The sequence below is a fragment of the Vicia villosa genome, linkage group LG3 (assembly GCF_029867415.1).
Source record: "Vicia villosa cultivar HV-30 ecotype Madison, WI linkage group LG3, Vvil1.0, whole genome shotgun sequence".
Classification (NCBI taxonomy): domain Eukaryota; kingdom Viridiplantae; phylum Streptophyta; class Magnoliopsida; order Fabales; family Fabaceae; genus Vicia; species Vicia villosa.
The window spans coordinates 81,849,560-81,921,648 of record NC_081182.1 but is presented as its reverse complement, the minus strand read 5'-3'; the positions used below and the strand labels follow the sequence as shown (position 1 = coordinate 81,921,648).

General features: G+C 32.1%; 4 protein-coding genes and 2 long non-coding RNA genes across 9 annotated transcripts; 4 read left to right on the top strand and 2 right to left on the bottom strand.

Annotated features, from left to right (window-relative positions):
* The first annotated feature begins 3,699 nt into the window (after positions 1–3,699).
* LOC131656207 (sugar transport protein 5-like) lies at positions 3,700–9,170 on the top strand. The gene is made up of 4 exons (XM_058925967.1): positions 3,700–3,842; positions 3,931–4,250; positions 7,969–8,598; positions 8,685–9,170. The coding sequence occupies exons 1-4, from the start codon at positions 3,701–3,703 to the stop codon at positions 9,123–9,125; spliced, it is 1,533 nt and encodes a 510-aa protein (XP_058781950.1). The 5' UTR covers position 3,700; the 3' UTR covers positions 9,126–9,170.
* A 7,294-nt stretch (positions 9,171–16,464) lies between these two features.
* On the top strand, positions 16,465–17,412 carry LOC131658411 (uncharacterized). Its single transcript, XM_058927706.1, has one exon. It carries the CDS (start codon positions 16,465–16,467, stop codon positions 17,410–17,412), a length of 948 nt encoding a protein of 315 aa, XP_058783689.1.
* A 265-nt stretch (positions 17,413–17,677) lies between these two features.
* LOC131662049 (sugar transport protein 5-like) lies at positions 17,678–30,141 on the bottom strand. The gene is made up of 4 exons (XM_058931728.1): positions 29,809–30,141; positions 29,397–29,716; positions 18,331–18,951; positions 17,678–18,196 (listed from the first exon to the last, which is right to left on the bottom strand). Exons 1-4 carry the CDS (start codon positions 29,945–29,947, stop codon positions 17,756–17,758), a joined length of 1,521 nt encoding a protein of 506 aa, XP_058787711.1. The 5' UTR covers positions 29,948–30,141; the 3' UTR covers positions 17,678–17,755.
* On the top strand, positions 20,766–23,056 carry LOC131662050 (uncharacterized). 4 transcript variants are annotated; one of them, XR_009301374.1, is made up of 5 exons: positions 20,766–21,055; positions 21,167–21,285; positions 21,602–21,892; positions 21,977–22,576; positions 22,663–23,056. It is a non-coding gene; the product is annotated as an uncharacterized LOC131662050 (long non-coding RNA). The 4 variants fall into 4 exon arrangements; XR_009301375.1 differs by having other exon boundaries at positions 20,766–21,285; positions 21,977–22,251; positions 22,340–22,576; XR_009301373.1 differs by having other exon boundaries at positions 20,768–21,285; positions 21,977–22,122; positions 22,333–22,576.
* Positions 30,142–60,734: 30,593 nt separating the features above from the next.
* LOC131656206 (uncharacterized) lies at positions 60,735–62,396 on the top strand. Its single transcript, XR_009300023.1, has 3 exons — positions 60,735–61,027; positions 61,127–61,238; positions 62,213–62,396. It is a non-coding gene; the product is annotated as an uncharacterized LOC131656206 (long non-coding RNA).
* A 7,595-nt stretch (positions 62,397–69,991) lies between these two features.
* On the bottom strand, positions 69,992–72,014 carry LOC131656205 (sugar transport protein 5-like). The gene is made up of 3 exons (XM_058925966.1): positions 71,451–72,014; positions 70,694–71,323; positions 69,992–70,598 (listed from the first exon to the last, which is right to left on the bottom strand). The coding sequence occupies exons 1-3, from the start codon at positions 71,901–71,903 to the stop codon at positions 70,158–70,160; spliced, it is 1,524 nt and encodes a 507-aa protein (XP_058781949.1). The 5' UTR covers positions 71,904–72,014; the 3' UTR covers positions 69,992–70,157.
* Between the last annotated feature and the right edge of the window lie 75 nt (positions 72,015–72,089).

The window sequence follows — 72,089 nt, the reverse complement described above, 5'->3', positions numbered from 1 at the left end:
TACATATCCAAATGCAAACAGCTTATTGAACTTAAGCATTTATCAAACAAATTATAAACAAATGTTAATAATTGATTTTTCTTAGACCGCAAAGTGGGCTACCTACTTCGAATGAACGTCTTTAACCTCAATATTTGAACATAAAGTATGAAATCTAAAAATGGTTGATGTTATTCTTCAAAATACAACATAAGTTCAATTATGCCATGCACACCTGTTTCTTCTTGACAAAGTTGAAGTTATTCCACGGACAAAAGGGTGCCTCGGAAGACAGGGATACCGTTTAAGAACTCCCAAAGCTGCTGCATCAGGCAACACAACATCTCCCATATTATGCCTGTAAAAAGTAATTACACAAATCATTCCTATACCATCTTACCATATTCTATCATCATAGTAAATATAGATGCTCGTTATATTGACGGTATTTAGCGGTGAATTTGGCGGAATAGCATTGGACCATGTTGATTTAAACAAAATCTATTTTTGGAGCTTCTACAAAATCACCAGTCCTTTAGTTGTAAAGGTTGCAACACCAAGTCTTGGGTTGGTCAGATAAACATATTGTAAATATGTACATAACAGCTTAGGAGCTATGAGATTCCCGTGGTCGCTATAATAACAAACAGCCATACATTCATACTCATGTGCTGATGAATCTAAAGGATCATTTCCAAACCTAAGTTACAGCTACATGTTTGGAGAAGCAAGCGACACCAAACAAAATTCAAAGAAAATATATCTAAATGATCATTTCCAAACCTAAGTTACAGCTACATGTTTGGGCAATTATCACTATTTATCAGTTGTTACAACAGATAACTTTGTTATGTAGTATTATTGTAGGTTAGTCAGTGATAGAAATGTATACCTTACCAGTAGTATATTTTAATAAAGTTATCTAAATCAAAGAATAAGAACTTCACATTACTAGTATAAATAATTTTCATATGATTTGAATAACTATATTGCACTGCATTACTAGATACTAAGATCAAATCCATAATCTAATAATTGTTTACTATATTATTATGTAATGCTATTATCAAATAGGACGCATGGGGAATATGAACAGAACGATATAGGAAAGAAAACAACAACTGAGTTCTCTCCTTCAACCTATTGCTTACTGTACGATTCAATTCAATCCAATCACTGGTGCGTTTCTTGCGGGAGCGGTAATCGCAGCCACAAATTGCGACCGAATCGCATGATGCACAACACGAAAAGAGAAGATAAAATCGGGAAAAAGTAAAAGAGGGAACCTGAACGGAGTTTCTCAGTGTTTCTAGCGGCCAACGAATGATGCCGACGGAGTTTTCCGGCGAGTTGAATTCGATGCGACTCACTCAAAAGCGAGTTGAATTCAATACGACTCACTCAAAAGATGTAAAAGACGCGGCTAACTCGTTTATGAACAGTTATGTACCTAGAGTTTGGTTGGGGGTATTTATCTATACCAAAAACCAAACAAGAAGCCCAACTATAGTAACAATAACAAATGCAGCACCAAAACTTGCACCGAAAGCAAGTGCTACATGATGACCTTTTTTACCATTGTCTGGATTGGCTGAAAATTGAAGTAATACTTCTAATCATGTCATGAAGAGTTTAAAATTATGAGGAAAAAAATTTAAGTCGATTACAAAGATATATGTCATTAACACCTTCTAAAGCTTCCGGTGCGAACGAAAGTGGCTCTGGCAAAACTGCAGTACAATTGTTTACTTTTGGACCACTTAATTAATACAACTTTTAATGTAGGACAGCCAGGTTTCTGGAGTTACAGTATTTAAGAATCTTAGAAACCTGCAATATAGAAGACCAATTAATTAATAAGAAAGCTGCTTTTCAAATACTTAGGCCCCGCTTGGTTAAACCACATAATCAAGCCTATCGCATAAGAGTTTATTATCATATAAATACTTATGTATAAGCTATTTCTATACTAACAGATAAAATAAAGTCAACTTCTTTTATATAAGCAATAAGCCGTTTTCATAAGTAATCCTAGAGAGTTAATGGAAATAAGCTGAAAACATATTACAGATATGTCACGACTCATGAGCATTTTTCGTAAGCTCTTTCAAACAACCTCACAAGTCCTTATGCGAGTAGATAATCTCATATAAATCAATCCAAACAGACCTTGTTTGAATAAATTCAACTTAATTCCATGACAGAATTCTAGTTTTCCTATTAATAGGAACCCTCCAATGATCAATCAGTTGATTAATAGGAACCCGCCGCATCAAACAAAAAAGAGAAAGAATTCAGTTCAGGCATTTCACCGAACATTTGGTGTGCATGTTACGAAATGACTAATTCGTTAATAAACCATAATTGAACAACAATCACATAACACAATTGAAGAAGAGAGATGAAGAAGATTGAAACTGAAATTCACTTGAAAAAAACGCATGTACCGAATTCCATCATGAATCTGTGTCGGCATCATCTTCATGTATCTTTCGTTTCTCTTAACTTCATTCTCATTTGCTTGTTCCAATAATCACCATGCTCTGCCACAGATTGGATTTGGTCGAGGGAGAGATTGAAAAACATGTTAGATAAGCACTTTTAAGAGGAACAAGAATTGCTTTTCCGTTTTCACGTACGTTGAAACTGCGTATTGGTAACTTATTATTCTCTGTTTCTTTTTCATATATTTCATAGTATATTTCATATATTTCATATATCATAATACATGTTATATAATAAGAAGGTTACGATGAAATAGATTAATATTTTGAGTTATAAAATTAAATAATGTTTTAGTCCATTTAAATTTATACCCGATTTAAATTTAAAAGGGAGTAATTGAGATCTGATTATAATAATATTTTTTGTTTACACCCGTTTTTAAAAAATAAGATGTAAATTGTCAACTGCTAATCCTTAAATTGTTATTTTATTTACAAAATTGCCACCGCATTTTTTAATTACACCCGTTTTTATTATATTGGGTGTAAATGTTAAAATTATATTGTTCATTTTGCACTGGTGATCTGAACTCTCCTAGTTGAGTGTCATTTTTTTAATACTATCCATAAATTTTAATCGGACTCCCCCTGAATCTATGTTCTTCTCACTTTCACTCAAATACTCTCTCAAGTGTTTGCAAGAAAATAATTATATGTGGCGTGATCCAAATCACAATTTCAGACCAAATATATTATTCTTCTAAAATATATATATGAAAGACTCTCATAACACTTGCTTAACATCTTACCTAAAATTAGTCAATGATTTTTTTTTTGAAAACTTGGTATCCGGCCTTGTGACCGACTAATTCAATGAACCAATTCCACCATCCACTTGCAGGAGGCCCGTTTAAAGCCAGAGTAAGACTCTGTATGAACTGACCCCACATTAATTATTTGCACTCAGCGCGATTCGAACTAATGATCTTATATTAATTTATTATCATTCATTCAAATTAACTGAATAAAACAAATCACCATAACAAGCAAATAAATACTATCATGTTGGTATTTATGATTAATCAGAAAATCGCCAAATAGTCTGGTAAAATTTTCATCCAAATAGGCCCAATTAAAGCAAAATAAACGTACACGAAACCCCTTAACCTATAAATTAGTTTCCCCACTTCTAATTATGAGTGTCATAAAGTCAACATAAAATTAAACTAACTGGATTCATACATATAAATCCATTGACAAAAATAGGTAAATCGAAAATGGCTGGGGGAAGATTCTCTGTGGATAGTACACCAGTTACTGCCATCAGCGTTGGTGGCAAGTTAACACTCACAATCATCATTTCATGCATAGTTGCTGCATCTAGTGGCCTTCTTTTCGGTTATGACATTGGAATTTCTGGTTTGTTTGTTTCTTATTCCGTTAACCAGTTCTGTAAATGATTAATGAATTCCGTTAACCATCAAAATTATTGTCGAAATTTATTTAGGAGGCGTGACGACGATGGTGCCGTTTCTTCAAAAATTCTTTCCTGATATTCTAAGAAAGGCAGCTGAAACCGAAGCGAACCTGTATTGTGTGTATGACAGTCAAGTGTTGACATTATTTACGTCTTCTTTGTATCTAGCTGGATTAGTTTCATCGCTCGCCGCTAGCAAGGTCACTACAGCGTATGGTCGGAGAAACACCATCTTATATGGTGGTATTCTCTTCCTTGCAGGTGGTGCCATTAATGGTGGTGCTGAAAATATTCCCATGCTCATTATAGGTCGAGTTCTTCTCGGCTTAGGAGTTGGTTTCGCTAATCAAGTAAGTCTGTAGATGTAAAACAATTTCAAGGAAAATGAATACCAACATGCTCCCTCTTTTTTTTTTTTTTTTCCTATTATAAAATGCTTCTTGTGTGCATGCTTTATATACAATTAGAGCAGTCGGTTCAGCTTGTTTCGGTTCGGTGGGCCAAAATGTTTAAATGAGATGGTTCGGCCCGACCCGGCCGTTTTTTAATGGACTATAAAAATAAATTTAGCCCGTTTTGCAAATGCATGTGAAGTTCGATGGACCTGCCCGACCCATATAATATCGTAGTTTTAATTTTATAAAAAATGATGTAATGAATAAGAGTTACATAACATAAGTAGTTAAGTGAAATTTAAAATATTCATCAAATCAATATATATATATATATATATATATATATATATATATATATATATATATATATATATATATATATATATATATATATATATATATATATATATATGAGAATGAATCTGAACCTAATAAATATACATATATTTAACCTAATAAATGTTAAAAGTAATATAGAGGGTATATCATATGAGAAATTTTAACAAGTATTGAGTTAGATCAAACAAATTATTATTATTATTACTATTATAATTATTATTATTATTATTATTATTATTAGGTTAAATTTTTTTTTTGTCTTTTAATGTATATTCATTGTTTAGTTTAGTTCCTTAACTTTAAAATAAAAATTATAATCCTTCAAATCTTTAAAACATACTAAATTAGTCTTTTCCATCCAAACAACAATAACAACGTTTATTTTTACTTACGTGAAAAATGACGTGTAATATTGACATTTAATGATCGATTTAGCGACGAAAAAAAAAGTCCCTAAAACTAATTTTCTAGGTTTTGAAATATTCTCCATCTTCTTCACAAACACAATAACACCCTTTTTACTTCTATTTCTCTAAATATTCCATTTCCCTATAACAAAACCATAACCGTGTATTTGTTTCTTCAACTTTTCTTTTCCCTTAAATCTTCACCTTCAATCTAAAACCAGGTCTGCCCCAAATTGATTCATTTTCCATCCAAATCTCGGATATCTTAAAGTTTAAAACGTTGTTGATTTCCACCATTTGTAGCACAGTCAAAGTAGGCGAGCGAGGTTCATTTTTTCAAGGTGTCGAATAAGCAAGGTCGATCAACAAAGTTTTGATCTTCGGACTTGGCCTGGGAAACATGCATAGTTGATGTTGCCAATTCAAACTAGATAGATAGAGAATAGTAAAGAACTTGTTGGACATATGACTTCACATACAAGAGGGAGGGTTGAATTGCGTGTTTCATAAAAATTTGGTTTTGAAAATTTTTAGGATTAAAATCAGAGTTTAAAAACAATTTAGAAAATTTTAGATTTTATATTGAGGAAAATAAAGAAACGTGGAAAGTAAAATGCGGGAATATATAAAGTTAAGGGAAGAGAGAAGACACCGAAAATTAAAGAGGTTTGGTCAAAAGAACAGAAAATAATTCTCGAAAAACACTCCAGCTAAACTTTTAGTGTGAAAAAGTAAACAAAAATATTTTTAAGGAAGGAGAGAGAGAGAGAGAGAGAGAGAGAGAGAGAGAGAGAGAGAGAGAGAGAGAGAGAGAGAGAGAGAGAGAGAGAGAGAGAGAGAGAGAGAGAGAGAGAGAGAAGTGAAAATCACGTTTATGGATGTGAAAAAGAATGGAAAGGAGTCTTTATTTATAGGCTAGAGGTTGACACAAAAAAGAAAATGATTTTAATGCTTTTCAAGATTTGCCAATCGATTAATACATGTTGTCAATCAATTGGGTACCCTAAGTTAATTGATTATAAAGCCAAAAATAGAAAGGAATGATATTTAACCGTTGAACATCATTAAGAAGTTGTCATAATCGCTTAGGGTACATTTTTGAATTGTTCCAATAGATTGGAAAAATGTCAATCGATTGATAATGACAAAAATTCCCCTAGAGCTTTTTTGACAACTCCTAACTAATTTGGCATGGCTTCAAGACATTTTGAAAAAGGTTTGCTTGAGCAAAATAAGTTTGAAAACAATCTTGTGTGTGTGTGATTTAGCCATGTAATTTTTTGAGAATTTCCTTATGCTTTACATGAATCGAGACAGACTTTTACATACTTCCATATACTTCAAGACTTGTCAAATCTTCATTTTTTGTAGACATTTTCTTAAGTTAACTTAAGATAAGACTTAAGTTGGATTTCATCTGGTTGCCATCATCAGAGAGTCAAGTCCATCAAACCTTAATACTTTAGTTTGCATCTTTAACCGCTTATGCTCGGCTTTTCGTTATTGGACATTTAGTTGTCATCATTAGTTATCATCTTTAGACACTAGTTGTCATCATCAAAAGTTGTTTTTTTTTATTAAATGCATGTCACCTAAAAGTAGATTGCAAAACATTGTTCCACAAAACTTTAGCCAAGATAAACATGACTAATGAAACTAATGTGTTTGTATTACGAAAAGTGTTATTTACCCTTGATTAACCAGTTGTCAATTAATTTCTTGAGCTTTCCCGTCAATATGATTCTAGTTGATTTAGTATCTACAAACCGTGATAACCGTTCTTTCTCCTTGCATTTAAAACAAATCCATATTTAAAATGAAACAAAAATTTAGCATCTCTTCGATCCATAATCAATAATATCATAAAAAATGTTGAAAGCAAACATTTACCTAAAGTTGTCAAGGATAATAAGATGTGTCCCCTCAGGTGAAATTATTTCCATTTGTGATAGGATGATGGATTTGAGTTTATAATCTTCATCATCTTCAAAATTTATGACCGTTGTAGTGACTGATTTCTGAATTTATGGAGAAGATAAACAACAATAATCAAAACCCTTGAATATATTTTAGTGACAGATAAATGACTCACAAAATTAGTATATGCCACCTGATATTCCATGTCTTTCCATGTCAGTACCACATAGCTTGAATGATTGACTTTGCTAATAAAGTGGACGAAAATCACTAACGTAGATTGGTTTGCAGAATTAGTGGACAAAATATATTTTTTTAAGTTAAAAGACTAAAATGGACTCCGAATAAAAAATAACATATAAAAAGAGTATTTAGCATTATTATTACTAGCGTCCGTATCAACATTCATGTGTCCGTCTGCTTTTTTATTGCGCATTTGTGAAAATATAAACGACCTTTTTATATTTAAATTTAATTTAAAAAACACAACACGTGAAAGTTAATAGTAGGAGAAAAGTTATGTGGAAGTTAATAATAATTATTTTAATGAAAGTTATTATGCCAATTACACAATAATATAAGAGTAAAATTGATAGAAAAATAGACTACACAAAAACAAAGTATTCTCTTTAAAGATTGTTATACATAAATTACACAATATTATAAGCATAAAAGTGGTAGAAAAATAAGCTACAACAAAAACAAAACAAAGTATTTTGTTTATGTATTATTATAGATTATTATTATTATTATTATTATTATTATTATTATTATTATTATTATTATTATTATTATTATTATTATTATTATTATTATTATTATTATTATTATTATTATTATTATTTTACAATTTGAAAAGGCTGCATCATTATAATTATTATTATTATTATTATTATTATTATTATTATTATTATTATTATTATTATTATTATTATTATTATTATTATTATTATTATTATTATTATTATTATTATTATTATTATTATTATTATATTTTATAATTTGAAAAGGCTGCACCATTATACCTGGCTGAAATTGCTCCCCCAAAATGGCGAGGCGCTATCGGCATATCACTTTCATTCTTCTTAGGAATCGGCATAGTTGCTGCCAACTGCATAAACTATGGCATCGCCATGCACACATGGGGATGGAGACTTTCTCTTGGACTTGCAGTCGTGCCTGCAGCCATCATGACAATTGGTTCCTTCCTCATTTCCGATACACCCAACAGCTTGGTGGAACGTGGCCAGATAGACCAAGCCAGAAAATCCTTACACAAAATAAGAGGATCCTCTGTCAATATCGAACCCGAGTTAGACGAACTTATTAAGTGGACAGCGATTGCAGAATCAGTAAAACAAAAACCCTTTAAAACCATATTCAAGAGAGAGTATCGACCTCATTTGGTCATGGCATTCGCAATACCGTTTTTCAACCAGCTTACAGGGATTAACATTGTTGCATTTTATTCGCCTAACCTCTTTCAATCTGTCGGGTTGGGACACGATGGTGCTTTGCTTTCTGCCATTATACTTGGAGTCGCTAACCTTACTTCTAACCTTGTCTCTGCCGGTATTGTTGATCGTTTTGGTAGAAGATTCTTGTTCATAACGGGAGGTATTGTGATGTTTGTATGCTTGGTAAGTGAATTACTAGAATCTATATATATTTGAATTAATATTTTTTATTTGCAGCAACTAATTATTAGTAAAAAAATTGAGTGTAGATTGGGGTGTCTATTTTACTGGCAGTGGTGACCGGAGTTGATGGTACAAACAACATATCCAAAGGCAATGCAATATTGCTATTGGTGCTATTATGTCTCTATACAGCTGGTTTTGGTTGGTCGTGGGGCCCTCTAGCATGGCTAATTCCAAGTGAGATTTTTCCAATAAATATAAGAACCACTGGCCAAAACATAACTGCTGGATTGAGTTTTATAATAATATTTGTGTTGTCTCAAACATTTTTGACGATGTTATGCCACTTTAAATTTGGGGTCTTCTTGTTTTATGCTTTTTGGGTTGCGGTGATGACTCTATTTGTCATATTCTTCTTGCCTGAGACTAAGGGAATTTCTTTGGATTCAATGTATACTATATGCGGTAAACATTGGTTTTGGTGTCGGTTTGTTAAAGGAGAAGATGGAGAAGAAAATAGTCTATGAAGTTTGTATACACAAAATATTAATGAGAAAACTTTGAAGTTTAATTTGTGCACATGTGTAAAGAGGGCTAGTTATATAACATTATTTACCACTTGTTATTAGTACATACTTTTGAAAAGTCAATGCACATGTAATACATAGCAATTTGTGGATAACTATGAAAATTATCAATAGCAAACTAATGATATAAAATAAAAATAAAATAAATATATACATTAGCAAACACATGAAAAAAAAAACTAATATATATTAAAATTAAAAATAACATAAAAATATATCAAACAATTATATATAATTTTTAAATGAACTTATATAATAACATTTATATATAAATTTAATGAATTATACAAAATAATATCATTACGATTTTGAATTCAATTATATTAATCTAAAATAATAATTAAAATATTTTTACTGTTTATTTTACAATAAAATTCTAATATTATTACGAATCTTCGTCGTCTTAATAATTTTTTAATGTTTCAGAAATTTAAAAATTAGCACCACTATCTCTAAATTCATTACAAGATATGTAATTTTAATGTCGATAAAAGAAATATTAAATATTGCATTTTTTTGTTAATCGACGCAAATATAACTATACAACGCAAATATATATATATATATATATATATATATATATATATATATATATATATATATATATATATAGGAGTAAAATTATATTTTTATTTTTAAATAATAAGGGTATAAATGAAAGCCACAAGCTAAAAGCTCAAAAACTACTTTAAATAGCTTTTGAGAAAAAAGGTAAAAGCTAGTAAAAAAAAAGCTACAAATTAAAAGCTGGTAAAAATACTACAAACTAAAAGCTAAATGACAGTTACCAAACATAGTTTTTTTGCTAGTATGAGCTGAAAAGTTAAAAGCTCTTTTTCTGGTGTTAACAAACAGAGCTTCAGATTCTGTTTAGGCTCTGTTTGGTAAGGCATAATTTTGAGCTTATGTCTTATAGCTTATAAACTCATATGACAATTTAGACCTGTTTGGTAAGTGTCTTTTCATCACTAGCTTATAATTTATTTTTCTAACTTATAGCTTATTTTTCAGACGCTATTTCAAATAACGTTTTAACTTATAGCTTATCATTTTTTTCTTCTTTTTTTACCCTTATTATAATTTAGCATAAACTCAATTTTATCCTTTATAATTTATTTTAATTTCGAATTAAATAATTATGTATTAAATATCTTTTATGTCATTTTACATTTATAAGTTATTTGAACAGCTAATTTTTCCAAACACTTCAATTATCTTATCAGTTATCAGTCTCAACCATCAGACATAAGTTATAAGCTATCAGTCATCAGCCATCAGCTATAAATTATAAATTGTCAGCTAACTTTATCAGTCAACCGCTATTTTTACCAAACAGACCCTTGGTCGATTTTTTCAGAAAAAATATTATTTGTACCTTCGAATTGTACTTTATTGTAGGTTCTTGATTCTTTATTTCTTAATTATTTTGATCCACCACATTAAATGTAAAGATTTAAAGATGTTAGGAAAATAATTAAGATAAGGTATTTATGTATTCAGATAAGAAAATTTATAAAATCCTATAAAAATAAATAAGGTATTTAACTAATACATCAAAATATTATTTACAACACTATAGTCAAATAAACCATCAAAATATATCAAAAGGTAAAATAGAAGATCGTATTCATTACTCATATTCGTCTTCGTCCACCGACTGTTCATCAAATTAATCATATAATTAAGGGTTAATAGTACTTCACCCCCTGTAATGTTAGCGAATTTTGCTTTTCCCCCTTCCCTACCTTTTGGCAACAGTTTTTTCAAAAAAACCGTTGCCAAAACCTGCCTTTGGCAACGGTAGGGGGGTAAACCGAAACACGCTCATATTACAGGGGGGTAAAGTACTATTAACCCTATAATTAATTATGATGAATATTAAGACGGGGACTAGAAGAACCTGCCTCAAAAGTCATCAAGCGTCTTTGAAATTCTTCAAAATTTCTTTGCAACATCGACGATCGCTCATTAGTTACTACAACCTCTACACAAGTTGTAGCAACGTCAACTCTAGCAGCCTTAATTGCTTGGATCTAGAATTCCCTGTTGTGGTGTGCCATTTCCCCATAGGTTAAGCATGACATTCCACATCTAACGTTCATTTCCATTTGTCGGGTTTCATAAAACCCCCTCGAGATATAGCCCTAACAACCTCTATCCAAATATGAAGTCTTTCAGATCCATTCACTTGAGTCTGATCAATGACATCATAATCAATTTGTGTCATTTGTTTCGGTCAATTCACATATTCTTCTTATACAACACAATATAAAATACATTTAATTTCTATGATCTAAAATTCATTATATTATAACATGACCAAAGTACATATGCAAATCTAAGTAGGAAAATCAAAGTATGAACACTACGTAATGTTTTACTTTAGGCAACAGAATAATAGGCAACGACTTAAAAATCATTTCTTAAAGAGGGTAAATATCGCGGCTTTTACGCGTATTCTTAGATTCTAGAATTCATAGATTCTAGAATTTTGTTTACATTTGTAACCTATTAACTTTCAACTATATTTTTGAAAATGCGGGTGTAACCTAACCATCGTCTATTCACTTAATACTTGAAGTTTGTAAGATTAAAGATAGGTTTTTTTCTTTTAAATTTGAATTAATACGCAAAATATAAAATTGGGCTTGAACCCAAGTTCATCCTGATTAATTTTTGGTTTGAATTTTTACTTAATTAGCCTTAGAAAGCAAGGAGTATTCACACTTTGATGTTGGTTGAATTTAAATTGGGGAGATAAATGTTTGCTACATATTGGGTTGTTGCTAAGAGGTTGAGAAAAAGAAAAGAAAACGAAAAACATATGTGAAAAAGAAAATAAAATAAAAAGAAAGAAAGAAAAAAAGAGAGAAAAGCTTAGAAAAAGAAAAAGAAAAAGAAGTATATAATTGTGCAAATAAGTAGTATGATTGGTGCGACAACTTGGGAATAAAGAAGAAGTTTAATTGAGATTTTCTTGTTTTAAACTTTGTGGATTGATCACTCCTTTAGGTTTAGGCAGGTTTTTGTTGCCCCTAGAGATAGGTTTAGAGCTAACAATCACTTTTGCATCGAAGCTTAATACTTTCATGTTTGAGTTTCGCGCGAGAGATCGCCGACGTGAGAATACAGATGTTCTCGCAACTTTGCGTTAGACATAACCTTGGTTGTGATACGTCTCGTCGGTGTTGCAAAAATGGACACAAATGTGAGAGATACATGATGATTTTGATGAGTACCGTAGGTTGAGTGCAACTGATCGATAGGTTTAAGTTTGTGACAAGTAGTGTATATTCATGCTTGATAAGTTATTCTCTCCGAAGAATGTATTTATTTTCCTGTTTATAGTTTTTACTTTTAGTTCATTTAAACCAACCTCATAAATGCGGAAATCATTGAATGACACTTTAATCTCACCATTCTCTGTGGACACGATAAACCCTAGAGTAATACTTCCAATCTTTTGCTTGCCGCTTTTTTGCGTCAATAGAAGGTCAATCGATTATTCATTCAAAAACTTGCAAATTTTTTATAGTTGAAACAAGGATAATGGATTACCCTGAGAAGGTCATTTGATTAACCTCTATACCAAAGTGAAATTTTTTGAACCAATGCATCGCCTCTTCATCTCTAATGATCATAGAACCTTTTCATCACATTGCACATGATCAAGAGTATTTTTCAACCATTATTTCTGATTTTCTAAGAGGCATTTGGTTCATTATAAATAGAAGGGTTTTACAAATTTAAAATCACCTTTTTCATGAATAATTTTCTTCTGTTTTAAGTGTTAGTAATATTTTGACAACTAGAGAAATTTTTTCCTGCATATATAATTTTCAATCATATATAATTTTTTTTAGTGAAAACACTTGAGCCCTTAAATCTTTATATCATATTGATTTGTTCATTAAAGGAGAAGATAACTAGTAAAATCTAAATTTGATCAAGTTTGCTATAAAGTCTGTCTATATAATATTTCATATGTTTGTTGTATATTTCAACAAGTGCGTGGTGATTTTATCTATAAGAAAAATGGTTGTACTTTCTACAGGTGATTATAAATAGGAAGGATTCTCTTTCTATTTGTTGGAAAAGTTTGAGCCAGAGTGATTCAAAGTTCATCATAGTTGTTGAAAATTAAGAAAGTGGTTTGTTTCTTTGTTGTTGTTAGGATATTGTAGTAGATGTCTCAGTGTTAGACTTATACAAAGATCTAACAATAGTTGAAATCCCTCATGTGATGTGAGGCAGTGGCGGAGCCAAGACCCGGACTCAGGGGGTGCAATTTTTTATTTTCGAATATATATAGTTAGGATTCATTGATATCAAATCTAAATTTAAAAGACTTACACTCAATTTCAAAATAATCATATCGAATAAAATTATTTATATATATATATATATATATATATATATATATATATATATATATATATATATATATATATATATATATTAACTTTTGGGTTTATTTTGCTTCTTTAACTTAAAAAATTATATATTATCAGGTTAGTCGAATTAGATACGGAAAATTTTAAGAGTTCATGATTCAATTTATTGATAATTAGATAAAAATGATTAATATAGCACATTTAAAAAAAGATTTTTTCTTTACCCACCTCCCTATGGGGGGTCACCCCCAGCGAAAAACCCAAACTACCCCTGCTTCGGAAATGAACTTCCGAAGCGCTTTTTTTTTTAAAAAAATTTCCTTTATTCGGAAGTTCATCTCCGAAAACACCTCATGGGGGGTGCGTTCGGAGATGAACATCCGAAAACACCTCATGGGGGGTGAATTCGGAAGCTCATTTCCGAATTATGCTGTGTTTTTTTTTTTATGTTTTTTCTTAAACAGTCTCGCATTTTAATTAAACGCAAACGCCAAATAAAATATGCGACATATAATTTGGTTGCCATTTTTTTCAATCACATCCGAATCATTTTCCATCTTTACTCTTTTTCTATACTCACACATTTTATTTCTGTTCTCTTTGAGTTCGGCCCTGATCTTCATCGAGAGCCTTACTGCCGAAGTTACGAATTGGGAAGGAAAATTCAAGTTCGTGCTAATCATTTTCAGTTACGGTCAATTGGGAAGATAAAAGTGGTGTAGATCCTTATCAGCCACTCGCAACTGAATATGATTAGCACAAACTTGAATTTCCCTGTCTGATTCGTGCTGGTTGGTTGCCATTTTTTTTCAATCACATCCGAATCATTCTCCATCTTTACTCTTTTTCTATACTCACACATTTTATTTCTGTTCTCTTTGAGTTCGGCTCTGATCTTCATCGAGAGCCTTACTGCCGAAGTTACGAATTGGGAAGGAAAATTCAAGTTCGTGCTAATCATTTTCAGTTACGGTCAATTGGGAAGATAAAAGTGGTGTAGATCCTTATCAGCCACTCGCAACTGAATATGATTAGCACAAACTTGAATTTCCCTGTCTGATTCGTGCTGGTTGGTTGCCTGACATGTTCCTGTAAACAATTGAAATCGATTAATATGCGAGACAAAATAAAAAAACAAAAAAAATTGAACTTCTGATACATTTCGGAAGTTCATTTCCGAAAACTGGGATGGAGGTGTTTTCGGAAATGAACTTCCGAAACACCCCTTCGCAGAACTTCTCTGCAGCCTCCAATGGCAGACCCCTAAACCAAACATCAAACTTATTTCTACACATTCTAAACATCCTAAATATCAGTATAAACCTAACCTAATACAATTTTTGCTATTTGTAAACACCCTAATATACATTTTAATCATAGATCTAAAAATCAAAATGCTTACCAATTGAATGGATTGGAGGACTTTTGAATGTAATAGAGCAAGTAGATGGAGGCTTTGAGGTAGCTTGGAACTGGTTTGCACAAAAATCTCTTGGGGTGTGAGTTTGGAAGAAGTTTAGGGTAAATGATTTGGGGGAGGGGGCTGTTTTGCTTAATCTGAAAAACGCAGAATATTTCGGAAATGAACTTCCGAAATGGTGTTTTCGGAAGTGTATTTCCGAAATAAGTCAAATTTAAAAAAAAAAGACGCTTTCGGAGATGCATCTCCGAAAACACCTTTTCCTTGCATTTCGGAAGTTCATTTCCGAAGTCAGGGGTATTCTGGGTTTTTCACCAGAGGTGAGCTAGAAGGTTGGGAGGTGGCCAAAGAATTTTCCTAAAAAAATTAAGGAATCAGTATAAATCTTTTTTAAATTAAAGAATTAAATGAACTTTAATGTTAAACCTTATATGGATGAATTTATGGTGTACATATTATGTCTTGCGGTTTTAATTGAGTCATATATTGTAAAAAAAGCAGTAAAGTGTTTGGCAATAATAAATCAAGTAAATAATAAATTAATAAAATAATATAATGAAAAGACGGGGGCATCTATATTAGACAGTTAAATATAAGCACTGAACATTGGTTTTTTTGGGGTGCAAACACGATAATCCAGAGGGTGCAAACATAAATATTAGGGGACAAATTATAAGTACCAATGTAATTTTCAGAAACTCAGGGTATGCAGCTGCACCCCCTCACTTGCACGTGGATCCGCCCTGATGTGAGGGGACTAGATATATTCTTGGTTGATAAAAAGAACTAGTATACATCATTGCATTATTTACTTTCTACATTTTTTCTCCATTTTACATCTCAAATTCATTAAAAGAATTTAGAAAAAATATGATCATAAGAACTTTCGTATAGAAACTCTAAAAATTAGAAAAATCTACCAATTGTCAAAAACCAACCACTATATGATGTCAATTTTTTTATTTTATAATTTTCCTCAAATCTTCACCATTTCTTCTATAATAAACTTGCTAAGATGATTAATTTAGAAAATCTCTCAAACAAATAATTATTCGTGTCTTTTAAAATAACCATTATAGTGCAAAATCAGAATAATTAAAGGTTCCATTTAAAAAAAATAGTTAACAACTTTATTATTATTGATTAATGATATTCATATATTCCATGAGAATTTTTCTTTCAAAATCACAATCACATAAATATTATCACTATTTATGCACTACACAAACAAAGTAAACCTACATTAGTTGGAAAGAGGTTTGTTTGTCTTTAGAGAAAGGTGGGTTTGGTTTGAAGAGCCTTGAAGAATTTAAAGGCTAGATAGAAATGGAGGATTTTGAAAGCTTCTAATTCTTTGTGGTATCGGATTTTAAAGGCTAGATATGTGGATGTTAAAGTGAAGGCTTTGGTTGGAGATTTGAATCACAATTCTCGAGCTAAAAGATCCGTGTGGTGGTCGGATATTATGTCCTTAGGAAATCATCTTCCGGAAGATTTTTTCGCTAACAATATTAAGTTAGAAGTGGGGTGTGGGCACTCGATTCCTTTTTGGCACGCCGCTTGGCTAGACGTAGGAATTCTTAAACATGTCTTTCCGGCTTTGTTTCATGCTTCTCTTTTGCAGGACGTTGCTATTTCCGGTATGGGCGGATGGGTTCTAGGCGAATGGAAGTGGGGTGATTTAGGAGTGCATACCGGGGCTGTTTCGGAAGAGACAGCAGCGCTGCTCATCCTCTTACCACTGCTGCCAGCAGCGCTTCCCATTGGCACAGGGCCGGATTCGCCTAAGTGGCTTCCGGCGGAAGACGGTACCTTCTCAGTTTCTTCTTGTTTTCGCGATATTTGCAAGATAGCTTGTCCGTTTGGCCCAGTAAACCGTTACGATTTCATTTATTCCAATATTTGGAAGGTGGAGGTTCCCCTTAAAGTTAAAGCCTTTGCGTGGAGATGTTTCAAGAATAAGATTCCGACAAGAAATTTGCTTTTGAATCGTGGTGTTCCTTTAGCTTCTTCGAACCTAGTTTGTGTGTTTTGTGAAGAAACTAACGAAAGTCCTAAGCATTTGTTGTTGGATTGTAGGATGGCCGAAGCGGTTTGGCAAAATATGGCGCTATGGTTAGGAATGAATTACGAAAAACCGGTTGAATTTATGGAGAGTTTTTGGGTTTGGAGTAGTTTTTGCCATAAACAAAAGGTAAGGAGAGGTAAAGAGGGAAGCATTTGGTTGGCTATTGGTTGGAGTCTTTGGCTTAATAGGAATGATATCATCTTCAAATATTCCTCTTGCAATTTAAATGATTTGGTTTGGTCTTGCAAATTGCTTGTGTGGAGATGGTCCCTTGTTGGGAAAATTAATCATCCCAATTGTAACTTCCATGAGTTTTGCAACAACCCATTGTATTACTTAAGTTAGTTTCAATTTGGTGATTAATTTTTTTTCTGTTTTCGGCGTTTTATCGCCTTTTGTAACCGTGTTTGTAGAACTTTCATTGTTAATATATATAACTTGCTTAAAAAGAAAAAATAATCCTACATTCTTTTTCGGACCATCAAACACTTTCAATTTATTGATTAGTTTATATAAAGTCAATACCAATTCACTTAACAATATGATACATATACATTGACTATAAACAAACAAAAAAAAACCTACTATATCACTAACAACTAGTAACAAATACTGTTTCAAAATGAATTCCCGTTTCACATGTGCAAGATTAAACATCAATATCTTTCCATCATTTTCTATACAAACTTCATGGGTGATTTTCTTGGCCATCTTCTCTTTTAACAAACCGAGACCAAAACCAGTGTTTACCCCATATAGTATACATTGACTCCAAAGGAATTCCTTTAGTCTCAGGCAAGAAGAAGATAATAAATAGAGTCATCACAACAACCCAACCCCCATAAAACAAAAAAGCTGCAAATTTAAAGTGACATAACATGCTCAAGAATGTTTGCGATAACACAAATACTATTATGAATTGCACAGCCACAGCTATGCTTTGTCCAGTGCTTCTTATATTTAAAGGAAAAATTTCACTTGGAATTAACCATGTTAAAGGACCCCATGACCAACCAAAACCAGCAGCATAGAAACACAATAGCACCAATACCAATATTGAGTTTCCCTTTGATATGACCTTTGTACCATGAACACCAGTCACCACTGCCAGCACAATTGACACCGCCATCTTCACAAAATGTTCATACAAATTACTTAATTAGTATCTATACATAAAAATATATAAATGAATGTAGTTATGCAGAGACATCAGATGCAATGCAGACAAAAAAAATACCACCAATTATGAATATATTTACTTACCAAGCAGACAAACATCATAATCCCACCGGTTATGAACAAGAATCTTCTACCGAATCGATCAACAACACCAGTAGACACAAGGATAGAAGCGAGATTAACAACACCGAGTATAATAGCAGAAAGCAAAGCAGCATCGTGTCCCAACCCAACGGACTGAAAGAGGTTAGGTGCATAGAAAGCAACAATGTTAATCCCGGTAAGCTGTTGAAAAAACGGGATTGCGAACGCCATGACCAAATGTGGTCGATACTCTCTTTTCAATATGGTTTTAAATGACCAAAATTTTGCGATCTCGTTCCACTTAATAAGTTCGTCTAACTCGGGTTCGATATCGACGGAGGAACCTCTGATTTTTTGTAAGGATTTTCTGGCTTGGTCGATTTTGCCGCGCTCGACCAAGCTGCTGGGTGTGTCTGTTATTAGAAAGGCGCCGATTGTCATGACGGCGGCAGGGACGACGGCGAGGCCGAGAGATAGTCTCCATCCCCATGTGTGTTTGGCGGTGGCAAAGTTGATGCAGCCGGCGGCGACGACGCCTACTCCTAAGAAGAATTGAAAGCCTGTGCTGAAAGCGCCTCGCCATTTTGGAGGAGCGATTTCTGATAGGTACAGTGGTGCAGCCTTTTTCAAATGAAACATGTCATTTTAAGATGAATAATAATAATAATAATAATAATAATAATAATAATAATAATAATAATAATAATAATAATAATAATAATAATAATAATAATAATAATAATAATAATAATAATAATAATAATAATAATAATAATAATAATAATAATAATAATAATAATAATAATAATAATAATAATAATAATAATAATAATAATAATAATAATAATAATAATAAGAAAAAAAAGGAAATGCACTGACAGTGTAAAGTATTTTTACACTGTCAACCAATGAGAGACATGCATCAGAATAAAACCCATTTTTAATTTTAAAAAACTGTAATTACATGGCAAATTAAAGCATTTTGATTGGTTGTATGTGTAAAACTGATTTACACTGACAGTGCACTATCTTTAAACTCTAATAATAATAATAATAATAATAATAATAATAATAATAATAATAATAATAATAATAATAATAATAATAATAATAATAATAATAATAATAATAATAATAATAATAATAATAATAATAATAATAATAATAATAATAATAATAATAATAATAATAATAATAATAATAATAATAATAATAATAATAATAATAATAATAATAATAATAATAATAATAATAATAATAATAATAATAATAATAATAATAATAATAATAATAATAATAATAATAATAATAATAATAATAATAATAATAATAATAATAATAATAATAATAATAATAATAATAATAATAATAATAATAATAATAATAATAATAATAATAATAATAATAATAATAATAATAATAATAATAATAATAATAATAATAATAATAATAATAATAAGAGAAAAGGGGTGATGCACTGACGGTGTAAAATATTTTTACACTGTCAACCAATCACCAGCCATGTATCCAATTAAATCATTTTTTTATTTAAAAAAAACTTAATAACATGGCACATTTATGATTTTCTATTGGATGGTAAAACTATTTTACACTGTCAGTGCACTATCTTTTAACTCTAATAATAATAATAATAATAATAATAATAATAATAATAATAATAATAATAATAATAATAATAATAATAAAAATAATACTAAAAATAAAAATAATAATAATAGTAGTAGTAATAATAATAATAATAATAATAATAATAATAATAATAATCCTAATAATAATAATAATAATAATAATAATAATAATAATAATAATAATAATAATAATAATAATATAATTGAAAAACTTTAAGAAATATTGACAAGTTTTCAAAATTATTAATTGATGAATTTTTTTATTTATGTTAACTAGAAAATTACCTAAAAACTAGAAACTCACCTAAATCTATTATTAATATATAAAAGCAAAAGTACCTGGAAATTACACTATAAGCCCTCTGATAAAATTACTAAAACTTTTCTTATTCCATGGGTAAAAAAGACTTTTAGCAAAATAACTCAATATTATTTATTTGACATTTATTACTGGTGATGTGGCACAACCCTAATTTTTGTTGATTTTTACATTATTTTAATTCTATAAATGTTCCAATAAACCCTGATTATATATTACACGTTAAATAATTATACAACATTAATGCTGGCGGTAGAATATGAGCAGTCGGTCAAATTTGGATGCATTCTCAAACCTTTCACGTTTGCCAAACCAAAGCGTCCTTTCCCAAGACCAAAATCATTCCCAAAAGCAAAATCATTGATTTTCTGTTGAGTAACTCTATTTTATTACACCCAACTATTTGTTGTATTTTATATTTTTTTAATTGCATAATAATTAATAAACCTAATCATTCCAAGCATTTATATAATACACAAAGTTGCATTTGGGAATGAAAAAGCACAAAGTTGCATTTGGGAATGAAAAAGCCAGCCGAAATTCTTTGAACTTCACGCACACGATAATCCACACAATTTCTTATTTCAATACCATTATTGCAGATTTTCGTTTTCTATGCTTGGTATCTACCATAAAAATCCTAACAATTAAAACTTCTCATCTTGAAGCTATGCCAATGAAAATCACAATTTCTCATCTTCAAGCTTCAATTTCTCCATCTCAAGACAAAACCTTCGTATTGCTACTGTTGGCTAATGTCGTCTTTGTCTCCATCACCTCTGTCTCTAACTTCTGTTTCATACTGTGTACCTTCATCTCCATTTGATTCATCTTTGCTAATTAACTGATATCACTACTATTCTTGCAGTGTTTGAAGCTGAAACATGTCTCGATAACACTGAACGTATTCATTATTTGTGTTCGCAAGTTCCGATTGAGTTCACCGATTACTAAAAATCCAAGTAACTGCTTTTTGTTCTTCATCAGGTATGCATTTTGGAAACCCTATGTTTATAAACTTTATTGAAACTTCAATTTAGTTGAATCTGCATCTGAATTTGCAAATACTATTTACTTGAAATATGAACCTAAGGCGGAAGAGTGAATCGTGTCGGCGCGGCAGAAGTTGAATCAGCTTCTATTTATTTTCAATTCTTGGTCATCAATGAGCTTTTTTGATATATTTTTGTTATTCTTTGATGTATCTTTCTTCCTACCGTTCCTTCTCTCACTCTTATTTTTGTTCAATTTTTTATGTTTATTCCTCTAATTCTTGGTCTGCAATTTATTTTTTTGTTCACAGTTCTATTTGATTTTGTTTAACTTGGAGGCTATACAATGAGAAGTTACACGGTTAGACATATTGCATTAGATCTTCAATCCAACCTGCTATCAAATCGCTCTGGCTATTAGAGTTATTAGAGTGGAGGAGAAGACCTTGAAAAGGGTGGTATTAGAGTTATCCAGATTGATGAGGCTTCCTTGAGAGAGGTGCTTCCATTGAGGAAGTCAGAACATGCTCACTACTTGGACTGGGATATCCATTCCTTCAGGATCACCATTCCCCAATGTTGGTGTTCAGTATTCCACTCATGTATGTTTACCTTTCCAGTATTATATTCCCATTTTTCCACTGTCTATTTTCATACATTGTTATAATAAGCGTTCATGTTTACAGATCCACACTCACATGTACTACTCATACTTCAACGACATCATTCACTCCATCATTGATATGAATCACCATTGAGAACTCATATTCTTACGACAAGCTTTTGTCAATCTTCTGTGAAGGAGTTGTATATGGTGTTGGAATTGGACCTGGTATGTATGACATCCACTTTCTAAGAGTACCACATACTGTATAGATTGTTGACAGGATTAATATTAATAAGATGCTTTATGTGCTTGAGAAGAACATTTTGATCCAGGCTATTGTTCCAATGAAGTAGTGTGAGTATGGATAGCAATAGTTGTGAACTTATGTATAGATAGGACCAAAACTTAACTCACTTGAAAAGGTTTTTTTTATAGTTTGCAGTTATTGTGAGAAGATTAGGAAAACTGCTAATAAAATCAGTGGGAAGGAGAAGATTAGATAGATTGGAACCTGCAGTAGAAGTTCCATTGCTTTGATGTCACTGTTCGGGAACTTCGAAGACTTGAAGAAGGATTGCCCATTTATACTTATTGGCAGAAATAAACAGTTATCCATTACACTCTGAAGAAGGATTGCCCATTTATACTTATTGGCAGGCTATTGTTCCAATGAAGTAGTGTGAGTATGGATAGCAATAGTTGTGAACGTTGTATAGATAGGACCAAAACTTAACTCACTTGAAAAGATTTTTTTATTGTTTGCAGTTATTGTGAGAAGATTAGGAAAACTGCTAATAAAATCAGTGGGAAAGAGAAGATTAGATAGATTGGAACCTGCAGTAGAAGTTCCATTGCTTTGATGTCACTGTTCGGGAACTTCGAAGACTTGAAGAAGGATTGCCCATTTATACTTATTGGCGGAAATAAACAGTTATCCATTACACTCTGGAATACAGTTCGGTTCTGACTATATTGCTTTGAGAGCCTCATATACCAGTCATTTTTTCTTAGTATGAGGCTTGAAATTGTTAATTGCTTCTATATTCTTCGCACAATTTATATTGCATATGTTGGACCTGTTTGTTTTGCATTATTGTTATTGGCTTTTCACCTTTGTAGGTGAGACTATACAACTTATTTGAGTTTGTTGTAGATTAAATATGGTTCAAAAGATGTGTGACGTTTAGAGACACACATAATCTATTTAAATTTAAATAAATAATAGTAGATTCTTTTTTAAATTGAATAATTAAAAGGTATAAAATGATTCAGTTTTTTGGAAAATTGATTTTTTTTTTAGGAAAATTAAAAGACATTAGGTGTGTCATTAAAGTTGCACATTCAAAAGATATAAAATGCTTTAATTTCCATTGATAGTAGATTTGATTCAATAAAAAAATTAATTATGTGATGAAACGTATCCGTTCCAAATAAATTAATCATATTTTTTTGATTTTATATTATAATTAATTATTATTTGTTAAATTAAAATAAGTTACTATATCTTTTAATAATGATATACGGGTTTCTCTGTAAAGTTATTATATTTTAAAAATTATAATAATTTCAATAAGTAAAATTTAAATAGATAACAATTATTTAATAAATAGAACAAAATTTAAAAATTGAAACGTTCATGACATTATTAGCATTATTGTAATAAAATAATATAAAATAAATTATATTAAATTTAAATAAACAATAATTATCCAATAAATTATAATTCCAAAAATATGAACTGTTTTAATTTTGAAAATCGAAATGTTTAATCATTATTATGACACAAATCAGACTTTATGATATTTTATTATTATTATTGAATTTGAAATGTTCAATCACTTTATGTCTCTTGATTATATTGTAAAATAAATTAATATTAGGATGGTATGTCAACTCTTTATTGGTTGTTTTTGATTTTGTTATATATTATTGTTATTATTTGTATTATTATTTTTATTATATTTTGTATTGAAAGAAGCATCTACTATTAATACCTAACCATATATAAACCCTAAACTATAGCTTTTAAATGCCTATGTGGTTAACGTTATTTGATTGTCTTGGTTAACGTTATAAAATAGAAGATGTAAAGTGTAATAGTCAATTTTCTTGGTTAACGTTATAAAATAGAAGATGTAAAGTGTAATAGTCAATTTTCAATAAAATAAAGTGTAACTTTTTATTTAGATTATATACGTTATTTGATTGTCTTGGTTAACGTTATAAAATAGAAGATGTAAAGTGTAATAGTCAATTTTCAATAGAATAAAGTGTAATTTTTTATTTAGATTATATGTCACTCTCTATTTGTCAAAAAAAAATATTACCCTCTAAATTATATGTCACTCTCTATTTGTCAAAAAAAATATTACCCTCTATATGCCAATTTTACCTAGAAAACATAATTATCAGATTTTTTTTTTTAATATTGTTATAATTATAGGAAGAAATAATTAAAAGTCAGTTTTTAATTACTAATGCCATAACTATATTGGACTATGGGTAATGATAGTACTTTAGATTAAAAGTCATGTTTTTAATTTTTCATGTAAAATCAATTTTTCGTTGCTCAATGCAATTAATTTGAAAGGTCAGATGAAAAGTTTCTTAATGCAGATACGACAACTCAAATTTTTTAGTTTTTCATTCAAAAGGTAGACTTTTTTAAATCTTAAATTCAATTAAATGATAATTATAATATTAAATGAAATTATTATTATTGAATTGAAAACTAAATAATTTCTCATAATTATTAATTTAAAATTTATTTATAATATAACTAATTTGTTTATACTACTATTTTGTTATTTTATTTAATTTTTTTATTAACATTAAAAGTTCTAACTTTAAATAAAATATATTTTGTAATCATTTAGATTATTAGAAAAGGTTAATAAAAACAAATCTAAATCAATAGAGATAAAATTTATAACTTTTTACTACAACTTATAACTTTTTTTATTCCAAAGTTAAATATTTAGTTTTCCATTATAAAAATATAAGAATAAAATTATTTTGTAATTATTTAGATCCTTATTTGAGATAAAATTTATTTTTAAATTATTTAGACTTTTAAAGAAAGGTTAATAAAACAAAATAAATTTAATTGAGATTTTGTAATTTTTGTAAACTTATGAAATAACTAAAACTTCTCAAAAAAATTCAAATTAACTTCATCATTTAATCGTGTTAAAAATATGTTAATGGGTAGTCATGAAAATTCAATGATAAATGGTAATCACAAAAAATAATGATAAATGATAAAAATTTATTAATATAGTCAATATTATAAATTGAACAAACTACGATCGTTTTTGCATTTTAAATTTGAGATTTTATATTTATTACACTATCCAATGAAGACTCCTTAATCTGACTATTTTAGATATATAAGAAAATATATATATTATTTACCATACATAGGTTTTAAATTTCTATTTTTTTTTTTATAATTGTAATATTCAAGATCTAATTACTCTATTAACATATTCATATTTTTATTATTTATTTAATTTTTAAATATTTTAAGTATACATTAAACGTAGAAACTTTTAATATTTGACGGGAGATGTCATACATTTTAGGTTTGAAAAAAATGAGCTAATATCTCAAATAGATTTAATAAATTTTATTCTCTAACTATATTTAATTTCTTAATTACAAATATATTTTTTTAACTTATAAAATTATATATTTTTTATATTATAATAATATACGTAGAAACTCTTAAGCATTTAATTGGAGTTGTTATACATTTTACGTTCGGGAAAATGGGCTAATATCTCAAATAGGTTTAATGAATTTTTAGAATTAACTCATTTGGATTCAACTGGGGTTTCTTAACTCATCTGAATTGACGGGTAGATGTGAACGTATCTATGAGATACCAGTGACTGACGTTTCTTGACTCATCTGAATTGACGGGTAGATGTGAACACATCTATGAGATACCAGTGATTGAAGGATCATTTTAATGTCTATCTTTTAACTATTTCTTTTGTTACTGTTTTATATATATTGAAGTTATAAAATTAATTGACGGGTAGATGTGAATGTATCTATGAGATATCATTTATTGATTGAAATTACGTGAATATTTATGAACTGTTATATTATGTTTGATATTCCAAACACATGAATTAAATTTTGATAAATGATTATAATGTATAAATATATTAATGTTATCTAACTGAAAATATCATTGATATGTGTAATATGAATACATATGTTTATTGTTTATATTTAAAGAGCTAAAAAATTTGATGTATTATTAGCTCTTTCATTGGGAATAACATTGACTAAAATTTGTTTGCATTTTGGTTAAATATATATGGTTGATTTATATAGAAGAACTTTACAAGTGATATTTGGATACATGTAATGTGAAACCTCGACCTGACCCGTGCGATAGCACGGGTTTCCTACTAGTTTTCAATGAAAATGGATGAGTTTAATGGGTTGGCATTTATTCTTTTCATCTAAAAAACTAAACTCATCTATATTTTCAATGAAAGTGAATGCATTTAATGAGTTGTCATTTATTTTTCTCATTTGACTTTTCTTTTTGTTAGGTGATAACATAGTTTAATTTTTCTGAGTATTCAATGGGTGACATGATTTATATGATAGTTTTATGGGATGCGTAAATATTAAATTTGTAGATATTATCTATGTGATGATAATATTCTTTTTCAATAATTAATTTATAATATAAATATATATAAAAATAATTATTTAAAATATTATTATTAAATTTCAATCTCTTGTCAATTTAGTGGGACGTAGTCAACTAGGGACAGTCAAGTTCATATTTAGTGGATTCTCACAAAAAAAAACCATAATATATAAGAAAAAACTCGAAAATGATTACATGCATGTGTTTAGAGTAATTATCAACTAAAAAGCCTCAATTTCCGTATACACATTTCTATAATATATATTAATATACAACCTGTCTCTCTATCTCTCTCTCTCTCTCTCTCTCTCTCTCTCTCTCTATATATATATATATATATATATATATATATATATATATATATATATATATATATATATATATATATATAAAAGTTTATTAATCTTTTAAAAAATTAATCACTATTAAACTATTATATATTTTAATATAATATTCAATTTATTTTATAACTCAACAATAAAATCATGAAAAATATATTAAATATTCTTAAAAACTTATATTAATATGAAATTATAACATTGATTAATTTATTTTCATTAATAACGGATATAAATATTTATTATTGCGGGTCCAAATATTAATATCCATACAGGTATGACTTTGACTACTAGAACTTTTTAAAACTTTTGAGTATGGGGAGAGATGTAGGTGTTATAGGACTATGTTCATCACCATAGCAAATACAGTATGGTAATGGTCATAGGGACTCGAATAGAGAGGAAGTAATTTGCAAATGAGAGCTGTTAAATAGAAAGGTTCAAGTCAACATAATCAAATATACAAGAGAATTAAAAAATATTTTTATCAAGAAAAAGATTCATACACCGATAGTGTAAAATTATTTTACACTGTCAACCAATCACAATCTTGTATCAGAATAAATCATACTTTAAATTAAAAATTCTTTTAATGACAAGACACTTTGTTAGTTTTCTATTGGATGATAGTGTAAAATGATTTTACTACATATAAATTAAACTCCTCATATAATTATATTAGTCGTAAAATGTTCTTCAATTAATACAGAGTTTCAAATTTAATAATATATATTATCCTCAAAAACAAATTTTATAAAAATTATTTAAAAGAATACATATTTTCACCCCTGTCATATGGAGTTGGTTTGAAAAATGCCCTGCCAAATAAAAGTTGCAAAAATTCCCCTAACATTTGAAGTTTCTCTCATTTTAAACTTGTAAAAAATTTATTTTTAAAACCAACCTTACTGCTTCAAGCTACTAAAAGTTATGTTCTAAAAAAGAATTATTTATTTTTTATAAGATTAACAAAAAATTAATAAAATAATTTTTGTGTTAAAACTTTGTTTTTATTATCAACTTATAATTATTATTATTATTATTATTATTATTATTATTATTATTATTATTATTATTATTATTATTATTATTATTATTATTATTATTATATATCAGTCTAACTAAACCTAATGTATTTTATAAATTTTAAATATAGCTTATTAAAATAAATAAATTTATTAAATATATACAACGAGTCATAAATAGGTTGGACCACAATCTCAGTCCTTCAACTCATCCATTAACAAGGGTGCGTTTGTTTGACAGATTTAAATTACAATTCCAAGAATCTTATTCTTTGAAATGTTAATGTCAAGAGTTTTATTCCGATCAATTTGTTTGGTAAATAATTAAGGTTCCAAGGAATATTTTTTAATTTTATTTTATTTATAATTTTAAAATTTTAAAATATAAAATAATGTGTTGAAATAATATGAAAGTGGGTAGTTTGAGTTGGTTATTTTTTATTCTCATGAGAGTATATAATTCTTACCCTTTGACATGAAAATAAATTGTTGAAATTTCATGAGGAACTTATATTCATGGGTATCCCATCTATGGATCAAAGTAATAATTATTTCCAACCTCAAATTCTCAAGAAATTTTCTAGCACCGAAACAAACACACTCCAAATATATTGTTTACCAAACACCGAGTCAATTTAATATAAATCATTAAAATATAGCTTAAAAATTAGTAAAAAAAGTATAATAAAATTCATTTATAAAATATAACAATTTACTAAATTTTACAAATTATGACGAAACATTTTATTAAATTGGTTCCACATCAGCCACTAATAAAAAATAGGACAAAACTAAAGTAGATTTTTGTGGTTCTTACTATTTTTCAATAAAAATATGACAAATAACTTAATTATTATTTAGGAGAAATACTTGCATGAATATGAACCTAAACCCAAAATTTTAGGAACAACTAATGAAAAGAGAGAGAATATAAATTTTTTAAAATTTTAATTTAGTTTTTAATTGGCATCATGGGGGTGGTTGAGATAAAAGAGGAGAGAGACAATTTTATTTTTAATTTTTAATTAATAAAAAAATGTGATTGGTTGTGTGTAAGTACAGGTGTTCGGGTTGTGTCTATGTAAGTATTTTCCATTATGTAGTGAGTGAAAACGTGAAAAATTTACATGTGTAAGAGAAAATTATACACTTTTCATATTTTCATTAAAAATAATAAGAACCACACTTAAATAATTGTACCTAAGTTTTATCCTAAAAAATATGTTTACTTTAAGGAAAAATAAAATATTTTATTTCTTAATTTTTGTTTTATTTAACTTAGACATTACAAATTATTTACTAATATTTACTCTCCAATTTAATAATTTTGAGTATTAAAAATTTACATGAAATATTTCATTAAAAAAACAAATTAAAGAATAAATAAACATCAATGAAAAAATATTATATAAACTAATTAATAATTATATCATAACTCAAAAATAAAATCCAGTGACTTACTTGATTAGTGAAACCGACCCCTAATCCAAGAAAAATACGACCCAATATAAGCATAGGAATATTTTCAGAACCTCCGTTAATAGCACCACCGGCAAGAAACACACTACCACCCAATATTATAACGTTTCTCCGGCCAAACATCGTCGTGACTTTGCTAGCCGCAAGCGATGAAACCAATCCAGCTAGATACAGAGAAGACGTAAATAACGTCAACACTTGACTGTCATACACACAATACATGTTCACTTCTGATCCAACTGCCTTTCTCAGAATTTCAGGAAAGAATTTCTGAAGAAACGGCACCATCGTCGTCACGCCTCCTAAATAAATTTCGACAACAATTTCAACAGTTAACGCAATTCATTAGTCATTTACAGAACTAGTTAACGGAAAAAGAAATAATTAAACAAACCTGAAACTCCGATGTCATAACCGAACAGAAGGCCGCCGGAGGCAGCAACTATGCAGGTAATGATGATGGAGAATGTTAACTTGCCACTGATATTGGTGTTGGTAACCGGTTTATCGACGGCGAATCCCCCTCCAGCCATTTTCGAACCTTGTTTTTGGTCAATGGATAAGGTTCTTTTGGCTGGAAAAACTTCTATGTGTGAATGTTAGAGAGTAGGGAGGTTCATAATTAGAAGTGGGGAAACTAATTTATAGGCTAGGCAGTTGCATGCACGTTTATGGTTTATTTTATTTTTTTGTATAAAACTTCTGTCATTCTATATCTTGTTTAATCATGCACACCAACTTGATTAGTTAAGTTTGATTAAGTACTTGCTCGTTAATGTTATGATACATTTTTTATAAGAAAATTGATTGATTATAATCAATGTTTTAAATAACTGTTGCAATCGCTCCAGTCGCGTAAAAAATTTTGTGGTTATAATTAATAAAAATGTTACAATATTGATTATAATTAAATTAAACAAAAATTTTGATTTTGATATAAAATCAGTAAATAACGATAACGATATCAATATTTTTATCAGACACTTTTGTCATGGCCGTTTTCGAGATAACAGTTTTTTTAAGAACTTTGATTATAATACATCAACACAGCACAAGCACATGCACGCAATGCATATGTGATGACAGTTATTTTTTGTGTGTGACAAGATGATGGCAATTGTTTAATTTTTTATTAGTAAATGATTTGTTTGGTAGTAAGTAATTAACACTTCATCATTTGAAAATGTGTGTACACATACACTAATACTAAGACTAATAATCATTAGACCAATTCAATTCTATATAGTACATATAAGAAGTCTTCTATTTTACAGTTTAGCAATGGTTATATATAATTAAACCAGAAATTAGGTGTCAGATCAGATAATTGATGTATTATGAGTTGACTATTAATTAACGGGTTTATTCTAATAAAATAGTTATTAAATTCATAAACCAACTCAACTTAACGTGAGTGGTAAGTTATTGGAATCCCACTTGATTATATATATATTATCATTAAATCAAAAATTCTAAAACTTTTTTCTTATTTTGATAGTGAAATTTATTAAAATTAAAAAGGCTAATTAAGAGTAGTCAAATTTATTACAGAATATGACATGTAGAAGATTGAGAAGTTTAACAAATGAAACGACCCGGCATTATGCATATACACCAATTACGTACAAAGATGATGCTGGTGACATCCGAGAGACAGAATTAACTCCTGCAGCATCAGAAAAGCAAAAATTATAACCGAAAACTTGGAGAGATGCAGTGCTTCTCTATTTAATTAACTACTACGCCCCTTCTTTTTTTAGAACACCATTTTGCAGTTACAAAAGGGGGTTTATAAAAAAGCAACAGAGGAGGTATTGTATTAAACATTTGTATCACTTAGAGTGAGTGATCTATCCTATTCAATGTTTTTAATCTAAAACAAATTTTTGATATTTTTGTTGTTTATAAAAAATAGAATTAAATATGTTTATGGTCTTTTTAAATATCTCAAATTTCGTTTTTAATCTATTAAAATATTTTCTTTTAAGAATAATTTCCCTAAATTTTAACTTTTACTTTTGTTCCCTTCTGTCAAAATCGTCAGTAAAACTGTCGCTAATTCGGTTGTTAAGTAAAAAACCATCATTAAAATTATTGTTAATTTTGTCGCTAAGTTGTAAAAATCATCACTAAATTGCAGAAAGGACTAAAAGTTAAAATTTAAAATTTTAAAAAAATCATTCTTTAAAGAAAATATTTTGAGAGACTAAAAAAAGTTGAAATATTTAAGAGAAACAAAAACATTAACCTTTAACAAATATATGCATTTGTTTATTTGTGGTGAGTCATGGGGTATGGATACAGACAACGAGAATGAATTCAACAAGGATGAGAGAGAAGCTCCAACATCTCTCTTCCTTCTGAACTTTCGTTTAAGCTTTATCTAGGGTTCGCAAGCTTAACCATGATCACAGCAAACATAAAAGCAGGAGAATGGAGGAAGGTGCAACGGAGGAAGACGGGACATGGAGGTCACATCTCTTGGGATGTAGCGGTGGGAGAAGCCAAGAGGGGAGATAGCAGTGTAATATCCACTTTTTTCATCACGGAGTTTGGAGAAGGTTGGAGGGCCCGAGACCTTCTCATTGAGCTGAAGGACTTTGGCGACATTGTGGAGGTTGTTATTCCGGCAAAACGAGATAAGAGAGGTAGGAGATACTGTTTTGCCCGGTTCGCAAATGTTGCTGACGTTCAACTCCTAGCAACCAAGCTTGACAATGTTTTCCTCGACGGAAGAAAGGTGCATGCAAACATTCCGAGATTCGTAAGGCAAGCAATCGTTCCATCAAAGGGAGTTAGACTAGGAGATTCATTCAGGGGAAAAGTTAATGCTAAGGAAGGGACTTCACTTCAAGGAGGCTTTAGAGGTGGCTGGGTTGATAAAAGATCCTTTATGGAGGTAGTATCAAACAGGAATTTCAAAGAAGTTAACAAGGGAGAGGTGACACAGTTTAGAACTCTGAAAATGGCTACAAAAGAAGAAGACCAAATCAGGTATGGGAGAGCTTTCACCGGGGTGTTAAAGGATCCGAATGATGCTTCGGAAATCAAGCGAATATTTCTGGAGGAAGGCATATTCTCTATTAGGGTCTCTGTCCTTGGCCCTTCTCTTTGCTTATTAGAAGATCTCGTGTTTGGGGAGGTGGAATTATTCTTGGCGGAGAGAAGAAGTTGGTGGGAGCGGTGGTTCAGCAAGATTAAACCTTGGGAACCTAAGGATGTGGACATGGAAAGGATGGTGTGGGTGACTGTTTCGGGGATCCCTTGTCACGCCTGGGGATTCAAGTTTTTCAACTTACTGGCTGATTCTCTAGGATCTCTTGTTAAATGCGATATTTCGACTACCAACAAGGTCAGGTTGAGCGAAGCCAGAATTCTTATTAGAACAAATAAACATCTATTAATCAATGAGGAGTTCATGGTTTTGGTGGACGGCATACCATTCAAGATTTTTATGAGGGAAGAGGGACCTTTTAACTTTGTTCCGGAAGGCACGGTCAAGGTTAGTGAAGCAGAGGACTCGGTTTTTTCCTCTTCTCCGGCGGAGGATTTCCAGTCAGGCGAAGAAATCGGAGAAGCCCTTGTTGCATCAAAATCCGTTACGCTAGAAAAAGTGATGAAAGGGACACATGAGGAGTTAGGGGCAGACCTAGGAGCAGGTAGAGCGGAAAGGGTTTGTTTGTCTGAAGAAGTGACCAGTAGGTTTAAGGAGAATTTCGTTCCCCTTTGTAACAAGTCTACAGCAGCAAAGCCAGTTGAAAATCTGAACCACCTAGTTAACGTGCCTGGAGAGTCTCATGCATTAAATGCAGGTAATGATATTAGTTGTGGCATCGGGGACTGTGCAGATGTGCTCAGCACCTCTTGTGTGAAAGAGTCAATTAATAACGAGTTAGTGGGGGCCACGCCTAGCTTTGTGCCATCTGGGTTTGATATTGGGCTGGATGAGCAGCTGGAAAAAGCCACAGGCCCAATATCCTTCGATCTAGCTTGCAAGAAGGCCCAATCCACCAAAGTTTTGAAGGGGAAGAAAAAGAAAAAAATCAGAAAAGAAAAACCTCTGCAGAATCTGGGCGTTGCGGTGAACACCTACTCCGGCTACTTCGCGAGCATCGCACCCAGGAACTCGAAAAGAATGGAGAAGCTCAATTCGACTGTGCTCACTCCGGAGGATGAGGTCGAAGACATATCAAACGGTACGTTTTTTCCTTGCTCATCTCACACTGACTCTGAAGTAAACCGCTGCAACAGTAGATTAAAGAATCAGTCGTATTCGGAGGTGGGTCGGAAAATGTGGAATTCCATCATTAATTTAGGAGTTTCTGGCTTAAAGGACGATCCGGTGGGTATTAAGAGATTGGAAGGGATTGAAAGGAGGGGTTTGGAGGAAGTAATTGAGCGGAGGGCGAATCAAAACAAGGAATCATGAATATTTTATCCTATAATATAAGAGGGGGTGGAGTTGCATCTAAAAGAAGAAGAATTAGTTTTTTCCTAAATTTCAGTAAGGTAGATATCTGTTTCTTGCAGGAAACAAAACTGGCTCAGTTCAGTGATTCTTTGGCTAGGTCTTTTTGGAGTGGTTTTGATTTGGATTGGACGGCTGGCAATGCGGTAGGGGCTGCGGGAGGCACTGCCATTTTATGGAAGAAGGGGTCTTTGGTTGTTTATTACAGTTTCGTTGGTAATGGTTACGTTGGCATTAATGCTGATTGGAAGGGTTTGAACATTAATTTCGTCAATGTATATGCTCCTTGTAGTGCAGTAGCTAGGAGACAATTATGGAAAGCCTTGATTGATGTTAGGGATAGAAATCCCAATTCTGAATGGTGTCTCGGCGGTGACTTCAACGAGATTCTTAGTAGGGATGAAAGAAGAGGAAGCGGGAACGTTAGCAGTAGAAAAGGCATGGATGATTTCCGAAACTTTATCGGTAACATGATGGTAATCGACATTCCGTGTGTGGGAGGAAAATTCACTTGGTATAAAGATAATGGGAAGGCTATGAGTAGGCTAGATAGGTTCTTCGTTTCGAATAACTTGATTGATGCGTGGGATGTGGTGGATCAAAGGATAGGCAAGAGGGACATTTCGGATCATGCGCCTATTCTCTTATTTTCCGGTGTTTTAAATTGGGGCCCAAAACCTTTCAAATTCAACAACGCTTGGTTCAAGCACGAAGACTTCAAGGCTTTCGTTCATGTGGAATGGAACAAATTATCTATTAAAGGTCGGGGGGATTTTGTTCTATTCGAGAAGCTTAAGAGATTGAAAGAGAGATTAAAGGAGTGGAATCGGGAGTCTTTTGGTTGGATTGACTTAAAGGTGGACAAGGAGGTGGATAGTATCAATGAGGCGGATGGCTTTTTGGTTGATAATTTTGGGAGTAACATCGAGGAGGTGGTCGACAAGAGAAGTAAAGCTACTAGTATGATGTGGAAAACTTTAAACTTGAAAGAAAGTATGTTAAGGCTCAAATCTAGACAATTGTGGCTTAAGGATGGAGATAAAAATACGCGGTTCTTTCACAATTCCATCAAGAGTAGGAATCGCAGGAATTCTATTTCTATTTTGGAGGGCAGTGGAGGTAGGGTGGAAGGTGTAGAGGAGGTGAAGGCGGAGATCAAAAGCCATTTCGAGAACTTTTTCAAGGAAGAAGACTTTCATAGGGAGGTACCGGAAGGCTTGTCTCTTAATTGTTTATGCGAGGAAGATATGAAGTGGTTGGAGAGGAATCCGTCGGAGGAAGAGATAAAAGAAGCTATTTGGGATTGTGATGGGAATAAGAGTCCGGGCCCGGATGGTTTTACTCTTGAGTTTTTTCAACTATGTTGGGACACTCTAAAGAGCGATACCATAAAATTTGTCGAGGATTTCTTCAAAAAAGCAAGACTTACCAAAGGTTGCACATCCTCTTTTTTGGCGCTTATTCCAAAAGCTAGAAACCCTCAATCTCTTTCGGAATATAGACCAATTTGTCTTGTTGGAAGTTTGTACAAAATTTTGGCTAAATTGCTAGCAAGAAGATTAAGAGGAGTGATAGGGAAGTTGGTGTCCGCTAACCAAACGGCTTTCATTCCGGGAAGAAACATAGCGGATGGGGTGCTTGTGGTGAACGAAGTGTTGGACTATGCCAAGAGGTTCAATAGAAGATGTGTGGTTTTGAAAGTAGATTTCGAGAAAGCATATGACCGGGTTAGTTGGAATTTTTTGTCTTATGTTTTAACAAAAATGGGGTTTGGAACCATTTGGTTAAAATGGATGGAGAGCATGATTTTCTCGAGTGACATGGCCGTCCTTGTTAACGGTAGCACCACTAAGGAGTTCCACGTGGAGAAGGGACTTCGCCAAGGGGATCCTCTCTCCCCTTTCCTTTTTGTTTTGGCCACGGAGGTTCTAACGGCACTTATGAGAAAGGCTATAGACACCGGTGATTTTATTGATTTCAAGTTAACGGACAATGTGAAGGTTAGCTTGCTCCAATTTGCGGATGATACCATTATTATAGGGGAAGGAGACATTTCTAACCTTTGGAGCATGAAGGCTATCCTTAGGGGTTTCGAGATTATGTCGGGATTGAGAATTAATTTCCACAAGAGCAATTTATTTGGTGTCAATGTTGAAGAAAGTTTTCTAGAGGCGGCTTCTAGCTTTCTCTCTTGTAAGATTGATACTCTTCCGTTTAAATTTCTTGGTGTGAGAGTGGGAGATAGTCCGAGGAAGTATTCAATGTGGAGGGACTTGATTTCGGCCATGAAGAATAAATTGGCGGTGTGGAAAGGTATGCATCTTAATTTAGCGGGGCGAGTGTGTTTGATAAATGCCGTGTTAAGTTCCATACCTATCTATTCTCTCTCGTTTTACAAAGCTCCGACCAAAGTTCTTAAAGAGATCTCCGCTATTCAAAGAAAATTTCTTTGGAATGGCAATGTCACTAAAAGAAACATCAATTGGGTTAATTGGGATATTGTGTGCAAATCGATAGAGGATGGCGGTTTGGGGATCAAAAACGCAGAGGTGATGAATATAGCGCTTCTTAGTAAGTGGAAATGGCGGATTTTAACGGAAGAAAATGCGCTTTGGAGAGGCATTATTGAGGCGAAATATGGAAACATGAAGAGGAAGGTGCTGATAGGAGATATATCCGTGATCGGAAATAGGGACTCTATTTGGTGGAGGGATCTTCTCTTATCTGACAATTATGAACTATTGTTGTTACAAAATTTTTCAGGTGCTTTACATTGCAATATTGGCGACGGTGGAGACGTTCCATTTTGGTATGGTTGCTGGGCTTCATCCCATCCTCTTATGGTTATCTTCCCGGAGTTATATGCGGCTGCTAGGGACGATGGCATGTCCGTGGCTGAGGCTGGGTTCTTTGAAGCCGGCTCCTGGCGGTGGAACAGAGCGGCTGTTCTGCTTGAATCTGGCAGCAGCAGTGCTGCGGTTTCTTGGCAGCAGCTCTTGGAAACTGTGGCCCATATTCAGCCTTCAATCGGTGCGAAGGATACCTTCAGTTGGAGACTTTCCGAGGACGATGCTTTCACGGTAAAATCCTGTTTCCGTTTGTTTTATGACAAACTGTCCGGGATCCCTCTTCCCGAACCAGTGGTAAAAGCAATCTCTTTTGTGCGGAAGGTTCATGCTCCATCGAAGTGTTTGTTTTTCGGCTGGAGAATTGTTCATAACAGGTGCGCAACCAAAGATCAGCTTTACAAAAGAGGGGTTTTGGATGCAAATGATTTGTTGTGCGTTTTTTGCTCGGAGGCGGAAGAAAATCTGGAGCATCTCCTTGGTGGCTGCAAGGTTTTGATGGGTTTGTGGCAGCAGGTTTATACCTGGATCGGAGCACATGTCGAAGTGGACTTGGAAGAATTCTCGCACTTCCCTTTCTTCTACGACAAGAAGAGGAACTCAACCGAAAGAATGATTATGGGAGCCATTTGGCTAGCCTCGTGTTGGTCCATATGGTTGTGTCGTAATAACATTATTTTCAACAAAGCTAATTTTAGTTTCTTGGAGTGCAAGTCCGAGTTGGTTTTCCGGTCTTGGTTGTGGTTGGAGTCGAATCTTAAGAGAGCTCCGCTTTGTAATTTCAGCACTTGGCATATTAAACCGCTTAGTTGTTTTGTTTAGCGGTTCCATGCTTGTTGTTTTGTATTTGGGTAGAGCAACCCTTTTGCTCTAGTTAAATCCAATTTGCTTATTAAAAAAAAAAACAGACACTAACGAATTTAGAACATTCTTATTATTCTTATTAAGGGGACCACGATATATATGAATTAACTTGTTGTGTTTTTGGTTTAAGTTCATGTAACTTAAATTGTGTTTATATCTTTATCTCCAATTTTTATATAAATTTAAAATTTTTTAAACTAATGAGATTTTTCTTTTCAGTCTTGTGTCAGATTTATTATTTAATCGATTTTTTTTCTATTTTTAGTATGTTTGGATTGATTTTTGCAAGACCCATAATCAATTTAAGAGGTGTGGAATTCATTATAGGTGATTTTGGGATGTTTGATTTTATCAAAAATAGAATTGATTCTGCCTCAAGAATTAATTATATTTGATATTAGAATTTGTAGCTTCTACCTCCAAAATTGATTCTGGGTGATTTTTACACTGAAATTTATTGTTCAACTCACTTTTACATATATGTATCCAAACATAAATCAATTCTGCCAAACTCAATTCTGTTAAACTCAATTCTATTTGAATCAATTATGTTCACCGTCAATCCAAACACACCCTTTGACACTCTTTGTGTCGTTCTTTTTATCAATATATCTGTACTTTTGGTCGTTAGTGGCTCTCTCTCTTCTTTTATATATATTTTTCTTTAAAAAAACCCAAAATTCTAGATTAAATATTCTTTTCGTCCCTAAAAATTGGCGCGTTTTTTATTTTACTCTATGTAACATAAATATTTTTTTATTTTAGTCACTAATTCTCGGTTTGTGTTCATATCTTCATCCCAACATTCATTAAAAACTCAAAATTTAAATAATTTTATTCTCTTTTACTACCTATATATACCCATATATAGTTATTGTTTTGTTGAAGTGTATATTGTCTTTTAAGATGTTATTGGCTAGATGGACAAACTTTGTTATTTCTCTAGTAAGAATATGTACATGCAACACAAGAACCACCTCAACCTAAACCTAATGAATTTGTACCTGCCACACAAGAACAACCTCAACATAACTTGAAATTTGAAATGTATATCCTCATTGATATATTAAAATCACATACTAAAATTTTATATGGATTGGAGTTTTCTACTTAGAATGTATCAATGCCTCACTGCAGAAGTGAAATGCAACTTATAAGATTACTGATTTGAGGAGGAGGAGGAATACAATTTTATGCAATTTTGGATTTAGTCATCCTTTTTAAATCCATCGAACAAGAATTTTTACGTAGTAATAAAGTTTCAAAAGAGGAAAATAGAAAATTATGTCCACATTATCACCGTTAATCACATCATATTTTTTTAACAGAAGTTTAACATCAAGGACTAACGTCAAAAGAAAATCAACAGTTAGGAATTCCATAAAAAAAATTAAGGACTAAAATTAAAAAACACCAACTTATAGGGACGGAAAGATTATATAAACCTAAATTATATCATTTTCAAAAATTCACAAACTCAGTTTTCTAGAGTAGTGGAAAGGGAGAAATATCGAACTCAAGGTCCTATTTAGTCAAAAGACCAACTAAACAGCTGCGCTAACTTCATTTTATGTTATATGTCGGAGTTATTATATATGTGTACGGAAAACTAATCAAATTATTATATGGCCTTAAGAAAGCTAAAAGGAAATGGTATGAAAAGCCCTCATCTCTACTTCTTGCACACTAATTCCATCAAACCAACTATGATCATTCCTTATTCATCGAGAAAATTGTTGACACATTCACTTTGATTTTAGTATATGTTGACAGTATCTTAATCGCATGAAATTTCTTGACATAATTTAACAATATCAAACAAGTCATCCACCGCACAATCAAGAATCAAATCCGGTTGAAATAATTAATAGGTCTTGAAGACCCTATTAAGTATTTCCTAGAATTGTTCTCTGATATATGATTACTTTGACCAAAACTTGTCACAACTCCTACAGACCCTACCAACAAACTGATGAATGCACACAAGACATGCATTTATAAATATTCTTGCATAGAGGCGCCTTATTTGAAAACTTCTCTACCTTACCACCACAAGACCTGCCATTACTTTTATAACACAAAAATTAAATTAATTCCTAACAAATCCCACCACCAACCATTATAAATCTTCCAATAGAACAATATATCTCAAAGAATGCACTACTTGATTGGGAAACGACTTGGAGTTTATCTTGGAAGAGTTCAAAAGTTTTGGTCACATTCAAGAAAAGGTGAGGAAATTCAATACTAGAGTTAAACTAAACTCAATTTGGTTAGCTATAATTTGGTGCATTTGGATAATGAGAAATGCCATTATTTTTGACAATGCTTCTTTTAGCTTTGAAGTGGTTATCTCCAATATCTTGTTCTTTTCTTGGAGATGGTTGTGTAATAGTGATTTTAGTTCTAGGACTAGTTTTTATGATTGGTACAAGTTACCTTTAAACTGTTTCAACTCTATTTAGAATCTTTCTTGTAAAGGTTGCACTCCTAGTACAATATCTTATATCATTGCTTATTAAAAGAAAATTTCTACCATAACTACCATAGACAAAATAACTTATAAGCTACTATTACATTCATTCTAATCCAATAAAGAATAACACTTATCTCATGAGAACTCTTGAGATTTATTATTTTTTTTATATTTATATTTGTATACATATGGTTGCGATTCAAAAATAAATAGTATGATTTAGTGTGTATCCAGCAAAGGTAAAATGGGAACACCAAATAGAGTTTAGATGGTTAATTTGAATCTCTTCTCACTTCTCACTTCTCACTTCTCACTTATACCAAATCAAAGTTTATAGATGTCCATAAGTTCTAATTCAAGTGGTAGAACTAGTATTATTATATGAGTCATGCTAACTAGTGTTCCAGATGTATTAGTTAAGAGTTTAAAATGGTATATCTTATTTATTAAATACTTGTATTAAATGTAATGAAAATTAAAATAATTGACTTTTCTAAAAAATAAAAGATATATTTTTCTTAAAAACACTTGTATTCAATGCATTGCAAATTTAAATAATTAATTTATTTAAAAAATATTTTTTATATTTGGAGTCCTTAACGAGTGCCCCTGGACACTCGTTAGCATTTCCTATATTTCTAAATGTATTAGAAATATTTCAAGTTCTACATTGACTAAAATTAGAGCATTAAAAACTGTAGCAATGGGAAGATTAAAAACTGTATTAGAAATATTATTAGATTAAACTTTGATATTAAAAAAAAAAAAAACCCATAGAATACAAGATGATACCAATTCAAACTATTCATCCCATAACCTATGGGAAGATAAAAATATTAAAAACCTAAAAACTTGAATTCAAAACTGTAGCTACCCTTTGCTTACTTTTGCAGGGACTGACCTTTATCATAAGAGCCAGCTCTCATTATCAGCCTCCTTTTAATATGTCAACAAAAAGAATTGGTAAACGAGTGTCATCTATTTGTGACATGAGCTATGAGAACAAGATCTTATCTACATCAATACCATATTACCAATACAATATAAAATACAAAAGAAATATGATTGTCAATATTTATGTTGATAAAACTTTTTTAAAATGGTTAAATCTCTAGTTTTTTATTTCTTTCCTTAAAGTCTTTGTTATTATTTCAATGTTATCCTATTTGCATCCATCACATATCCAAAAAATGAAAATTTAAATATAATTTTTTTAATGCATGCATGTTTATCCCCTCATTTTAAAAATCGATTTTTCTCTTCAAAATTATTTTTTTATGGAATCTTCACTCCTTCTCATTTTATATAAAGCTATTTATTTGTTGTGAAATATTTAACAACTAAAAGAATCAAATAGATCGAGCATGTTTCAAATAATAGAAAAAGTAGTATAGCGATTTACCTTAAACATCATGAAAAAAAATCTCAATAGAATGAAGTGGAAATTCCAAAAAAAATAAAAACTCAATTAGAAAGATTAAGGACCTGTTTAATTTGATTTTGTAACATTGTTTTTAAATTTTTAAAATAAATAATAAAATTTGTTTGGTATCTTAATTTTATAAAATTATTTTTGAAAACTATTTTTTATTTAAGAGTTTTAAAAACTATAAAATTAAAATAGATTTTACATGTGTGATTTATAATTTTGAAAATTGAGAAGAGAACAAACATGGAAAAGTGTTGCACGTTACATTCATGACAAATTTATGATATTGTACAATTTTAAAATAAATTTTAAAAATATGGATAGCAAACATTTTTTATTTTTTCTTCAAAACTGTTTTTTAATATTGATATACAAAATAATTTTTTAAAACTAAAAGTTAAAACTAATTCAAACATACTCTAAAAACTCATTTTATTAAATAGGAGAATTAAAATTTCAATATTTGAAAACAGAATTACAAAAATTCATTTAAACTAAAATGAAATTTGAAACTTTTAGCAAGTTGAATGACGACAACATATTAACATTAAGAAAAGAAATTCATTCAAAAATAAAGTTAAGAAAAGACTAAAAATAGAGAGCATTTTAGAAGATCTTTATTATTACATCCGTCCCTAAATATAAAAATTCGCAGACAAAATTACATTATAAAAAGCGACAAGAAAAAACTAAAGAAAGTCTTATAATTAATAACAAAATAGTATATATTATGCTATATACACTGTCAAATCCTGTTATGCTATAATTTCTGAAGCGGTAAATGTTGTAACCGTTTTCCAAGACCACGTGGTGAAAGCTTTGAATAATCTGTGGAAGATTGAAGCACCGACTAAGTTATTGTTCTTTGGGTGGCGAGTTATTCTTAATAAGATAGCTACAAAAAATCATTTCTTTAATCGTAGAATTGTCACGGAACCGAATGACATTCTCTGTATGTTTTGTGAGCTGCACGAAGAATCAATCTCTCATCTTCTTGGCTCGTGTACTTTTGCGGACAACATTTTGGAGAAGTGTTTTCTTGTGGTTAGGGGCTGACACAGTTTTGACCATGGAGGAGTTTAAGCTCTTTTTCTTTCATGCTGACAAAATTAACCATGCTTTCAAGAGGAATGTCTTAGGTGTCATTTGGCTAGTTTCGATTTGGAGTTTGTGGTTAGGGGCTGACACAGTTTTGACCATGGAGGAGTTTAAGCTCTTTTTCTTTCATGCTGACAAAATTAACCATGCTTTCAAGAGGAATGTCTTAGGTGTCATTTGGCTAGTTTCGATTTGGAGTTTGTGGATTATGAGAAACGGTTTTATATTTAATTAGGTTGCCCCTTCTTTTGATGCTTGTATGTCAGCCATTGTGTTTAGATCGTGATTTGGCTCTCCTCTTGCTCTGCTCTAAAAGATGGTTGTAATTTTTATACTTGGAATACTCTTCCTCTCCTTTATTTAAGAAGGTAGAGATTTTCCATCTTATATTACAGATTGAGTATCACTTATACTCTGTTTTTAATAGATCACTTTCCTATTAAAAAAAAAAATAGTACATATATATTATTTGTGAGTGATAGTGTAAACAAAAAGATAATGAAAGGGAAGAAAATTATTTTTTTAAGAAACAAAAAGATGTTATATTAATTGTAAGTCTTCTAACACAAAGGCATGCTAGAATTACAAATGAAACATTACGAATAAAGGCATACAATGCAACAGACCCCACTCAATTCTAAAGACATTTATCTAATTCCAATAGCCAAGGAAGAAAATTAGATTTTTTCTTTACCCACCTCCCTATGGGAGTCACCCCCAACGAAAACCCCACTTTACCCCTGCTTCGGAAATGCATTTCCGAAATATATTTTTTCTAAATTTTTCCAGACTTCGGAAGTGCATTTTCGAAAAAATCCCAAAAATTGGGATTTTGATTAATTCGGAGATGCATCTCCGAAAAAACAAAAAAAAATCTAAAAATCTCAAAGATTAATTTTAGGATATTAATTAATTCATATATCATAAATTTGATATAATTTATGAGTAATGAATAATAATAATAATTATATATTTTGATATAATTTATGAGTTATGAATAATAATTATTATATATTTCTATTCTGATTCATATTTTAAAATTTAAAATAATTTTAATTAAAAAAACTAAAATAATTTCACTTACAAAATGAGTTATAATTTTTATTTATATATTTATATATTTATAATAATTAATATGTATTTACAAAAAAAATTAAAAAAATGAGTGTTTTAATTTATATATTTATATAATAATTACAATAATTATTATATATTTATAAAAATTATTATATATTTATATATTTATATATTTATATAATAATTATTATATATTAATTATAAATATATTTACATAATAATTATAAAAATTAAAAAAATGAGTGTTTTAATTTATAATAATTATTATATATTTATATATTTATATATTAATTATTATATATTTATATATTATATATTTATATATTTCACTTACAAAATTAATAATTATTATTATATATTTATATATTTCTATTCTGATTTATAATTAAAAATGAATTATAATTTTTTATTTAGTTTAAAAAAATTAAAAAAAGATTTTGTCTTAATTTTATTTAATGAATAAATTTTATATTTAATTCTATATAATTCAAAATTTACTTATGGAATTAAAATGTTTTTGATTTATATAAGTTAAAAATAATTTTGAACTTTAAAATTGTTTAGAAAATTTTGATTCACATTGATTTTATTGATTCAACTTCATTTTATTGATTTACCTTGATTTTATACGTATTAATTGTATTGATTCACCTTGATTTTAATTTTTTTAATAATTATTGAATTCTTTCGGAAGTGTATATCCGAAACATTCCAAGACCAATTTGGTCTTGGAATATTTCGGATATGCATCTCCGAAGACACCCCTCCCCGAAAAAAGGTGTTTTCGGAAATGCATCTCCGAAAACCCAAAAAAGGGTGTTTTCGGAAATGCATCTCCGAAAACACTTTTTTCGTGTTTTCGGAAGTGCATTTCCAAAATAAGACAAATTTTGAAGAAAAAAAAAAGCGTTTCGAAAATGCATTTCCGAAGTGAGGGTATTTTGAGTTTTTCACCAGAGGTGGCCAAGAAAAGAGGGAGGTAGAAAAAGAAATTTCCGAAAATTATTAATGGAATAGTGAGGTAACACTCAACTACAACCACAATTGGCATCAGAATAATAATTGCTCCAAATGCTCGGCTTTTGAAAGAATTAAGAAAAGGAATAGAAGCTTGTTTGGTTTGGCGGCAGCAAATGTAAAAGCACGGCAAATATCCACGGTAGCATAGAAGCTACCCTTTGTTGCTTCTGGCTTTCACGGTGGATAGCTCTCCAAACGTGCGGTAGCCGGAGAAAAAAGCTAATCCAAACACACCTTGATGAAAGGATTTTTGACCCAAATGCTCCGCTTTTGAAATTATATTTCTTTATTTTTATTAAAATAATCTCAAATGCCCCACTTTTCATTTTAATTGGCAAAAGATTATTATTTATTAGTTGACCTTCGACCATCCATTTACAATTTCTATTTTCTTTTTTTTTTTAATATTTTAAATTGATTTTTATAATTAATAAAATAATAAAATAAATATTTTAATAATAAAATGATTATTTTAATATTAAAATAATTATTTTAAATTTTTAAATTTTTATGCAATTTCTTTTTTCTTTTTAATGTAATTAATTGATTAACAAATATTTTTTTATTATTAAAAAACAAAAATAATAATTATTGATAAATTAACTTCATTAATATTATAAAAGCTTATAGTTAAAAAAACTTAATCAAAACCATAATGTTGTTACAGATAGCAACTTGTTGTACATTTGAGGGTGTCAGTTTCACATGGGCAAGCTTTTGGATGACGTTTTCTCTTACCTAATTGTTGAACAGATGGAGAAGTGTCAGACGAAAAGTCTTGGTCATCTTGTTGTGCATTTGAGGGTGTTGTAATATTTTTAAAATTGGATAAAGGAACAAGATTACCACCAAAGTTATAATTTGAAAGTTTTTCAACTTGTGTTGTTGGGGTTGAATTGTAGTAGTTTGGTTGATGGATTTAAGTCTATTGAATTGGTTGAGACATTAGAAATTGTCTTGATTACTAGGTTTCTAAACCAGATAGTGAATGATATGTTATTAAATGTAGGGTTAAATATGTTTGACATCCCTATAAATATAGCGATTTTCAGTTTTAGTCCTTCTAAATTTTTTCTTCAAACAATGATCCTCCAAAACTTTTCCGTCCCTAAATTTGGTCCCTCCCGTTAGTTTTCACTAACGAAGGCTTACGTGGCACGCCACGTCAAGGATAGTTTGGCAAAAATCAAAAAACGATTGAGATTGCGGGGGTTTTAAACCTCCTCTAAACAAACCCAGAAAAAAGAAAAAAAAATATTAGTTGTGAACTTTTATCGAACACTTTATGAACAAGATGCAAACTGAACAATGTCATATTTTTCTACTGCATTTACTTAGTTTCTTTAATCTAATCCTTGAATAATTAAATAAAGATACAAAATTCTAGATCTTAGAAAAAATAGCAGCTAGCAAAGGGTAGCAATGAGACTAAAGTTGAACATGTATCTAGTGGAGGCATATGAGACTAAAGTAGCAGATACAGAGAAGAAAAAACTATTGGTTCTAATTTCTCTTGTTCATGTAAAAGAATAGTGAAGAGCAAGTTGGTCAGAACAATATCCAATATTGTTTTCTATAGGATTCAAAGAATGTAAGCATGACTATTTAGCTGGTTGGGAATTATACAAGTTCTTTCCACTGCAATCCTTCTGGGATCACTTTGGTGGCAGTCTGATAGCAACCCAAAAGGTGTTGGAATTAAGACTTTGATTCTTGACCTTTTTGAATTGTGTAGGTTGGATTGCTTTTCTTTATTGAGGTGTTTTGGGGATTTTCTCCTGTGTTCACTGCAATATTCACATTCCACTAGAAAGAGCAATATTGAACAAGGAAAGAGCAACAGATATGTACAGATTAAGTACGTACTTTGTGGCTAGAACTAAAAGTGACCTTCCATTAGAAATTTCATGGGCTGGTTTGAGACTCAGTGCAGGACCCTTTTTCCTGAGTATTCTTACAAATTTTCCCTGCATTATGGCAGCTCAGGTATGCATTGTAGTAGAAATTTACAATACAGCTTGTAAATAACATAAACTTAAACGGCCTTTAATTATTGTTAACTTGTAATTACTGATGATGATATAGGGACTTGGACTTGCTATTTTTCTCGGTGCAGATCTCTTTTAGTATTCTTATAATTTTTCTCTGCATTGTGGCAGCTCATGTATGCATTGTAGTAGTAATTTACAATTCAACTTGTAAATAACATAAACTTAAACGGTCTTTAATTAATGCTAACTAAGTAAATGCAGTAGAAAAATATAACATTGTTCAGTTTGTATCTTGCTCACAAAGTGTTCGATAAAAGTTCACAACCAATATTTTTTTTTCTGGGTTTGTTTAGAGGAGGTTTAAAACCCCCGCAATCTCAATCGTTTTTAGATTTTTGCCAAGCTATACTCCACATGGCGTGCCACGTAAGCCTCCGTTAGTGAAAACTAACGGGAGGGACCAAATTTAGGGACGGAAAAATTTTGGAGGATCATTGTTTGAAGAAAAAATTTAGAAGGACTAAAACTGAAAATCGCTATATTTATAGGGACTAAAAACTTATTTAACCCTTAAATGTATAAACCCAAAATGACAATTCAAGTCCAGAGCCACGTTAAGAAAGAAGAATTCAAAATAGGTTATTGGTAATGTTGTTGGATGCCACACTGGCACTTTGTCGTTTATGTTGTAGGATTATCGAAAACTCAACTCATAGATGATTGCTCAAAACATCAAAGAGCCTGTTAAGAGTGATGCTTCAATAAAAGTAAAGTTCATCATCACCCATATTTTTGAAAAATTTAATTACATCACATCATACAAAAAAACATGGATTGCAAAGAACAAAGCAATCAAATATATATATATATATATATATATATATATATATATATATATATATATATATATATATAGGAACTGGGAGACATCCTACAACGACCTTCCATAATGGTTGTTAGTCATAAAAACGTATCTTCCTAGAACTACAATAGAACTACAAACACTTTAGGAATTTTCAAACTAGGGAACGCGATTCAGTGACCGCTAGATCTTTCATCGTCTAATATGGGCTTTTCAACCATGCATCAACGGTTTTCCATACTGCAAACATGCATATTGTGCAGGTTGACGAAACAAGGTTGTATAGTAAGTATAAGAGGCATTGTTAATGGGGTTGCACAAGATGGGAACGAAAAATATTTTTCCAATAGCTTTTGCATAGGTAGAAGGTAATACATGAAGTACTTGGAGTTTTTTCTTAAAAATTTGAGAACGCGCGTCACCCCACAAGCCAACCTTTGTTTGATATCTAACAGACCTGAATCATTAAAGAGTGCATATAGTGATCTTAAATAGGATGGGAATATCCTCCATCTACACATTTCTACTGCATCAAGCACATTGCACAAAATTCCATGCAGGAGATCAAAGACAAGGAACTTCGCAAAAAATTTATTTACATGAGTAACAATATATATTTATCCTCGCTACAATAATTTATACCATTATCCTCATATACTTATCTTTTTTAGTTTTTCCTATACATGATATGCGTTAACCGAGCCGGCATTCAATTACTATCGTGACAAAATACGGCGAAGAACGTAGAGGCTTTAAGGTGGACCGACAATATTCCATGAGAAAAATGGCAAAAAGTGTAAGACGGGGGGTTATTGATGGGGTCACATGAAAGCCAACCTAGAAAGATCAATGAACTCAGTACTTAAGGGCACTCGCAACCTACCTATGACTTATTTAGTACAATAAACATATTATAGGTTGGGATCTCTATTTGGGAAAAGAGGTCATGAATGGACAAAAATGTTGGCTTTAGGGCAAGTTTACATAGATAATTGCAATAAAAGTATCATTGAAGAAATGCTGATATCCAACACTCACAATGTCATGTAATTTGATAATGAGAGATTTTGTTTCTCGATCGATGAAACAGCGAACCATAACGATAGTCAACCAATAGTTACTTTCAACGTTGACTTCAGTATCCGCATTAGAACCGGAATGGACAACATAGGGATGGACAAAAAAATAACAACCGACTGAAACCCGCTTTAACTGGTAAAAAATAAAAGAATTAGACTGTTCAAAATGGGTATGCAGGTTTCCAAGTCATATTTTTCAGTTACCAATGGATTCATACGGACGAAATCAGATCGAAAATTTTAACCTGACGAAATCAGATGAAAAATTTAACCCTATGAAATCTAACACCGGCCAAAAAATAATAGCCTGTTCATTTTAAATACCACAAGCTTATTGTACACACATAGAATAGGCGGAGTCTTTCCATATTTTCTGTCATTTTACTCTGTTATCATTATAATTTATTAAACTAGTCACATCTTTCTTTTTGTTTTGTACTACTACCACTATCCAAATATATATGTATCCTCTTTCATCTATCATCTACTTTTCTCCTCCCACTCTCATATTGAAACAAAGAAATTAAATAACAATCTTTTAAAAACCTCCGCCCAACTCGGTGCAACAGCCATCCAAAACTTCCAAAACTTGTGCATAACTAAATAACTAAATCGTGACTCATTACATGTGAGTTCATCTTTTCCATTATACTCTATTTATCAAATATTTACTTCAACAAAGAGAAAGAAATGCAACAATTAGTTTTCATTTGTTGTTCTCTTTTCTAAGAAGAAGAAAATGGAGAAGAGATAATATTACATAAACTATCGATAAGTTGCAATAGAAAAGTTGATTTTGATGAAAGTTGGTATAATTTTTCATCTCCTTCTCCAGACTTAAAAACCGCAGTAACCCACATGTAAATTCAATAATCCGTTTAAACCAAAATCGGATTAATCGATAGTATCAAACAGACAAAATTGGGTGGGATATTCTCTTTTGTTGGTTTGTTCGGATTGGGATTTTTGCATCTGAACCCAACCATATTCAATCGATGTCCAGCCCTAGATAAAATTGAGATAAAAAAATGTGAGATTTATCATCTCACTGACCATTCCCGTAGAAAGCGTCCAGACGCTACAAACACCTCTAGATAATTATTTATGTTTTTAGTTCATTTTGTAATCAAGTTAATTTATCAATGATTGTTAGATTTGTTTTTATTTATTTTTTAATCAAATAATTATATTAAAAAAATTGCATAAATAATGTTAACATTGAAAAAATTTATTATCAAGAAAAATTATTTTATCACTAAAATAAGTATCTAATTATTAAAATTATTATATTAATTAAAAATAAATTTAAAACATTAAAAAAATAGAAGAAAAAAAAGGTGAAAATGGATTGGCGAAGGTCGACTAGTGAATAGTGATCCTTAGCCCGTTGAAATAAAAAGTGGAGTATTTGGGAATTTTTTTTCTAAAGTAGGGCGTTTAAGGAAGGGTTTGCTCTTTCCACTCTTAAGTGATATCCTACACCACTATGAAAAGTCCAAATTGTCCCTAGCGTCCATAGCTGCATCTTCAGACGCACCTATTTAAGCCATTTCTCATACCAAATTGAAGGGACACTCATAATATATCAAAATTTAATCCGGAGATACATCTTCGTATGTGTAAAAAGTGCGTCTTAAGATGCATCTCCGTAAACAAGATTTATTCAAAAAGTTATGGGTGATCTGGAGATGCATCTCTAGATTCTTTTCTTTCATATCCCGTGCTAGACCCTTCCCTCTTCCTCCTTTTCATTTTCTAAAAAGTTCTCAAAAAAACTCATTTGAGCTCTGCAACGATTTTACTTCTTATCCATTCATTCAAGCTTATATCATCGGAACTCTTTCTCCTCCTTTTCCAGCATATCAAACATTCAACCTTTTACTTCTTGTCAATTTGATTTGGTAAGTTTTTAAATAAAACTATTTAGTTTTTTGTTTTGATTTATAGTTATTTATTTAAGCTACATTAGTTGTTTTAGGTACATTAGATAGTAGTGTAAACAAAATTGGTAGGCTAGAAGAACATACATTGAGGTGTTTTAGGACTGGTAGGGCAAAAAAGGGGTTTCTACCATGGGAGACTATTGCAGATTTGTCTGGAGATGCATCTTAGGACGTAATGGTGCAAACACCAGACATAATGTTTGCTACTAGTCATACCTCAAATTCGAACGAATCTTTAAAATATTAATTGAAGTCGAAATCAATAAAATGATTGTCTTTTATACATATTAGAATGTCTATTCTCAAAATATATTATTATTTTTGGGTTTAAGTTCACCATTGGCAGAGTTTATTCGAATAATTGAAACTGGTACTGACACCGGCCACAATTTTTTGTAAGACTTGTAACTAGTATTTCTCCTTGTAAACATAAAAAAATAAGATAATTATTAATTCTAATATGTAAGAAAGTTTTTTTATTTTTCTATGATATAAATTTTACTCTTAAAGGACTTACGAAAATAAAGTTATGCGTGAAACAAGACAACTGTTAGTTCCATGATTTTTGTGATTGGCATAATTTTGCTAAAACATGGTTCTTAACTGATGTTGAGCAAGATGTTGAAACATATTTTCCTACTGTCATAACAGGTTCAACAATTATGTGTAATTACAGATGTTCTACTAGATGTTGTGACATCTTACACCAGAACATCCAGACAGTTCAAACTGGTTTTTAATTCTTGAAAGATTTGATTGAAAAATATAAGAATCTAGAACATTCAAATATTCATTACAGGTGCAGGCAATCAAGGAATGTTAAGGACAAATACATATTAGTCTCGATTTTTAGATAAAGAGTCTTTGAGATTTCTTTTAGAAAACTAAGATTTGATTTGATTTGATTTGATCCTATTTTGTGTGAATATGTTGCAACTATTTCAGAAAGGAGGAAGATTGGATTTATTTAAGAATTCCAAGCCCATACTGCAAGAGTCTATAAATAAGAACTTGGAAAACCTAGTTTTTCAAGCATTCACATAAGGAAAACCGTGAGTGCAATAAGGGTTGTTGTTTTGGGAGTCTTTCAAGTTCTTCGTGTGTTCTGTTCTTTGTGCCACTCATGTATCTTCTAATATATTTAGGTGGACGTGTGTTCTCACTCTTGAAGCTTTTAAGCAAGAGAGTTTAGTATTGTTTTTTATCAAAGCTTTTAAGCTAGATCAATTATTGTTTTTAGTTAAGGTTCTTGACTAAGTATTGTTTATTTGAAAGTGTAATCTTTCTATTTGGTTCCACTGGTCACGGGTTGTGTGGTTGTGTTTATCATTGTGGTGATTGAGAGTAAGAGTTTGATTTCTGATATCTAAATGTTGATTTCTAGGTAGAAGTTGCATTGGATAGGGATTAGCAGATAAGTTGTAAACTGGGACTGTTTAAACGTTGAACTAGTACTACTAATAGTGGATTTCCTTCCTGGCTTGGTAGCCCTCAGATTAGGTGTTGTTGCATCGAACTAGGTTAACAATTCATTGTGTTATTTATCATTTAACATTTATTTTTTTCAGTTTCGATAAGTGTGTTGTAAGTCAGTAGATGTTATAACATCTATCTTGATATTATGTGTTGTTGGGACATCTATATTGACATATGTTGCGTAAGTGCCAAAATTTCAACAACCAAAGAAGGATTGAAATTTGACTACCCTTCTAGTATAAAAACCAAATCACTTATATGGTTTTTATGCTCCGACACCTAATTTTCCAATTTCAAAAGAAAGATTATTGTGTTAGTTCTCTAATGCAATTGACGACACCTCAAATGGACTTAATAAACTCAAGTTACACATGAAACAAGACGGTCAATCCCCTTCTATGTCTACCTGCACTTTTCTGTGCTTTTTTATAATTGAACAGATTCAAAACTCGCCTATTTGAGTCCCAACCGCCCCCAAACGCATAGAAAATTCAACCACGAAAAACATCAACATATTTTATCAATTTAACAAGATTTTTCAATTAATCCAACAATATTCACCAATCAGATCAACCATTTCCTATTGGGGAAAAAATTCTTAGGGTTCGCCTTGAACCTCCAAACCAAAGAATATGCATACATTTTCAAACGAAAATCAACGACTTAGAACTCATCAACAAAAGGTTTTCAATATATATCAATTAATAACATTCATTCAAAGGGCATGAATATTATGACTAACAACAACCTAAAGAGGTTTTTCACAAACTTTTTCAAGGTTCAAAACCCTCATCAATGGAGAAAAAGAAAAGAAAAGGGAAAGAGGATAAGGAATCGTCTTTATCCTTCATTCTTAAAACACCCAAGTATGAATAGTTTCCCTCCTTACCTCGAAATTGCAGAACATTGAAGCTTTTGGCTTTGGGTTATCCTTTCCAAAAGCTTTTCCTAGGTTTTTTATCTCTTTCCACTCTTTGCCTCATTTCTCAAAAACATGTACTGACAACTTTCTCTCCATTCCCCTCTCTATTTAAATAAAAACAATATTTTTATAATTATTCCACTAATCCCCTCAACTCATCAGTAATTCTACACCTTCCTATTTTTATTTAATTTCTATTTTAATGCCCTAAACTTCAATTTCTCATTTTCCACTAAATAAATTAATTAAATTATACCAACTCACTAACCTATATAAAACTATTTACTCAACTCAAAGGCACTCTAAAAATTAAATAAAAGTTATTATAATACTCCCTCCGTCCCAAAATATAAGAGAAATTCACTTTTTAGATTTATTGAATAATTAATGTACCTGATCTATATATAGACCAGATACATTAATTATTCAATGAATCAAAATTAACTTTCTCTTATAATTTGGGACAGAGGGAGTAATTACTAAAATGTATAATAAAAACCGGGGTGTTACAACCCTCACTAAGCCAATGCATTTTAGCACGTTGTTTCCAAAACGCTTCCCCGTGAATAAGTGCCTTATTATGTCTCCGCTGCGCCTCCAAGAATCATCTCAAATTAGTCGGTTCCTTACAACTATGGTATCTTACCATCTCTTCCATGCAATCCTTCGCATCCTCTCTAAATTTCATATGCTTATCTACTCCACCTTTTAAGCTCCTCCGCGCAACCACCTATATAATAATTATCAATTTCTCTATCTGGAGCCCACCCCACATTGACTAACTCTTCAATGTATTCTTCTAGCAGCCATTTACTTTCAAATTTGAAAGAGTATTTATAACAGCTTCGCTGAGCAATATCACATTGAAGCATGATTGGAATATGATATGGATAAGAAGGCAACAAGTTTAGAAGGCGTGTGTTTGGAAACATGTCTAGCCACTATGTGTTTTCCATAGCTCTATCAAGTATTTCTTCAACCATATGCGATATTCCACTACTTTTGATCCATGTAAATAGACGCCTTTCAAGTATAATATCAGTTAAGTCATAATCTCCAACTTCACTCTAGAACCCTATGCGAAGCTAATTCGAATGAGGGTGAATGCCTTGTTTATGCTCTTGAGTTAGAAAATCATTAAATCTACTATGATACACCATGGTAAGTTAGACGTGTCACGAGTTCTTGTAATAAATCTCAGGCTTCTCTTCTACTTCTTTCTGGATACCCGTAATAACACATAAACCTCCATTGTACCTTCATGTATTCCTTAATCAATAAATTCAAAAAAATACGCGAATAGTTCAGCACACAACAATTGATATTACTCTTCCACAACACTCCTAGACCTCCATTTCTACCCTCTACATCAAAAGTGAGACATGCATCATACTTCAAATGTACTCTCATATTCTCCATCTTCCATGTTGTTGATAATGTTTCTAAAAGAAAGATAATATCTGGTCGCTATCCATGAGCAATATTACACGTGTTTGGAATTGCATTGAGGTGCTTAAACCTCGCTAATTCCAGCTTAAAATGATCATTAGTCCTAACAGGCATAGCTTCTAGGACTTGCCGATAAATAATGCTGCAGTGCTTCATTTATATCCTTGTCGTTTCGCTTTCCCTCCTCCTTTCTTTTCCTCTCCACTTGCACTTTCATATCATTAGGTTATATTATAGTTATGGTGGAATAGGTTTGGTTTGGTTTAGATCAGGTTTGTTTTAATTTGTGGTTCATTGTGAGAATTTGTGGTGTGTGCATGGAGTAACGGTAGGTTATAATTAGGTAACCGCCATGCTCTCTTTGGAGGAAATAATGGTAAGTGCATTTGTGTCACTTCTACAGCGGGCACCATTCCTTGCTGCACATGTTCAGCACATGATTGGACAAAATTTTCTTCCCTGGTACTTCCACCACCGCCTGCCTAATCCCCCATCCACCTTGAAACCAGTGTTCCTCTATTCCTCCTAACCTCTGCTCTAATTTCTCCTCACCACCACTTACCCCATCATCATTCTGCATAGCAAATATCACCTCACATTTATTTTTAGAAGAAACCATTACTCCATTGACAAAACATAAAACTCCTACATTTTCATACTTGAATAACATAGTGCACCATTCATCTCCCTTGTTCTTCACTCTAGTGTTCTTCTTAATTGGTTGTATAACATGAATTCTAACATGTAACCTCATGTACTGACGCCAGAAGCTCGTATTACTGTTTTTCACATACTCAACAAAAACACCTATGTAATTTGCTATAGCTTTACCAACCTTCTCCAGCATGAGTCCCATCGGAAGATTATGCACTTGGACTCAGGATTCATCATGGAATAATGGTTTTTTCTATTTGTTCTCTAATTTTAACCCTCTCAATTATCACTAAATGATTATCAAATATCCATGGACTGTAAAAACCTGACTGCTACTTCTATTATGCAGTTGTAACAATTTTGGACACTTTTAACACTATACTTCCACTGGTGGAAGACTTGCTTTAAAACTGCACAGAACACTTTTTACACTATACTTTCACTGGTGGATATCTTACTTTAAAACTGCTCTTTTTTACTTTCTTGTTGAAAATGAAAATACAAACAAGTCTTTATATAGACCTAAAAGACTTCTGCTATACTAGGAAATTAAAATAAATACTCTTAATATGCCACTATCTCTTGGCTTTTCCACTACAAGAACTCTTGGCCTTTCAACTACAAGAGACTCTTTATTTTTCCACTAACTTATCAATAAAACCCACTTAATAACATTAAGTTTATTCAACAAAACTCCCCTGTAAACTTAAATGTTTCTTCTATCCATCATGCCTATCATTTTCTTGCCTCTGTCGAAAATTTCTTTCAATAATGGTTTTGTGAAAATATCTGCTGCTTGATCCTTGCTTGCTACATGCCTCAATTTGACACTTCCTTCCTTCACATGTTCTCGAATGAAGTGGAAGCGAACGTCGATGTGTTTATTCCATGCTCGTGGTGTGTCCTTCAACCCATAAAGCGCCTTCTTCAACTTTAGCACTTTTTCTTCTTTTCCGACTTTCATGTATCCGGGTGGTTGTTCGATGTAAACTTCTTCATCGAGCACACCATTTAGAAATGATGCCTTCACATCCATTTGAAATATCGGCCATTTGAATTGAGCAGTTTGTGAGATAAGTAATCGAATTGTCTCCATTCTTGCAACAGGAGCAAATACTTCATCATAATCAATTCCAGCTTTCTGTTTGTATCCCTTCGCAACAAGCCGCGCTTTATACCGTTCTATTTTGCCTTGAGCATTCATCTTTTTCTTGAATACCCACTTCCACCGATGGGCTGACTTCCTTTTGGTAATTCTGCTAGTTCCCATGTGTTCTTATGTTCAATGGCCTTAATCTCTTCGTTCATGGAAGTTTTCCATTTTTCGTCTCGCATCGCCTCTTCGAGGCTAATGTTTTCAGTATCTGCCAAAAGACATACAAGATGCACCTCTTCTGTTGTATCATACAAATCCTGCAGACTTCGCATTCTGAGTTGTACAGGTTCATCTTCATTGTTAGAATCTTCAAGGTCAGGTGAAGTGCTTGTCAGTACAGTGACTGATGTTTCTCCAACTTCGACGATAACTTCTGTCGAATTGTTCCAGTCCCACTTGCTCATTTCGTTTACTCGAACATCTCTACTCACTATCACCTTCTTGCTTATGGGATCAAACTGCCTGTACCCTTTTGTCTTCTCATCATATCCAATGAATATGTATTTCTGACTTTTGTCTTCAAGCTTTGTTCTTCGTTGATCCGGTACGTGTGCATAAGCCACACTACCAAATACTTTGAAATGAGAAACTGTTGGCTTCTGTCCGCTCCATGCTTCTTGTGGTGTTTGATCTTCTAACTTCGAATGTGGACATCAATTTTGAACATAAATGGCACATTGTACAGCTTCTGCCCAAAATTCCTTCGACATGTTCTTGCTCTTAAGCATTGATCGAACCATGTCGAGAACTGTTTGATTCTTCCTTTCAGCCACACCGTTTTGTTGAGGTGAATATGGTGCAGTTAGAAATCTCCTTATGCCCTGCTCTTCATAATACTTCATAAAGGTTGTCGAAGTATACTCACCACCTCTGCCAGATCAAACGACTTTGATATGTCTGTCAGTTGTCTTCTCCACCATTACTTTGAACTTTTTGAACACCTCGAATGCTTCAGATTTTTCTTTCAAGAAATAAACCCAAGTCTTTCGTGAGAAATCATCGATAAAGGAAATGAAATACCTTTTTCCACTGAAAGATTCCGGAGTGATTGGCCCACATGTGTCGGTATGAATCAGTTCGAGAATATGTTTAGATTGATATTCTGCCTTCTTTGGAAATGAGGTTCTTGTTTGTTTGCTAAGCACACATTCTTCACAAAACTTTCCTTCATAGTCCATGTCTGGTAGCCCGTGCACCATGTTCCTCTTTGCTAACCTTCTTAGACCAGCATGATGTAGATGACCAAAACGTAGATGCCACAGCGACGCTTTGTCTTCGACATTGACTTGCAAACATTTTCCTCGAACACTTCTCAAGTTCAGTTTGTACATTCGATTTTTCCCCTTTTCGACTTGAGCAACCAGATGCCCTAGCTTGTCCTTCAAGTATAATATCCGATCTCTCATGAATATCGAATAACCTTTTTCTGTGAGTTGCCCCAAACTCAAAATATTTGTCTTTAGATCTGGTACATAGTATACATCTTAGATTGACCCAGTCAAGTCATCCTTCTGCAAGTAACAAATCGTACCTTTGCCTTCGACCTTCACTTTCGATGCATCTCCGAAAGACACATGACCATCTTCAATCTTTTGCATTTCTTTAAATAGCTGTTTGTGACCACACATATGGTTACTTGCCCCCTGAGTCAAGATACCACATATTATCATTATTCGAGTCTACTTCTTTTTGAGTCATCAGCAGAAAGCCTTCATTCGCTTCGGCTTCCAAAGCTAGATTGGTTGTTTCTTATACCTTCTTCTCGACTCGACAATCTTTTGCAAGATGTCCCACTTTATCATAGTTATAGCATTTGTAGGAGTTACAATCTTTTGCATAATGACCATGTTTGTTACACTTGTAACATTCGATGTTGGAGTAGTTCGACCGACCACCTCTTTGACCACGTCCTTTGCCACGCCAATTTTGCTGGCTCGACTGTCCTCTCTCGAAGTTGCTGCCTCGACCACTTCGACCACTGTCACGACCTCCACGGCCACGTCCTCTTCCTCGAAAGTTTTGAGAAAAGAGCACATTTTCGTCTTTGGTGGACTCCTTGGTCTGAACTGCTTCGTCGTTTGTCTCCTCCTTCTTTTTTATCTTACGTTGTTCGTGTGCCTCGAGAGAACCAGCTAGCTCTTCGACTGTGAGCGTTGCAAGGTCCTTCGACTCTTCTATCGCGCATACAACATTCTCAAAGTTATCAGTTAAAGATCTGAGAATCTTTTCGAGAATACGAGCATCAGTCATCGTTTCTCCATTTCGATTGAGTTTATTCACCATTGTTTGCAAACGCGTGATGTATTCTGATACAGTTTCCGACTCCTTCATCTTCATTCTCTCCAGTTCTCCTCGAAGAGTTTGAAGACGAACTTGCTTGACTTGGTCAGCTCCTTTGTATACTTTTTCTAACGTGTCCCATGCTTGTTTCGAAGTCGTTGCACCTGCAATCTTTTCGAAGCCTGATTCATCAACAGCTCGGAACAAGATGTACAGTGCCGTCTTATCCTTCGAACGCGTCTCTTTCAACGCCTTGGTTTGAGCCGCTGTATACCCCGTGGTATCTGGTTCTGTGAAACCAGTTTCGACCGTCTCCCACGAATCTAGAGATCCAAGAAGAGCTTTAATTTGGATACTCCAGTTTTCGTAATTCGCCTTCGTTAATCGTGGTAGCGGCATTTGACTCATCGTATTCGCCATTAGCTCTGATGCCAATTTGTAAAAAACTGACTGCTACTTCTGTTCTGCAGTTGTAACAATTTTGGACACTTTTAACACTATACTTCCATTGGTGGAAGACTTTCTTTAAAACTGCACAGAACACTTTTTACACTATACTTCCACTGGTGGATATCTTACTTTAAAACTGCATTCACTACTAGAAATACACGTATTACCTGCGGAATTTGCTGCGGAAAAACTTCCGCAGGTTTACCTGCGAAATTTGCTGGGACTTTCTTAAACAAACTAAATTTTTCTGTGGATTTAGAATTGGCAGAAAATTCCGCAGGAATACCTGCGGGTTTTTCTGCGGTTCATATATTTCAAACAAAAAACAAAACTATAATACAAAATCCGCAGGTAAATTCGCAGGAATGGTTCCTGCGGATTTTGCTGTGAATATCTATCTTATTAAAACCAAACTATTATACAGAATCCGCAGGTAATTCCGCAGGAAACTTTCCTGCGGATTTTGCTGCAATATTAACTGTTTTCTTAAAATAATATAATAGTAATTTTTGTCTAATTTTTTTAAAAAATGAATCAATATATTTAATGGTTAATTAAATATATTATTATATAAATTAATGTTTTTCTGTGAACTGTGTCATTGTTAAATTTTTTATCTTAATTTTTGACGAAATAAAAGGTATAAAAAATTTTAAAAATAAAATTAATAAAAGGTATTAAAAATTTGAGAAAAGGGGTGATGCACTGACAGTGTAAAATATTTTTACACTGTCAACCAATCACCACCATGTATCCAATTAAACCACTCTTTTATTTAAAAAATAATTTAATGACATGGCTAATTGGTAGCTTTCTATTGGATGACAGTGTAAAACTATTTTACACTGTCAGTGCACTACCTTTTAACTCTAAAAATTTTGAGAATGGGTATCAGATATTTTTTTATAATAATCAATTTTTAAAAAAAAATATATAAGTAACTCATATTTTAAAAATATTATCTCAATAACCCTTGTTTGGTAGATACTGTCAATTAATATGTTTTAAAATTATTTCTAAATTTCAAATTTAATCTTATTTCAAATTATATTTGTTCAATTGTTAATTATTATAAAGTTTTAATTTTAGAAATCCTACCCTAATAATAATGATGTGTTATATGAAATTATATTGGAACTCTTGTTAAAATATCAAATTTTATATAGGATTTTAAAATTATAAATTAGTTTTACTATTTTTGGTAGCTTAAATTTTGACTTTGTGGTTGAGTTTGCTGCAAGAGCGGGCTAAATACATTTTCAATTCAAGTTCATAAATTGAATATAAATTTTTATAATTTAATAATAAAATTATAAAATATGCAGCAAAATCCCAATTTCAACCTATTTTGCATCAAGTATCTACCACAAAAACACTGAATTTAATTGTAATTTAAATGAAACAAAGACTATGTATACTTTACTTGTAATTTTAATATATATCTATATTGTAAAATTAAAGGTATACAAGTTTTTAATTTGATATATTTATATTATAGAATGTCAAAATTAATTTTTCAATTAATAAAAATAAATTAAGATAAAATCATTTAAATCTATTTTATTATACTAAAATAATATATATAATTGAGATATTAAAAAAATATATTAGCTTTACTTAATAATTTTTTTTTATTTTTATAAATATTAAAAATATTCAGTTATATATATAATATACTTTGGTGTATTTCATTAATAAATAAAAATTTTAAAAAATTAAATTAAAATAAGGTAAATAGTAGAAAGAAAGATTAAGATACTTATGTAGTGACCTTTGAAAATGCAGCTTCGGTGAAAGCAAAACACGACTTATTCAGAAGCGCTTCTTCGGAGAAGCACTTTTCTCACGCGCATTGGCTCAAGCTTTCTCGGTTTCTCTTGTGCGACACTCTCTCAAACTCATGCTCTCTCCCTCTCAATTCTTACACAACAACAACAATTACGATGCAGATTCTCTTGGTCTCGAATTGGTTGGATTTGGATTTCGGAACTGATTCGAATTGTTATCGACTTAGGATTCGATTCGTGTTGGGGTTCAGAATCTGTTTGCGCTCGAAAATTCAACTCAGAGCAGGTTAGTTTTGTTTCGTGATTCTTTGCATTTTTACAGTTTTTACTCCATTACGATTTTTACGGTTACTTCATAGTGATTCGATTTTAATATAAATTTCAGTTTGAGTTAAAGTTACAACAAGCATATGATATCATAAAGCTGAGAATGGAGGAATGTTTACCGGTTGAAGCGATGAGGAGAAGAAAATGCAGCTTTCAATCTTGCTCACAAGGTATTCGTTAAAATGCCTCACCGAATTTTTTTCCTCTTTTTGCTTCTATTTTACTTTTGATTTGTTCCTGTTGTGTTTCTTAGTTGCTATTGATGATTATGCTCAGGTTGATTTTCATATTAGCATAGAATTATCGTTGTTATTACCTTTTCGTGCTATTGCCGATAAGAAGTAATTATTGTTTATTATGTGTGACAAATATAGTGTTTCTTTCCAGTGTGTTATGCTTTATCATGATTTAATTGTTTTCTAATTTTTAAGGGGATTAGCTTTTGTAAATAGACTTTTCCTTTGTGTGTTATGCTTCATTATAGTCTTGCAAAGTGAGACTTATTTGTTGGTTTAAACATACTACTATTTTTATGTGACATATATTGATCAGTTAAGCAGTTTCCCAAATCCCAATATTGTTCTGTTTGGACCATACATGAAACATGGACGACATCAGCTAGTGGAGGGTTATTAGAAGTTGACAGCTGCGTTAAATATCACCCAAACCTATTAACATTGACCTTGTTTGTGTGTAAATAAACATGAGATTTTTTTGGGTGTTTTAATTTAAACGGAATATTGTAATAAATCATGATGAACTAATTTCATGTCACATTGAAGTTGTTTTTGAAGTATGGATCAGATCGGAGATGTTTTTTGTTTGTTTAAGGGATTTTTTATACCTTGATTTCTTCTAGATTCTACTTGGAGTTACCTTATAAGTTTTAATGTAGTTTCATGATCTTTCCATTTAAATTGATGCTGTTTAATTTTGGAGTGAGTTTTGGTAGATTGTTCAAATCTAGCCTCTGATCGAGAAAAAGATTGACAATGAATGTTTGAGTTTGAGTATCGTCAAATTGACAACCTGTGCTGCAAATTTGGGTTAGGGCAGTTTTTAGGGAAAACCTATATATATCAGCCTCAAAGTTAGACTTGGAAGTTGGATGATTGCTATGTAACTTTTATTGAGAATATTTCAGGATGAGTTCATCTGAGGATAAGCCAATAAACACAAGAGACTTCTGTCATGTGTACATTAGAAGAAGAAGAAGAAATATAACTGGTGCTTCTGGAAAAGTAGTACGAGATTTGGATCTAAACGCTCCCCCACCTGCAGAACCAGCTTCTATGCCTAAAACTGATGGGACATTTGAAATCGGAGATGATACAGTAAGTTTACTTTTACTTCCTGTGGCATACATAACTTATACATTTTCCATGATACACATTTTTCTAGCATGTCAATAGATGTCGTAAATTCTGTCACAATTTTATTTCATTCTACATAACTGTGCTATGATTTCAAAATATTACAGCCTGTCTCTCCTGCTCGCAATCTCTTCCAACGAGAAGTAATAATCCCTCGCAGGAAGCGAAGCACCATTAACCGCAAGCCACGGCGCTACCCGCGATGGAGAATTGTTCAATCCAATGTAACACATGCTTCCATTTTCTATTGCAACTAGTATATTGTACTATTTCCTTAGTTAACCTTAAGGTATTCGTGCTGATATAAATATGTTTCCATTTAAATGCAATTTGGAACTGAGATATGTAGCATATGGTGAATTAGTTACAGAAGCAGGACCACCTTTACGCGGCCAGATTAAAACTTCACCAAAACAATAAGTGGATACTTTTATATGTTACTGTTATTGAGCCTTAAACTTTATATGACCAAAGAGAATGATTGCATTATTTTCTTGTTTCGTCTAACTAATTGTTCTACTTAGTTAGGCATCTGTGGCAAATAAACAGATAAAAGGTGTTCTCACTTCTCAATTAATCTAGAAGCATATGTCAAATATATGTTTATTCACTTATTGTTTGAATGGCTTTAGATGACTGCACTATGCCTTTTTCTTTCTTTCTTTATATGGGTGTGTGGTATTTGGATTGATGAAGTTGGGATTTTTAAGACTTCATTAGTTGCTTTGGTTTCTTTGGCTCGGGGAATTTTAGAACTACCAAACTAATTTAAATGCGTCTTTTGTTAGTCAATTTGCTCCATGTGTGACAGATAATTATGATATTGTATTTCAACTAGAAACTCTAGCTACATATGATTCTCTCATTTTAGATTAGTGGTGTTGTTCATAGAATTGAGTGCTGAACTATACAAAGCAGGAATAGACAACATTGAGGCCTACATATTGTTTCCTGTTTCCCTTTTAGACCTTACCACATTTTTATCCAGTGTCTGTTTCTTGATTCATGCTTAGTAGGAATTTATCACCGCTTACCAATCAAATGCATACCATTCTTATACAGGTTGCTAGTTTTGGAGGATATTTAATAGCTCAAAACAATTTAGCTATGTCTTTTAATTTATAGTTTAATGCTACACTCTTATATTTGCAGCAATGGAACCAAAACCCTGCCACACTATGGAGGCCATCAGTCGACGTGGAAGTTACTTGCAAAGATGAAGGTCGTTGCACTTGTTAGCGGCGCCAAAGATAGTTTTACGCTATGATGAAGTCTTCACTATGGCCACCAGTTTTTTTTCTTCCTCGACTTCTTATTGTAATTCACACTCCATTTGATGTTGCATTAGATTGTAGTGTTGGCGAATTTAATGTCGGGTTGATGTAATTCACTCTCCATTTGATTATATATGGTTTCAACCTATTTTGACATAGTTATCTTTTCCTCTTTTAGATAGTCTAGATTTGTTTTCTTCTGTGATTTCAAAACATTTAAATTTATAATTTTATTTTTATATTATGGTTATTTAAATATATAATTTATAATGTTTTAAAAATTTATTATTTTTTTTAATTTGAGAAAGAAATTACCTGCGGATTTACCTGCGGATTATTTCCTGCGGATTTACCTGCGGAATTTACTGCGGAACTTCCTGCCGAAAATATTACCCACGAAGGTTTTAGCTGGGGACATAAAACCGCAGGAAAATCCGCAGGAAACGTGTTTCCTGCGGAAATTTAGCTAAAATTCGCAGGTAAATCCGCAGGAAAACAGAGTTTTTCTAGTAGTGACTTTTTACTTTCTTATTGAAAATGAAAATACAAACAAGTCTTTATATAGACCTAAAAGACTTCTGCTATACTAGAAAATTAAAGCAAATAAATACTCTTAATATGCCACTATCTCTTGGCTTTTCCACTACAAGAACTCTTGGCCTTTCAACTACAAGAGACTCTTTATTTTTCCACTAACTTATCAATAAAACCCACTTAATAATATTAAGTTTATTCAACATGGACCACCCTTCATTTCTGCTTCCATATCTAAAACATGAGGGAAGTGAAATAAGAACATGCATGTTGATTTGCTTGTTTCATGGTTACACCTTTCACCGGCCTCCGTAAATATGCTATTCTCACCTTCACTTACTTCACATGGATGAGTTTGTCACATAGGAATATCCCGACTAGGAAGCACCGCAGGTATCCTCTTTCCTCCCCATTCTCCTTAATATTAAAACAAAATCCTTCATCTTCACCATACTCATGCAACGACAATCCTTCTAGATTAATGCTTGTCATAATTCTCTGTAGACACTTTGAGTCAAACCAACATCCAGTAGTACTCATATACAAAAGACCACTCTTCTCAGAGAGAAGTTAATAATCCCTACCAGAGACTAAGAAATACTACCTCCGTTCCTTTTTATAAGAGACAAGTCACTTTTTAGATTCATTGAATAACCAATGTATTTGGTCTGTTTGTAGACTAGATACATTGATTATTCAATGAACCTAAAAAGTGGATTTTCTCTTATAAAAAGGAACGGAGGTAGTATTAATTACTAGCAAAATAAATTGGACAAATTTCTTAAGGTTACTAGCAAAATAAGTTAATAAGCGTCATAATAATATAATTGAATTTCAGTAAAACTGAAATTTATTAACTCTAAAGCTTAGAACTTCGTTTTTTCCTCGAACAAATTTTTTATCTAAATAGTTTTAAATAATTTCAAACATCAATAATGCATAATTAGTTCAAGATTAATAACCATCCAAATACTTTAGATTAAATAATTCTAATGTGTAGATATATAGTCAGAAGTATGCATGGATAACCAAACAATATAAACCAATCCAATTTTATGAATATGGTTAACAAACCAAATTATTTATTACAAAAAACAGTTTGAGAGAGAGATATATATTTCAATGTCAATTACAAACATACATCTAAGGTACCTATACAAGTGATTGAGATACAAAAGTACCAAGCCAAAAATCAGAAAAATCTAAAAGTGATTTTTTTGTCAGTTTAAAAGGTATTTTTCTTTTGCATGTAATCGGTTGCACCCCCTGTGTTAACCAATTACAACACTTCAATTAGTGTTTTTCACACAACACAACACCTTAATTCAAGTGCTTCAAGTCTTTCATGCTCGTGCTCCTCTTCAACCTCTTGAACACATCATTTATGACTCCCTTAGTCAGCAAATCAGAGTCTTCTCTTCTACAATATCCCAATCTATATTTTTCTTTACTTACAATTTCCCTCGATTAGTGAAACCTCATCTTAATATGCTTGCTCCTCCCATGTGCAATTGGGTTCTTAGCAAGATTAATCGTGAAAACATTATCACCAAAAGTGTAAGAACCTCATCTCACTGCTGCCTAACTCATTCAATATATTCATTAGCCACGCGGCTTGACATGTAAGAACAATATTTGTTCAAGCAATAAGTCTCTATGTTTTGGCGATAACAGCACATATATTTTTTATGTAACAATTTAGTTTATAATAGTTTTCTTGAGTGTGCAGATATTATGTTCAAAGAGATTCTGGATTGTTGTCCGCAAAGAATCATCAGAAACAAGAAAGGCAACTCGGAAACACTATTTGTTGTTGAATGATCATCGGAAGAAGTTAATGTGCACTTCTCCATAAGCTGCTGCTTTAGAAGTTGCAAGTAATGAGAAGGAGTCAAAGTCAGAACCAGTACTCCGACATCAGAAATCAGCATGCAAGATCGAGCTTTCAAACCAAAATCAAAAGCTGAGATTTGTTCATTAGAAGAGTTGTTGCTTCCATTTCTGAAGACAAAGTCGAAGATTCTGAATACAGATCAGATACATCAAAGGTCAAGTCAAGTATAAGAAGATCAGACTCGAGAATGTATTTAAGATCAGAAGACGGAGATTCAAGAATCATAAGTTCCTTTATCAAAGGAAGAACTCATTTTCAGATTGGTTATTGTCATAAATATTTGGAAAGCAAGGTTCTAATTTTAAGGACTCTGAAGCAAAATCTGGACAAGATACAACGTCACAAATTAACTCCAGATCAGAAGTCAAGTATCGTTTCTTCAAAAGAGTTGTTGCTATCAATTCTGATAAACGAGACTCTGACTCTCATAGGATAATGATTCTACTCTTCTCTCAAAGTAGTTTCTAAACTACACATCAGAATCATTATCAGAAAGAAGAAGAAAATTCGATCTCCTCCAAGCTCACTACTTTTGAACCAGAAGTACATTTTATAAGGATAAGATCAAAGAACTTGGTCAAGAAGGAAATAGTACAGTAGTACATCTCTCAACCATCTGTACGTACTATTCCTCAAAAGTTGTCTCCCACTAGGGGTGATCAAAACCAAACCAACCCAATAGAAAACCGCAAACCAAACCAAACCAAACCGAAACCGCAAAAAACCGCATTTGGTTCGGATTAGTTTGGGTAATCTTTTAACAAAACCGCATGGTTCGGTTCGGTTTGCGGTTTGTATTTTGTAAACCGAACCAAACCGAATCAAACCGCATTATGTTACAACCTAACTTTTACTTAACTCACATCCAACCCAAACTTAAATATATAATACCTTAACCTTATGATTAGGAACAATTTTCTCATCCTTACACACACGATTTTAGTCCCGATCTTCTCAAATCTCTAATAGCATTATCGCGCCTTCTTTGCCACATACATCTTCCATCTTTTTCTATAATCTCTACTCTCTTATATTATTTCTTTTTCACCTTCTCATTTTTATGCAAATATTCTTTATTTCAGTTTCGTTTTTATGGCACATCTTCTCTAGTATCTCAACTTTTTTGTTTTTTCTTTTTCATCTCCCCTAATCTCTCGTCTCTTTTATTTTTTTGTTTCATTCTAATCATTTTTATATTGTTTTATACTATTATTTTATGTTTATTATTTCACTTTTGTCTAATTTAATTTTTACAAATTAAATAGAAAGTTGTTGTCAAAATATGACGAGTTTTGCTGTTATTTGATAGTGTATGAATGTCTAAATACAAAGTTATGTTGTCATTTATATGTATATGTGTGGTTCAATAAATTTTTTATAAAAAACCGAACCAACCGAACCGAACCAAACCTCATTAGTTTGGTTTGGTTTGGTTCGGATTTTTTTTAAAAGCCAACCGAACCAAACCAAACCGCACGATTTTTTCTCTTGCGGTTCGGATGATTTTTTTCGTCAAAACCGCCCAAACCGCACCGCGAGCACCCCTATCTCCCACCAACTACATAATAACAAGCTACAAGACAAAAGAAAGTACTATCCAAGTATTATCCACAACAAAAGCTGGATTCTATCCGTTGGGAACTAGCCGTTGTGATTCAAAATACCTTCTTAACCTTCAATGTCTCTTTTGAGAACTATATAAGAAGATTGAATCATCCAACATAAGGTAATGACATTGGGAACACCTTTGTTATTCACATCTATGTGTAGCTTCTGATGCCGATGGCATCGCTACAAAAGTAGATGTCACAATTATGTTCTTTATGCTGTAACGGTTGTTGTCGTTGCAATTGTTAATTGTGATATGGTTTGAGATAGAAATCAACCAAAACATATTAACATGAACTAACTGATGAAGAATATGACTATGCTATCAAACTGATTTCAAAAAGCATAAGTCAAAACGAGAAGCTAAAGCACATACCAATCAAATTGCTGCTGGGAAATTTAGCTACTGCTAGAGCCTAAGATGTTTAAGCTGAAGCTGGTCAGAAGAAGATCCTTCAAGATGCCATTCAACTAGCATCAGATGCATCTTGGAAGACCGTTGCCAAAACCCCGGAGGGAATAAAAATGAAACTGCAATATTTATAGGGACCAAAAACTTATTTAACCATTTTTTTAATATTGTTAAAAAGACTTAAATTATATGATATTTTGTAATTAAATGATTTAATTTTACTATAAATGCGGGTAAACGGATACGGGTATGGGCATTGAGGTATCCACGGGTACGGGTATGAATATTGATACCCACTCGGGTTTGGCCTCGGGTACGGGGACTTTTTTAAAATTGCTGGTATGGGGATGAGTACTATAATACCCTGTCCAAACCCAGCCCATTGTCATCCCTAACAAGAATCTCTTAGCAAATAATCTAGCATTATGCTTGATTATTTCAGCTTTGGGATTTTCTTTCACCTTATAGACTCATCTTACACCAATCGACTTCTTTCCTTCTGATAGATCAACAAAATCCCAAATACTGTTTTTCTCAATCGATTCCAACTCCTCTTCCATAGCACAAATCCACTTTGAATCACTTAAGGCCTCGTCTGTCTTAACGAGTTTGAATTCGGTCATAAGCGCAAAATGGATGAAATCACCATTATCATTGAATTTGTTGTCACAAAACATTTCACAATATTGGAGTCCTTAAGGTAAAACTCTTTGCCTTGTTGACCTTCTAACACTCTCTTCATTTTGGGTTTCGACGCACGGCGTTTCTGCATTTCCCATTTCTGCAGAATATGAACATTCAAACTTATAACCGGTTACAGGCTATTGGTTACCGGTTACAGCCTGCTCATAATCGCTAATAGTCTACTCATAACCGGTTACATCCTGGTGCAATTGCTTCAATTCATCAACCACCACATCGCAGCTAATCACAATCCTTTTGTTTGCAACATCAAATATCTTGTAACCTCCAGTTGGTGATACTCTATAGGTATCATCATCTCTCCCTTATCGTCCAACTGGTTCTAAGTTGTCCTGGAACATGTCGATACGCAACAGAATCGAAAATTGTCAAATGGTTCAAATTCTGCTTGAATCCAGACCATGTCTCTTCCGGTGTTATCTTCTCAAGCTTCTTTGTATGACACCTATTCAACAAATAGGCAACTGTGGATACCGCTTCTCCCCACAATTCTTTTGGAAAATTCTTCCCTTTCAATATGCTTCTCACCATGTTCATAATCGATTGATTCTTTCTTTCGAAAACACCATTTAACTGCGGTGTATAGGGTGGTACTACCTTATGCATTATCCCCTCTTCATCATAAAACTTCCTAAATTCATTTGAGACATATTCGCCTCCACCAACCATTTTGACAACTTTGAGCTTGTGGCCACTTTGCCGCTCAACCATAAACTTGAACTTATTAAACACTTCAAATACCTTATCTTTTCTCTTGATTTTGTATTTCCATAGATTTCTACAACGATAGTTGATAAATATGACAAAGTATCTATTGCTACCAAATAAATCTACTTGGATCGGCCCACACACATCAGAATACACCACCTTAAGATGATGCTTGGTTCTATAACCTGCATCCTTACTAAATTTACCCTTGTGTTGCAAATCTATAAATGTCGGTCCGTTGGTAAGGATACACTTCCTAATACATTTGTGAATATATTTGGAAACTTGACCAAGCATTCTTCCAACACCATTCACCAGAACAGAACAAACCCTGCACTTTCACTTCACCCTTGATAGCCTCTATACAAATGACTAAATCTATATGTTTCTGTCATAAACTTGAAAAACCATCTAAGCATATCCAACACCAAATTTGATTGGCTAAACTTATATAATTCACACTAATATAATCTGGCAAGCATTTATTTTGCTAGAGTTTTTCACATCAACACAACCATCATCTTTTAATTTACTTACAAATAACTTCGCATTATAATTATTTAGTCATACTACAATAATCTACTTCATGGAAGATTGTTCTTTTCAACTTCTCCTTCAACAAACCGTCGCCAAAACCAGTGTTTTCCCCATATAACATACATCGACTCCAAAGCAATTCCTTTCGTCTCAGGCAAGAAAAATATGATAAATAGAGTCATCACTGCAACCCAAAATGCATAGAACAAGAAAGCACCAAACTTAAAATGACATAGCATTGTTAAGAATGTCTGTGATAACACAGACAAGGCTATGAACTGTACTCCAACTGCTATACTTTGTCCGGTTGATCGGATTTTTAACGGAAAAATTTCACTTGGAATTAACCAGGTGAGTGGCCCCCAAGAAAAACCAAAACCTGCAGCATAGAAACATAGTAACACCAATACCAATATTGCATTTTCCTTTGATATGTTCTTTGTACCATGAACACCGGTCACCAACGCTAGTAAAGCAGACACTGCAATCTTTCGAAGTGGAAACACAAATTATAGTTGAACAATGAACGAACTAAAGAAATTACGAAAAAGAAAAATACAAAATCTGTGGTTAATTTGCTTACCAGACAAATAAGCATTAGAATGCCACCCAAGATGAACAAGAATCTTCGACCAAACCGATCAACGAAAGCAGTAGAGACTAAAACAGAAGCAAGATTGATGAGTCCTAGTATAAGAGCAGAAAGTAGAGCACCGTTATGTCCTAAACCCACAGATTGAAAGAGGTTAGGCGAATAGAATGCTACAATGTTGATTCCTGTAAACTGTTGGAACAACGGGATCGCGAATGCCATGATCAATTGAGGACGATACTGTCTCTTGAAAATCGTGCTAAAAGGCTCTTGTTTCACTGATTTCGCAATTTCTGTAAACTTAATCAGTTCTTCTAACTCGGGCTCTACATCGATGGAGGATCCTCTGATTTTGTGCAATGCTTGTCTGGCTTGGTCTATCTTGCCACGTTCGACCAAGCTGCTGGGCGTGTCCGTTATGAAGAACGCGCCAATCATCATCACGGCTGCAGGCACCACTGCTAGTCCAAGAGAGAGTCGCCAGCCCCACGCGTGCTTGGCGGTCACGTAATTTATGCAGAGTGCAGCAACCACGCCGATGCCTCCGAAGAACTGAAAGCCTGTGCTGAAAGCACCTCGCCATTTAGGCGGAGCAATTTCTGAAAGGTATAAAGGCGTTGCCTAAGACCATCATAAAATAGTCGTCAGTCTATGAAGCACGGACACCAAAAACACAACAACAACACTTACACGTCTATATCAATAATAATTTTATGTTGGACTATTATTATAAAATGTGTTTACTTACTTGATTAGTGAAACCAACTCCGAAACCGAGAAGGATCCGACCAACGATGAGCATAGAGATATTTTCAGACCCTCCATTGACAGAAGCGCCGGCAAAAAAGATGGCACCACCCAACATGATGGTGTTTCTTCGACCGATCATTGCAGTGACTTTGCCTGCTAAGAGAATTGAAACTAAACCAGCTAGATACAGAGAAGACGTAAACAGTGTCAACAATTGACTGTCATACAGACAATACATGTTCACTTCTGTAGCAGCTGCATTTCTTAGAATGTCTGGGAAGAATTTTTGGAGAAATGGCACCATTGTTGTAACACCTCCTGAAATTCCGACATCATATCCGAAAATGAGACCACCTGATGCAGCAACTATGCAAGTAATGACAACTGAGAGTGTTAGTTTTCCGTCGAAGCCATTGGAAGGTGCATCAATGGTGAATCCTCCACCAGCCATTTTGATCTGTGTGCTATCTCTGGATCTGAATTCCTATATCAGTAGCTCTGCTATGCATTACTACTTTTATATATATGAGTAAGAAAAATAATAACTACAAAATTTGAAAAGAAACAAACTGTCATTGTCCTCGTTTGATATATTGGTAATCAATAATCAACACACCAACCTGGATTCATTTAAAAG

Excerpts from the sequence above, each read along its gene's own strand:
- LOC131656207 (XM_058925967.1), top strand. The coding sequence starts at position 3,701 with ATGGCTGGGGGAAGATTCTCTGTGGATAGTACACCAGTTACTGCCATC. Across the intron at positions 4,251-7,968 it reads GAGTTGGTTTCGCTAATCAA|GCTGCACCATTATACCTGGC; the intron begins GTAAGTCTGTAG and ends TAATTTGAAAAG. Across the intron at positions 8,599-8,684 it reads TTGTGATGTTTGTATGCTTG|ATTGGGGTGTCTATTTTACT; the intron begins GTAAGTGAATTA and ends AATTGAGTGTAG.
- LOC131658411 (XM_058927706.1), top strand. The coding sequence starts at position 16,465 with ATGTCCTTAGGAAATCATCTTCCGGAAGATTTTTTCGCTAACAATATT.
- LOC131662049 (XM_058931728.1), bottom strand. The coding sequence starts at position 29,947 with ATGGCTGGAGGGGGATTCGCCGTCGATAAACCGGTTACCAACACCAAT. Across the intron at positions 18,952-29,396 it reads GGGTCGGTTTCACTAATCAA|GCTGCACCACTGTACCTATC; the intron begins GTAAGTCACTGG and ends CATTTGAAAAAG. Across the intron at positions 18,197-18,330 it reads TTATGATGTTTGTCTGCTTG|ATGGCGGTGTCAATTGTGCT; the intron begins GTAAGTAAATAT and ends CATTTTGTGAAG.
- LOC131656205 (XM_058925966.1), bottom strand. The coding sequence starts at position 71,903 with ATGGCTGGTGGAGGATTCACCATTGATGCACCTTCCAATGGCTTCGAC. Across the intron at positions 71,324-71,450 it reads GAGTTGGTTTCACTAATCAA|GCAACGCCTTTATACCTTTC; the intron begins GTAAGTAAACAC and ends TGATGGTCTTAG. Across the intron at positions 70,599-70,693 it reads TTCTAATGCTTATTTGTCTG|ATTGCAGTGTCTGCTTTACT; the intron begins GTAAGCAAATTA and ends CCACTTCGAAAG.